Source organism: Azolla caroliniana, unplaced genomic scaffold (genome assembly GCF_043228905.1).
Source record: "Azolla caroliniana isolate FFs.n. ecotype wild unplaced genomic scaffold, voAzoCaro1.0.p SCAF_10, whole genome shotgun sequence".
Lineage (NCBI taxonomy): Eukaryota > Viridiplantae > Streptophyta > Polypodiopsida > Salviniales > Salviniaceae > Azolla > Azolla caroliniana.
In genome coordinates this window covers 777,674-844,450 of record NW_028230445.1, presented here as the reverse complement: position 1 = coordinate 844,450, position 66,777 = coordinate 777,674, and the positions used below count along the sequence as shown (strand labels likewise).

At 39.8% G+C, this 66,777-nt stretch overlaps 5 protein-coding genes and 2 pseudogenes across 5 annotated transcripts; 4 read left to right on the top strand and 3 right to left on the bottom strand.

The window, feature by feature from the left end:
* Window positions 1–6,039: 6,039 nt before the first annotated feature.
* LOC147858589 (glucosamine inositolphosphorylceramide transferase 1-like) lies at window positions 6,040–10,722 on the bottom strand. Its single transcript, XM_087325755.1, has 4 exons — window positions 10,360–10,722; window positions 9,418–9,540; window positions 9,045–9,212; window positions 6,040–7,982 (listed from the first exon to the last, which is right to left on the bottom strand). Exons 1-4 carry the CDS (start codon window positions 10,636–10,638, stop codon window positions 6,315–6,317), a joined length of 2,238 nt encoding a protein of 745 aa, XP_087181881.1. The 5' UTR covers window positions 10,639–10,722; the 3' UTR covers window positions 6,040–6,314.
* Window positions 10,723–23,539: 12,817 nt separating this feature from the next.
* On the top strand, window positions 23,540–24,591 carry LOC147858588 (rhicadhesin receptor-like). The gene has a single exon (XM_087326476.1). It carries the CDS (start codon window positions 23,649–23,651, stop codon window positions 24,297–24,299), a length of 651 nt encoding a protein of 216 aa, XP_087182602.1. The 5' UTR covers window positions 23,540–23,648; the 3' UTR covers window positions 24,300–24,591.
* A 4,260-nt stretch (window positions 24,592–28,851) lies between these two features.
* Window positions 28,852–30,227, top strand: LOC147858587 (glucan endo-1,3-beta-glucosidase 11 pseudogene; annotated as a pseudogene).
* Window positions 30,228–30,713: 486 nt separating this feature from the next.
* Window positions 30,714–31,827, top strand: LOC147858586 (pentatricopeptide repeat-containing protein At3g03580-like). Its single transcript, XM_087325641.1, has 2 exons — window positions 30,714–31,080; window positions 31,718–31,827. The coding sequence occupies exons 1-2, from the start codon at window positions 30,714–30,716 to the stop codon at window positions 31,825–31,827; spliced, it is 477 nt and encodes a 158-aa protein (XP_087181767.1).
* A 2,280-nt stretch (window positions 31,828–34,107) lies between these two features.
* Window positions 34,108–37,077, bottom strand: LOC147858585 (65-kDa microtubule-associated protein 1-like). Its single transcript, XM_087326383.1, has 11 exons — window positions 36,785–37,077; window positions 36,496–36,699; window positions 36,084–36,341; window positions 35,791–36,000; window positions 35,551–35,706; window positions 35,290–35,446; window positions 35,057–35,208; window positions 34,856–34,943; window positions 34,692–34,765; window positions 34,509–34,583; window positions 34,108–34,410 (listed from the first exon to the last, which is right to left on the bottom strand). The coding sequence occupies exons 1-11, from the start codon at window positions 36,821–36,823 to the stop codon at window positions 34,120–34,122; spliced, it is 1,704 nt and encodes a 567-aa protein (XP_087182509.1). The 5' UTR covers window positions 36,824–37,077; the 3' UTR covers window positions 34,108–34,119.
* Window positions 37,078–40,812: 3,735 nt separating this feature from the next.
* On the bottom strand, window positions 40,813–42,714 carry LOC147858584 (pentatricopeptide repeat-containing protein DOT4, chloroplastic-like). The gene has a single exon (XM_087325640.1). The coding sequence runs from the start codon at window positions 42,712–42,714 to the stop codon at window positions 40,813–40,815; it is 1,902 nt and encodes a 633-aa protein (XP_087181766.1).
* Window positions 42,715–44,758: 2,044 nt separating this feature from the next.
* On the top strand, window positions 44,759–45,682 carry LOC147858583 (uncharacterized; annotated as a pseudogene).
* The last annotated feature ends 21,095 nt before the right edge of the window (window positions 45,683–66,777 follow it).

Below are 66,777 nucleotides of genomic sequence, written 5' to 3'. Positions count from 1 at the left end.
AAACCATAGTTGTTAAATAATGCGTCTTCTACATTTAGAATATGTTTTAGAATACTCTATAAAGTATTCTACATGTATTCGATGTATTTAAGAAGTATTTAACATTTCAAAAAAGTTTAAAGTTTTTTAGAAATTATTTAAAATAAAACTTTAAATTTTAAGAAATATTTAATATATTCTACGTATTTAAAGTATTCTACACATACTCTAAGTATTTAATGAATTTTATCTATAAAATATGTATTCTAAGTATTTTTAAGAAAAGGAAGAATACTTGTAGAATACATACATAACATACGTATTCTCCGTGTATTGTATGCTAGGTATTCTAAAATTATACAATACGTGTTGTTGCAAGTATATGTCTATAAATTGTAAGTTACAAATGATTGAATTCCATGATACAATTATAAAGATTATGCTATACAAGCTAAGGGATGTATGTCGTAATAAAAACTATATGGGCCTCTTGCCAATCGATTGAATTTATGCATTGACCACTTTGAGCAAAATGGAAGATTTGAGAGATAGTGTTTGATGCATGCGTGATGCAAACGTTGGTATATGGAATTAAGGTTTGGGAAGGCAATATTTCAACAAACTCGCGCATGAAAAAAAGAAAATACAAAAGATGCAAAGGAATGGAGAAAATACAAAGGAAGTTTCTACATTGATATTTAGTGGCCAAGAGGACAATTTTATACTCCATAAAACTTCAAGGAACACGAAACACGAGTCATTCAAAGAGTTTACACATACATATCAATAGTAAAGACAATGCTCAAGGATGCTTCCAAATTGCATGCTCAAGGACGCCTAGGAAATTGGACAACTACCAAAAAACAATAAAAAGTTTCTAGACCACTTTAGAAGCTCTCCACACAAAGGAGAACAACTCAAGTTGAATATAGTTGCAAGTAGTTTAATACATAATATCAAGAAAATTATTGAAGCAAACAACATGCTCAGTAGCGGCCGGGTCGTGCTCAACCTCACATCCAAACTCCCATATCAAGAGCAAGATGTGCCTTCACTTTGATGCCATACATATCCAATGACACCAAACATGGTCTTTGTTTTGCTAATAAAGTATATTGTATGCGTATGGCTATATTTAGAATCTTGTTACATGAAACTAACTCCTATAGCATGAGATCCAACACTAAGAGAGAGAGAGAGAGAGAAAGAAAGAAAGAAAGATATATTAACGTCTTCTAAGGCCAAAATTGGCCCATGAGACAAATGGTGTACAACAAAAATGGGATATTTACCCATTCATCGAAAGTAAATATGGCATTTGATAGAATCTCTTTTAACTTTACAAAGTCTACTTGACGACATAGCTAAAAAGTAAATATGACAACCTTTGTTTTTTACTTCTTGTTTTACAATTTAAAAATCTCCCAACATACAATTGCAAAGAGTGCTTTTGTAATGATTTTTGGTTCCATGGGTCCTTTCGCTAGAGGAAATTAATATATAACCATCTCTTTGTCTCTCATATGTTTTTGGCATGGATGACATGAATTCACCCATATTTGCAATCACAATTAGATCAATATGTGGAATTTGGCTTCTAGTATACATTTCTGTATCTTTCTTTCTTTCTTGAGTTTAGGGGTTTTAAGGTTTGTTACATTTTTAGGTTTTGTTGCACTTTTGGGTTTCTTTTCGCTTCTTTTCTTAATGCACAAGTAACCATATTTTCCTCCATTCCAGCAATCACTCACTTGACAACCGACAACAACATTGAATCCACGATAAGCATCACGATGATGGATGTACAATTAATTAGACTTTGGAAAACACTTTGCAATTTGATAAACTCAAACAAGCAGAGGTAAAATGCAAGGAGCAATTCCTAACAATGTTGAATCTTTATCCTGAGGAAGGCAACAAACACCTTTGAACTGAATTATGCAATGACAGTGAAGATTATTGAGAAAAAAGAGATGAAGTTAACCCTGAACTCGAGAACATTGAAGTCAACTTAAAAACAAAGTGAGTAGAACTTGTCCAGCAAGAAGTAATGATGTACGTCACAAAAGCTGAAGAAGCTCAAATAAAAAGCCTAAAACACATTACAATAGGTTTGACAAAGTAAAATGGATATTGACGCAATTTTTTTTGGATGCGTGAAAGTAGATAAAAAGCAAGTACAACAAGAAAGAATTAAACTGGTGTAGACTACAATTGAAGAAGGACAGATAAGGCATGCGAGATGAGTTAATGCATGATTGATGGGCATCCCAAAGTAACCAACCGCCATCCTTAACCAAGAAGAAAGGACATTGTGTACCAAGCTTGAGTAAGAGAAATCACCATTAAAGATTGAGCACTCATACTACAATTTCTCAATGAAGTAAGGAGGAATTGCCTACCTCAAAGGCGAGTCATACTATTGAGGATTGGATGCACCCTCATCTTCCTTGATGACGACTTGACAAAGATGCAAATCAAGCATAAAAAACACGTATGGCATGGATTATACAAGCAGCCAAGGAAGGCAGGAAGGTTGTTTCTCTAGATACTCATGTTGTTAGGAACAAGGCCATCAAAGAAGAGTTTGTGGTCTACAAGACATCATAATTAGAGCTACAATTACATTTTGGAATGAAAATGAAACACTTTGAATTCATTGGGTAAGAATGGAAGGGGTCACAATAAGACAAGATGCTTCTCATTATTGGGACAGGCCAAAGCCTAGAAAAAGGTCTACATTAAGTGAAGGAGTTATAATGAAAGTTCAGATACAGGCAAACCACCAGACAAAGTACATCATCAGGGTTAGGCAGGATCACACTTCTCTTCCCATGCGCCTTACATACATACATACAGGTAGTGGAACGGGATGTGGAGGCTATATATATGTGAATCTGAATTGATCTCCCAGAGATACAAGTCTTATTCATTGCATTATGTTACTTGCCTCGTAAGGGATCAAAATATGCCTAAGCAAACATCGATAATTAAAGAACAGAGAAACAAATAACATTATTGTCTCCTATTTGAGAGCATTGTGTATTGCTCTACTTTAGGCGAAATATTATTCACAAGACTTCAACAATAGGATGAATTGGAAGACCCAACAATGTTGCACTCAATATGTTCAGAGGATTCCAGAACATGTTGGAGTTTAGGCAACTGAGGACAAGACAACAAAACACATATTAGAGCTTTGGCTCAACACCAACTATTTATCAACAATGGGATGAACTCATCATGGTTATATTCTAGTGCATTTACATGTTTCCCACAAGGAGGCGATGGGATCACAATTAATTATATCTTTGGAAAAAGAGACGCCACCAAAACCACCGCACTCATCTTTCCATAACCCTAGCTCACTACAACCTCTATAATCATCAAGCTTGTCCCCTCACACAATCATTTAATTTACTTATATACTAATTGTCAAATTGTCAAACAAGGATTCTACCATCTAGAACCAACCACAACCCCCCAACACCCTAAGTTCCTAACTCTCTACTATACTTCATACCTCTACTAACAAAAGTTTTCCTTGCAACACACCACTATTCACAGTCATCCACTTTATTCATGGGCTAGGAGAAACTTTAGCCGACATATTAAACAAGGACTCTACCATGACCCAACAGCACCCCTCAATGCCCTCACCTCCAAACTCTCAGACCAAACTAGACATTACATCGTAAGTGTTGTCTCGTCTTTGAGAACAAATCAAAATAAATAAATGTTACTAAGTACAAAAAGTAATAAGGTAAAATGAGACTAAAGGATCTTGTTATCGTTACATGTAAGATTCTCAAGTTAGATATATTATAATTTGTCTTTGAAAGATCCTAGCATAGGCCGATCCAGAATGGAGAGGTTTCTGAAGCAAGGGAAAGCATTTGTGATGGCAAGATAATGGCCTTCATCTATTGATGACAAGGTGGTAACATTGTGGTCCATGCCACTGAATGACAACCATTTCACTTTGCCCATATACTCAATTCTGAATCTAGGATCGAGCCATTAGTTTAGCCAAGTAATGGCCAATCATGATTGTCTTATAGATTCTCGGTATCATGGGGTCTCCACTCTTGAGGATTGGCACTTCTAGGAGCACCAAACCAAAGTATGGGGATTTGAAACCATGGTCACACTTCATGTACAGAGTAGCCATATTGGTTGCAGGACTACCCATGGACATGTGGATACAAATAGCTAGTCCACTAGTCAAGATGTTGTCATGGATGATTTATAAGAAAGCATCCACCCCGAATAACATACCTCCATGATGACAGAAACATTTTTCCTAATGAACCTCATTAATCATATTCAAACCATGCCTTAAAGAATTACACAAAAGGTGTTTGAAGCATTGAAGCAAATGGTGACAATAGAACACAGAGAAAGATCATGGTACTCATATATGATGAAGTGATTCAACTGCAATGGCCTTGACACCCTTTTGATATTGTACACTCTCCAAAATGATGAACAAAATAAGGTAATATACCTCAACGATGGTAGAAACGTTATTCCAAATAATGAACCTCATACTCATATTCAAATCATGTCACCTCAAAGAATTACACAAAAGGCATTTGAAGCATTGAAGCAAATGGTGCAAATAGAACTCACAGAAGGATCATGGTACTCACAAGCGATGAAGGGATTGAACTACAATGGCCTTGACACCCTTTCAATACTGTACACACGATGAACAAAACAAGGTATTCGTGGCAAGATCTATGACAAGTCTATACCCAAAAGATGTCGATGACACCAAATCAGCCTCTTCCCCTAAAGATGGCCTACAACAAAGATAGTTTCATGAACTTCACAGAAGATGGATTTATACAAAGACCTGTACATGCCATATACTGCTCACAAGGCATATACCAACTCAAAATTTCCTCCACTAGCTAGATCGAAGTAAGATGAGAACTTCACATACCCAAAAGACTTCACAAGCTATGTGAAGAAGATATTGAATGTGAGGAACATTTCTTGTGTAGGTGCCTAGATTACAAACATATGAGAGAGAAGTATACCGCCCTCTACATGGTCTCTTACAATTCGACAAATGATGGTGAAGTTTGACGCTTGAGCTTCAAAAGCAGAGGGAATCAAAATTTACACTAACATAAAGGTTGGACCAATAATCACAAGACTGATTTCTTCCATAGCTCCACACTCCACTAGCTGCTGAATCACCATAGAGAACAGCGGAATGTGAATGAAAACAAAGACCACGAATACCAAGATATAAGGCATGTGGTTCATACCATAACCAAATAATGGGGATCATTGCTTGCCATGCTCAATCCACAATGACACCCAAATGCAATCGTTGAACTTCATTATAGCCTCATTTCACCACATCAACCAACCTCAGATATGATGTCCAATACCATTATGCAACCCATACACATTAGTTCTACACTTTATAACCATAAACATCATGCACTAAGATCATGGTCATGAAGGTTTAAGAAACCTAGAGACACATGAATTCACCCATATCAGTAATCACGATTTGTCTTGAGGCTAAATTTGGCCTCTAGTAGACATGTTTCTTTCATTTTCCCTCCCCAACTAAGTTTGATCCTTGCCATGGGCCATATTGCAATTGGCTCCCTGTGGATGTTAAATCTAATGGTCTCTCTCTGTCTCTCTGACTGTTGGCTTGGTCGTTTACAGTGTCGCACTAACGTCATAAAATTGAGAGAACCCAAGTCTGATACTTGCAATTTGGTAAGCTCATCCCATAGATCACAATCTGTCTCCCATGAATGTTAAAAAGATCTATCTCCCACTCTCCACAAGAAGTCAACATAAACCGCTACTTTTTCTGTCTACCCGTAGATTTCAGTATCCTAAACCTTTATTTAAGCCCGATAGTATCAATGCACACTACGCTTTAGCTTTGCAATGATCTCTTAAACATGGTAAAATGTCATGGATAACATTTTTTGAGGCATAATATGGGGGAACTGACTATAATCTAATATTAAAACTATTCACTTAGTTATACAATTGAAACTGTTCACTTTGCTATCAATCGTATAACATGAAAGTTAAATTTTGAAATGGCTAAAATCACCTCAATAATTCCTCTGGTATACTGATGCACATGCTGTGTAACAAGAACCGTTGCAGTAATCGGCTTTCACACAAGTCATTGTAACTTGCTGATGAAGACTTGAGTGGTTAGTTGGCTCATGGCTTTCAGGATCATTTTTAAATCATATCTCTGATGCATACAAGCAGTCTTTGACATTGCATCATATTAAATATATTTCCTTCTACTATACCTTTTGACACATTTACGTGACCATGTATCAAGAGTCCCAGCCATCATGCCTCATACCAAACTCCCATCTTTTCAATGGTAATCCACCAAAAAGCTGAGAAAACTGTAGCAGGCAGTTTGACCTCTTTTGATAATGCATACTTGTGTCTCTGCTTATAGCTGAGCTTGAGAACTTGGAGGTGTCTATGACCCATGCGGGGTGAATATATTCAACTGACCTTGATTTTGTGCTATTGGCCAGGATAAAATTTATTAGTATATCTTCACAGTTGAAGAACTCGTCCACAAGAGCTCTCCCTTGCTCAGCTTGTGAACTCCAGTATTTTGAAAATGCAGTCTCGCTATCCATAAAAGCAGCACCAGTAAGGATCATGTTATACTCTTTTCTAGTTCTTGCATATTTCTCATTCCTGTATTTCAAAGGGCTCCCATCAATGAGCCGAGGATAGAAACCCACTATCCAGTCAGGATGTTCCCGCCAAGCTTTAAACCCCCTCTCCACATCATCACAAGTCATCATGATATCATCATCCAGTTCAAGAACTGCCCTAGTCTTGATATTGGGATCTGGCTTAAAACGATTATTAAGGCTGTTTTGCTCCTCGACTCTAATTCGAACAGGCACAGCAGAATCAAAGTCAGTTAACGGATTTGGAGGAACACCTTTATTCCACACCACTACAATCTCCCGGACAGAAGCACACCGGGAATAATGCTTAACATACATTTTCAAATTCCATAGGCGGGCATCATATGTCATTGCCAAAAGAGTGAACTGTGAATATTGGCCATTGACTGGGTATGGTTCTTCAGCTCCATTACCCCCCCAAAAGCATTTTATCTCTAAAGATATGCACAAGATGCAGATTGCAAGGCACATGAAGAGCCTCAATGAAGCTGCACATGAGCTGAGGCGTACATTGCTTGATACTGCACTATTGGTGCGAAGAAACCTCGAGAAGGTCTTATGCAATCTTGAAATAACATAATGGCGTGGCCATACTAATGTCATAACGATCCTTTTACTTTGATTATAGCATCTGTTCAATGGAGCTATACCAAGAGACTTCCCCAAGAAAAGAACAATTATGAGCAGCACAATGAATGCTACAGAACCAGTAAGATACCTTCTGAAAAGGTCACCTGAAGGGACCCTGTCCCCATCCATCATCGCTATCCATTCACCTGACTGTAGTTTCTGTACATCTAGGTGATGAAAGCGAACACCGTTCCATGAATTTTTACCTTTTTTCCATTCTAATGTGGAAAAGGCTACTTCAGATTCCTGAAACTTGTCCACAGAAAGATGTTCAACATGGAAAATCCGGATTTTCTTCCCATATGTCTCACTGCAATCTTGGCCAACACGATAAAGTTTACCATTATAAAAGAAAGGTCGCCCTCCATTACGAGCACCACGTTTAGTGCCATCATTATACACGGGGTTTCTCTTGTGTGCTTGCCAAGGCCCAAGGGGACTCTCTGAGAAATAGATATCAAGTTCACCATTTTTATGTGCACCAAAATACTGAAAATTAGATGCAAAAAGCCAGAACTGCCCATCATATTCCACCAATGAAGCGTCAACAAGGGGCTTGTTTATGATCACTTTTTCCAGCGTCCATTGTAAGGGGAACCTCAATGCTCGATATAACCGCAAATCTCCTTTTTTGCTTCCTTCTGGCATCATGTAGATCTGTTTTAACAAGACAAGAATGATAAGAATATAATAACTATTCAATATACACATTACCATAAAAGGGCTATTTGTTTGGCATTAAACCTATTAGATTGAGATTATCAAGACTGAAAACCCACACTAAAATTCTCCTTTAACTTTGAGAAATCAAGCGTTTCTGCAAAAATCTTTGGTGCATGCATTCTTCAAAACAATTAAAGGATAGCGTCAAATAGCCTGACACAACAGGTTTCTTAAGACAAACTCATCTGAATCAGGCTAGGATAGATTATGGCTACTACTTATTCAATCTTCACTTTCCATTAAACAAGATCTATGTATTACAGTGAAAAGAGGGAGGGTCAAAGGGAGATGAGACATCAAGATGACTTATTATTTGAAAAGAAACTATTGACTTCATATGTGACCTAGCAAAGAAGCGGAAAATGAAGCGGACGTCATAACTCTATTTAAAACATTATTGATGGAAACTGCTCTTTGCTTCAAGACCTGCTAATACTTTAATAAACAAATTAAGCATAGCTTATTTTGCTTCAAATAATGATGAAAACATGTCTTATATACAGATCCAAAGCTCAAAACTCAAGTTCCGAGGTAAAACATAACAACCACAGCCGTCTTTAACTAGGCCACCAGACTGTCATATTTAAAACGGTTCTCATGAAGCCATAAATCCATACACTCTGTCTGATGAGGTTATTTCAAGATTGGCAAACAGTCCACTCCTCTGACCGGCCTATAGTTATACACCCTCGAAGATGTCCATATGGAAGCTATAGATTAAGTATTTGCACATCAACCTTGTAGTTCAGGGTTTATTGGATCGAAGTTCATCACTACGTACTAATTTGAAACATTTAATGACATCAAACTAATCAGTTCCCAAATTTCTCCAACCAGCTTCTCTAGCATTATAGAGTTGTTCTAAACTTCAAACATTTGGCTGCCATACATGATAGAATCATTATGAATAAAAAGATAACAATTTGACATACAAAAGAACACTATAAAAAATAGTAAATATTGCACTCCTCTGCTAACAAATGATCAAAGACTTACCTCCCCATTGTAAGAAAAGACAAATGGATAGGAAAGATGCCATTCTTCATCCAAGGCAATCCCAAGATGCCTCCAGGAAATGCCTCCATCTGTGCTCTCTGCCACTCCAATATCTCCTTGCATTGTAATGGCGTTTTTAGTTTCAAAGAAAACATAAAGTTTCTGATCCTGCAATCAATCAGAAGGCACTGGATAAGCATGCTGTTAGAACATACATATAATGTCATTAGAAAAATATGCATAACAAAATCTCCAGCATCATGACATGCCTACAAAAAAGAGACATTGGAGTTATATATACATCCTCACAACTAACCAAGCATGGCACACGTGCATTTAAAAATATAATCTCATTAGATTCAACATGGTTTACCAGCACATAGAGAAATGGATCCGAAACAAAGTTGCTCGGATGACTGGGTCGTGATGCTGATGCACAAGTCAGTATTGGATTTGCTACAGGCCAGGCAGATGTTTCATTGTTACGAAAATTTCCCTGAAATTTTGAATATGTTAAGAGTAAGGACAGCAAGAAAGTGTTAACACTTTTATGGAAAACAGAAAATCAGCATTGCAAGCAAAAATCATACATACTGATACAACACCATCTCTCTGTGTCCTTAAGAAAGGATGAAGGAAAACATTAGTGGCAAATATCACAAAAGACTGCAGGAATCGAAGGATGCAAATTATGTCCATGCTGTGTACATCTTGAGGCAAAGTGAATAAAATGTGGTTATAAAACCTTAAACCCCTGGTTTCTTGTTTCAATCCTCAACGGCATCCATTCAAAAAGGGTGGGGTGGTTCCCTCCAGCAGTGAATAAAATAATACCTGGCCTAGGTGCGATTAGATTTAGAAAAATCAACTACATCAAAAAGCTTCATATATAAATACTTGCCTACGCCAACGCCAACAAAACAGACCTAAATTGTTTTAATTGCAGTGAAACAAAGGATCTACATCAAAAGCGGACATGGACAATTGATATAGTATCAGTTTTTTTTTTTTTTGCTTTCAACCAAAAAGACTAAGATTTACGCATATGGACATACAATATAGTATATTTTAGGTTGTTTTCAATCAGAAAAACTGAGGTTTGAATGTCTAATATCAAAGGTATATACAGACTGCGTGGTTTTCACCCACAAAAAAGTAAAATTCAAATGTTATGGCATACGATAGTTCAACATATACATTAGGTTGTTATAGATCACAAAGACCAACACATCTACAAGTTTACAAAACAGCATCAACATATATTATTTGAGTAACAAGGGCTAAGATTCACATGACTATGGCATACACAATGTACCAGTTCAATGGGCTTAAGAGAGAAAGGATCACTGCCAAAGAACAATCCGATTGACCACGACCCTTCGTTATCATCGAAGCAACATCGAGGTGGGTGAGATTTAGCAAAGGGGGATACGGTGAACCAAGACAACGCCAAACCGATCGATCCAAGCATTGCACAGAACAGCAGAAAGAATATGAAAGAAGAAGAGGAAGACGAAATGTTGATTGCTCTGTCGTTCCATCGCCATCTGCATTTCACCTTCAGGCTCATGTCAACAACATCCTTCTCACCCATCTCTACTTCTGTTGTGTATGGACCTAGCTCAGAGGTTCGGTTCGGTTCGGTCCGGTCCTGCCCTGCCCCGACCCAACCCCACCGGACCCCTGGAGAGGTCTCCTGTGTCTGTTCTAGTTGCTATTCTGGCTTATGAAGGAATACATAAATAATACTTGCAATTTCTTAAAACACTTGTTTGTGATGTGAATGCAGGAATCAATGAGCAGAGAGAGAGAGATCCTAGAGGGGAAATGTGATTTTCCGGCAATCAGCCCTGTCGGGCCTCGCTCGCCTCGCCGGCGGATTACGCGTGTTTGCCACCATCCTACGGAAAAAGAACACCTTTGTAGGTCTCACATCCCGCCATCGCCCTCGTTCTGGCTTCGTCCACCTCCTGTTACTACTAGACCGAGGTTTTATTCAAGCCCTCGATGATAGGGCTATATATGTAATTGGCTCGCGTGGTTTCGATCGCTATGCATGTGCAAGCCATATAATCCTTTCCAATTCCTAGCTTTCCCCACTAGAATACATCGGGTTTTGATAAACTTGTATATATCGACTGACGAGGACTTTTGTTTCACTGGTTGCCTGTGGAATTCCAAACATTTGATAACCTCACAATGACGTTGGGAAAGTTGGACCTTCACTTTAGTTTGTAATCTTCCTTTGAGAAATTTGTGTGCCAATACGAGTTTCTTGCACACGTGGTGGAGCATAGAATTGGACTCTAGTTTTTGTACTGCCAACTATTTGAGAAGTGGTTAAACCAATGTTTTGTCCTTTCCTCTTATGGAGGCCATAGGTTTGAAGCTTGCTTTTTGAAAGGTTTGGGAAAGTGATGTTTTTGAAGTCAAGACTCTTATGCTTATGTTCTTTTGCAACCAACCAATTTCTTTTTCACGTGAATGATGTCTCCGAAGAATAGCTTCATCATATATACCTTCTTATTGAGTAAGTAGATTTATTATGCTATGTTTCAAATTTGTAAACATGTGGCCTTCATGATTATAACTCGTGTCTCTTGTCCATCCTATTCTTGCATGATCAATTGGACAATGAGTCGGACTTCCATCTCATTGTCAAGAATGCTTATTAATATTTTCCCTCCTTGATGGTTAATTGTTATCCTCTAGTCTCTACCCTTCAAGTTAGTTCATGTCATTACATTTCTCGAAGCTCATTGTGCATGCTAACTATTTGTCAACTCTATTCACAAAACATTACATAGTAAACCCACACATGGTCTAATGCATGAGCTTTACATGTATCTTTGCAAGAATCTGCATACCCACAAACCCTATCCTTCCAATAGTTTGAATGAATGTATATGTAATGATAATTAATGACTTCGCTTTTGAAATCAAGGTAGGTTTGTGCTTTCGAGCTTGGTTTTGTCTCAATGTCATAAGAGTTATGGTCAAAGCAAAGTATATTCATGCTTTTAGCCAAGGTTAGACATTCGACAATATTTTTGATGCATAACTAAACATATCATTGTTCTCATATATACAAAGTTGCCAAAGAGTGTCAATTGCCTAAAACTCCAAATGGCAATGTGCATTTGTATAGATTATTCGTACCATGGCATATTTGAGATCTATATTAAATACTCGATTATATTCTTGAGAGTATGATTAGTCCAAAAGTGCGGGACCTTCGAATATACGTGCAAATCCACTAGGAGGGCACCAAGTAATGCAAGGCTCAAGACGGCTTCTGCATATTCAGAAAGTTGGAGCCTAGGGTCATTATACCACAAGGGAAGAGTTCTTCAAGGAGAGCGTGGTCTTTTGATCATTTGTGGAAACTGTAGCAAGGGGTAGTGTTGTTGTAGTTCGTGTATGGTTAAATTTTGTCCACCTAATCCATTGATCAAGAGAAATAGTTTGAGAGGCCTTGTCTCAAATCTTAACCTCCATCCAAAGAAAATCCTAAATCCTACAAAAAATTTCAATAATTTCATGAGTTCTAAAAACTAATTTCACAAATTTCTAAATAATCTAATAGTTCCATTTATTCAAAAGTGATTTTTTGTTGACTCTCTTAACTTAGTGAACTAAGAAGCACAACATTGTACTCCACATCACCATGTTAGCTTTCCATGTTTGGGCTATTTCACCATTTTCATAGATTAGAAAACTTTGTGGAAATTCCCATATCAATTACCACCAAAGTTCATTGTCCAAAATGAACATGATAGAAGATCTTGCAAAGCTTATTAGTTAATGTCGTTGGTCATCAGTAGGCGTGGAATAGTTGGAAGGTCATAATGTCCAATAAGAAAAGTAAATATACTTGATCAGTGTTGAGAATCAAACATAATTATATTATCTCTATATGCACTCAAACTTTGTAATTATACAATACAAAATAAGGATGTATACAAGTAAGTTAATAAGAATAACTATTTAAATGTCAACATGTGCCCGTATAAGAACCTTGCTCCTAGTTTCCTTTATGTGACATCCCCTCTACATAGATATATAAAGGGGCTTAACCTATTCTTTCTATACAAGTTCTTGTAAAATAGGTTGTAGGACAAGTTTCATATGATAATGGCTCTTGGTAAGACAACCTAACAAATAACTCATTAAAGTTGAATGGTTGGATTGTGGTCATCATATCACATATGTAAGTTGCTCAAATTATGCAATTTATAAGAGATATATGGGTAAATAAAAGGAGAAAAAGTGTGATTAATTGTTGTATAACTCCTCTCTTTGAGTATTTTTACTTTAATGCTTATTGTTTAATTCGTGTTTAAGTATGTAATTTGTAGTACTACGTTAAATTTTTGTTGATTTTTCTTCTCATGGTCATCCCCTTGGTCATGTGGTGTGTGCACATAGAGGTCCTAAGTTAATAGTCAAAGTGGTGACATTGGGGGTAGAACATCACTTAGAGTATCGTTGTCATCCTCTTTTGTGAGGTCGATTGTAGTAAAGTATTTGGCCATTATTAACTTAGGTAGCTCTCAAGTAACTTAATTATTTGTGTTAGCAGTTCTTTCTAAGGGTATGGCATTGGAAGAGCCGTTGGGTTTAGGGCATGAGAGTGGATAATTTAGTGGAGCACACAAGGTAATCTTTGGCCACACATCATGCAATTGGTGTTAGTTTTTGCCTTCACCAAAATTTGTATTCCCCGTGCTCAATGATATGTTTTAACAAGTGGCGAAGGGCACACTAGATATGAATTGTACATTGAGTTGCTGAATGGTCGGATAGATCCATTCGATGAGAGAGACAATACACGTGGTGGTGGTGTTAGAGGTTATGTGTCGCTAGAAAGTGGGAAAATGGGATTTGGATGATCAAGTTGAGAGTTAACATATACATACATGATACATATATACATACATACATGTGTGTGTGTGTTGTATCATACATGATTGTGAAAGCACATATTTTCTATCATTAGGTGGGATTATGTAACCTAATATAGTTAAAGGCATGACTCATCTAGATCCAATTCAATTCCCAAAATGTGGTAACTATTTCATTGAAGGCAAAGTCTAAGAAGTTGACGGTGTTGATGTTTGATGTAGCAATTCGTGAAAGAACTAAGATGAAGATGTCTTTTAAGTCATTGTCATGAGGGAGTTGCAACTTTTGGAGCAATTGCTAGAAGCATATAACAAATTGCATTAAGCTTTCTTCACATTCAATGTGTTTTCTTTGGTGAGATGAGGCATTGGAACATACATAAGAAATCCATCTATTGTTAATGGGTGGGGGGTAAAGCCAAGAATGGCTCCACCCCCCTCCCAAGGGGGGTTACGTGTGAAGGAGAGAGAGAAGTAAAGAAAAATAGAGAATTGACACAGAAATGAGAGAGAAAAATCTATTTTACATATAGTACAAGAGGTAACCGTTGCAAAAGAATGAGACAAGCAAGGAGTTACACTACTGACCCATTCTCTCACTTTTGTACACATGCACACAAATGTGCATGTGTTCATACACATACTCATCCTCACACACTCATACACTTTACACATATATATCAACCACATTATCGTGTTCCACCCTTACACCGCCCCGTACAAGTCCTACGGGTAACATCTATATGCTGGGTTAGTAAGTGACATGTTTTGCATATAGAGGTGCAAGGTGGGCCCGCATTCATGGCCCATCTTTCACATACTTGGTTGTATATAAAAGGGGTTCTCACCCTAGTTGTCCTCAAGAAGGTCAATGTTAGTTATTGGGTGTATTCACTTCTATTTATATCTAGACTCAACTTCCTCTTCATTGCCCTCCCTTCCCTTTTTCTATCCTCAGTGTGTTCTATTATCTTCCACTTGCTTTGACATCCCTAACTGTTTGGCCCTCCTAAATATGATGAACCATAGTAAAAATCTTACCCAAATCATTGGGTATTACACCAATTATAACGTGAGATTTTGCACAAGCTTAGCTCTTCCACAACGTAGAACCCAAGCCATATTTCAATCTAGCCTCTCATTTTGGGGCCAAGAGTTAGCTTGCCTGAGAAATTTGATGGCACTTAGGATCATCTATAGGGGTTTGTTAACCAAATCTAACTTATAATTTGTCTAATTCCATGATATTCTGACAATTTCAAACGGCATGAGAAAATCATTGACTCTCGATTGGTGTGTTAAAACATTGTTATCTTGTGTCATGGAAAGGCTACCCTTTGTCTGAAATCACTTGGGAAATGGCCAACCACTTGCACAACTTACCAAACGTAGTCTAGGATGATTTTCTTCTTTGTTATCTATCCCCATAGTCATGTTCAACCTCGAAGACGGTGATAAAGGATAAAGTGTCACAACTAACAGAAAGCTAGACATAAAAAATCCAATAGTTTTTATAACTACTCAAAGGAGTTTTTTTGGGAAAATAAAAAAATAAAAAAATCCGATAGTTTATAGTGGTTAGCATATTGTATAATAAGTCCAATGTTAAAGGAGTGGTTATTAGTGACGTGTATGTATAAACAAACTTAGTGAAGTGACATATTTTGCATAGAGAGGTGCAAGGTGGCACACATTCATGGCCTACGTTTTGCATACTTGGTGATTTGGTTGTATATAAATGGGGTTCCCACCCTAGTTGCCTCAAGAAGGTCAATAACATTTATTAGGTGTATTGGGATCTATCTAAATCTAGTTTCATCTTCCTCTTCGTTGATGTTGCTTTTTCTTTTGTTGTATTCATTGTGTTCTATAATTCACCACTCATCTCACATCGCACATGTTGAATATCATATGACATTTGTTTTACCAAAGTTGTTATGTCAAACTATCCTATTCTCATGCTTGAGAAATTTAAAAAATGTGACTTTGGACAAGTTTTCCAACCCATTCAAATTGACGATTATTGAAGCCAATAACAAGTATATTATTGTCACCATTCATTGAATGACACCAAGCAATTTGAAGTAAAGATGCTTGCATGCAACAAGGTTGTTGTGGCCACACACCATTTATTGTATAAGAACATATGGTGTTATTATGGGTGCTCCATCAAGTTGGTTAATGACTGAGAGGGTCACTTCATCATTCAACTAGATCCTTGACAATCTTACTAGCAACTTGGGTTGCTTATATCTCACCTCTTCCTTGAGTATCCCATGCTTTATTGGTCACTTACCCAACCGATTAAGTCTCACCTTCGTAGATGGTGTTATTATGGGTGCTCCATCAAGCTGGTTAATGATTCAAAGGGTCGCTTCATCATTCAACTTGATCATTGACAACTTGAATAGCAACTCGGATTGCTCATATCTCACCTCTTCCTTGAGTATCCCATGCTTTATTAGTCGCTTCCCAACTGATTAAGTCTTACCTTCATAGGGTCTTAACTTGAGTTCCAATTGACATTCTCTCTTTAACTAGAGTCATATACCACAATACACTACAATAATCACTTCTTTGCTCTCACACATTCATATCCAAACACTATTCACAATTCACTATTTTGATTGTTCTCTCTTTCACTTGAGACTTATACCACAATAAACCATGACAACCACTTCCTTAACCTCACACGTATCTGTTGTTGAGAATCAAACTCAACTTCCCATGTGTGGGAACACACTCTAGAATACTCAAGTGTGTGAACACCCCACCTCCTTGTATAGTAACTAGTGTGTCATAGAAGTTAATGTTCTATGACACATATTCCTTAAGTAGTTAAGACACGACCTCTTTCCCAAGAGGCGGTACTAGTGAGAGAACTTAGAGAGAAGGCGACTACATAAGCACCTTCTCTTTATCTTTGTAATGGTTGGTCATTCTTGTTTCCTTGTAATACAATTTTTTGTTTTTCTGTAATCTTGAGCTCTCTCTCTCTCTCCACAAACACACACACACAATTCTTCCGATGCACAGAATCATCACCGATTCTTTACATGGTATTAGAGCGCATGTTAGCTTGATCGCAACCCATCGCCTCTGCATGTGTTGTGCCTAATCCTAAGTTCGGAAAGAACTGACTGATTGTTATAACAACAATCTGCACAATTCGTATCAAGAAAAGAAGAAGAAGAAGCTCGACATGAACACTTAGAGGGAAGTGCTCTTCCTACCGAGAAGCTCGACAAAAATAACGTTGCATCTTGGGAGTACAAGATGCACCAATGTAACCTTGTTGGCCAAGGCTATTGGAGTTATGTCGAAGGAGCAAATGAAAATCAACCCAACCCAACACATGCCGACTACCCAACTTGGGTGCAAGCGGCGAGTCATATGTTGTACTGCCTTGCATCATGCGTCCATGATCACATGCTCAACTACATCCAAGAGCCCATAACGCTGAAGGAGGCGTGGGGGAACCTCAAGAAGATTTTCTCAGCCAACACGACCGCAAGAAAGCTTCAACTTCATCAAGAGTTGAACGGTATACAACAGAGGGACATGTCAATCGACAGCTACACCTTGAAGATCAAGGAGTTGTGCGATGCCCTCGGGTCGATCAATGTTAGCATTGAGGACAATGAAATGGTGCACATTTGCATCGGAGGCTTAGCACCTCGGTTCGGAGCCATTCGGTCGGTTGTCCTCACGAGGGAAAATCCTCCCTCCTTTGATCTCTAGTTGATGTTGCTGGTCGAGGAGAATCATGTTTGAACAAGAAGCAATGTGTAAGAAGGACAAATTCTCTATTTGAACTTTGATAGAGGAAGAGGACAAGGTTGTGGAAGAAGAGGCCGATTTAGCCAAGGCCGACACAACCAATAACAACCCTAAGAACATAACTTCTATTACCGACAAGACGTTTTGAACGCGCAAGGCGAAGCATCTGAAAGAAGGGGGAGCATTCATGTAGGAACTAGCCGACAAACAATTCTGCCCAGTGCGGATATTGTGGTAAATTCGGCCACTACGAGGCAAAGTGTTGGAAAAAGAAGAGTGAGTCGGCCTCCACAAGCCGACAACTCACCAACTACGCCTCAAACTCTGACTACAACGATTGTGGCGGAATGTTCATGATGCAACACAGAACGAATTCGATGACAACATCATGTCCGACAAGCACCTCCAACTCGGAAAATGTATGGTTTGTCGATTCGGGTGCATCCAATCACATGGTGTCTCATGAAGATTGGTTTCGAGAGCTACGAAAGCCTGAACGACCCGACTATATGGAAATTGGGGATGACCCAATTTACCCCATTCAACATGTCAGCAATGTCCCATTTGGGGAAGAAGGCAACCAAACCTACATCAAGAACGTTCTGCATGTTCTGACAATAACAAAAAACCTCGTCTCAGTTGGCCAAATAGTCGAACAAGGCATGCAAGTCCGCTTCAACAATGGAGGACGCTTATGTCAGCATTGAAGAGAGGTGTTTTAAAGTTATGGAAAAATATTTTCTCTCTCCCAAAGGGTGGCACCTCCACCAAATGGACGAAGAACACCTTCCTCCAAGGCAAGTTAGAAGAGGAGGTGTACATGATACAACCACCCGAATTGAGGTCGACCACGCATCCGACTGTTGTCTACCGACTCAAAAAGCCTCTCTGTGGTCTCAAGTAGGCACTGAGAGCATGTCATTCAAAGATAACGCAATATCTTCACCAAATCGGCTTTTGAATGTTCAAGTCTTACAATTCTCTGTTCATCCGGAATGACTCTAGAGGACAACTATTTATGATAATCTATGTGGACGACTTGGTCATTGGAGGAGAGCACCTCGGGGACATCGAACATACCAAAAGGCTACTCTCCAACCGATTCAAAATGTCTGATATGAAGGAGCTCCATTACTTTCTAGGAATAGAAGTAATTTGGACCCCTGATGGCATCATGATCTCCCAACGACATTATATCCTCGATCTTCTCTTCAAGTTTGGGATGACAAAGTGTAAGCCCAACACTACCCCTCTCGATCGCAACCTGAAGCTAGATGTCGACTCCAGCACAAGAGAGTGTGAGCAGATGCTCTATCGACAACTAGTCAGATGCCTCATCTACCTCACAATTACCCGACCCGACCTGACTTACCTGGTCGGCCTCCTTAGCCAGTTCATGCAAACTCCGTGAGACACCCATCGCGACTGTGCTAAGCGAGTGCTTAGGTATGTGAGTGGAACCATGGATTTCAGCATCCTCTACAAATTGGCCACACCGATTCAACTCGAAGGGTACACCGATGCCAATTGGGTTGGCCATAAAGCCGACAAACGATCAACATCCGTATTCTTCTTCTCTCTTGGCGGTGGTGCCATATCATGGAGCAACAAAAAGAAGCTAACAGCCACACTGTTAGGGGCCCGACAGTTGCCGCATGTGAAGCCATTTGGCTGAAACAAATATTGAAGGTTTTGGGCATTCCCATATCAGATCCAATTCTCCTCTATTGCGACAATATGAGCAGTGTTCACCTAGCTCGAAACCCAGTTTTCCACGCTCGGACCAAGCACATCGAAGTGCAGTATCACTTCATCTGAGAATGTGTTCTGGCCGGGGATGTCGACCTTTAACACATCAACACGAACCTACAAACGACCGACATCTTCACCAAGGCCCTGGGAGTCGACAAGCTGTGGCAGTTCACGACGAACCTGGGTCTTTCAACTGTCAACCAACCGTGCTTGACAACTGGAAATTGTGTTTGACGGGGCGTGTTGAGAATCAAACTCAACTTCCCTTGTGTGGGAACACACCCTAGAATACTCAATTGTGTGAACACCCCACCTCCATGTAAAGTAACTAGTGTGTCATAGAATGTAATATTCTATGACACATTCCTTAAGTAGTTAAGACACAACCTCTTTCCCAAGAGGCGGTACTAGTGAGAGAATTTAGAGAGAAGGTGACTACATAAGCACCTTCTCCTTCTCTTTGTAACGGTTGGTCATTCTTGTTTCCTTATAATACAGTTTTCTATTTTTTATGTAATCTCTCTCTCTCTCTCTCTCTCTCCACACACACACACACACACACACACACACACACACACATAGTTCTTCTGCTGCACAGAATCATCACCGATTCTTTACATCTGTATCCAGACACCATTCACAATTCACAATTCACAATTCCTAACACATTCACATTATTTATACCATAAAGAATACACATAGCTTAGGTAGAAGGTTAAATATAAGAACATAAAGAAAATCAATAGTGAGGGTATATGAGACAATATTTAACTACAACCTCTTTGGTTAAACATTTTCAACAAAGAGATAAGTCATTAGTTGTCGACCACCACAAATCTTTGCAAGGACAAGTTTCATGAGCGAATACCCATTTTGGTGTTCTAGACAATGCCAATACTCATGTTGGGAAGCTACGCCTTACAATGCATGGCTTGTACTAAAGCAAATTTAGCTTTGGGGAAGACATGTACCAATTGAGCATGATCGAGACAGGTAGATGGAAACTCATATCATCGGTAGCTTTTGTCTAAAGCCATGTAATGATCCATATTGTCGAATCCATTCCCACAGTAAGGAAAGAATGCAACCAATGAGAATTAACGATGTGGTCAGGTCATCCTCTCGACGACCACCAAGGAAGACATGTATCGACCGAGTGTCTTTCCCAGACAGATTGACCCTCACCTCGTTAGCAGCTTTAGTCTAGAGGCATGTAATGCTCTACATCATTGAGTTCATTCTCACAACAGAGAAGTGAATGCGACCAATGGCACTGGAAATGTGTTCATGAAGCCAGCCTCCCGGGTGGCAAGGGTCACGAAAGTAAATTCAGGTATGTATTTGGCAGCGAGGAGGTTGTAGATATGTATAGGGTAAGTACAGGGGCAGGTTATTATTTCCGTCCGTCCATCCATCGATGGTTAGTGGCCACATGTAGAGACGGACCATTGCCTTTTCAGGCCTAGCACGATCTTTATTAGTAAATAAGACACAGGCTGGATTTAGGGTTTTGAAAAGTTTAGGGTTACGGCTGAGAAGGACAGTCGCACGCACAGAGCTCTCGCTTCATGGCACTTGACGCGGAAGACGGGGGGGAGGGGTACAGGTCGTCGGCTAGCTTGTGGCATGGTAGCTCTCAGATCAACCACCATCACCATCACCATCACCATCACCATCACCATCACCATCACCATCACCATCACCATCACCATCACCATCACCATCACCATCACCATCACCATCACCGCTGCCACTAAAGCTTTCAGTTGTTCTTCCCTGTCTGAGGTTAGATGACGATGATCAAAGTAGTCCATCAACTAACTATACATGGATGTATCTCATCATCATGACAGGAGAGGCGTGTGAGCAAAATTCCCTTGGCCTAAAGTGAAGATTTGTCTTTTCATTCCATACTGTAGTGAGTGTGTGCCATGCCATGTATCGTAAAGCTCAGGAATTCCACATGGATCTCGGCAGACTCGTCTCATTTTTATTCATACATTTTGCTTACCAGTCACCCTCCGATTCTATGTCATGGCTCATGTACAGTATAAATCTCAAATTTATAAATTAATATGTTCGAATTTCTGACAATTGAATGCAAATAAAGTTTATTTGATGATAAATTGGACCTACACAATTTTTCAATTTCCATATTGGATGGAATGTTGATTGATTACTCTTGCAAGCATCATGTCAAGTATGGTATGCACCGTTTGAAGCATTACAATGATATTAGAGCAGCATTGTTGGCCCATATGAATAGGTAATGGGGTATAACTAACCTCATTTACTCCCATGATGAATATCAATTTACATAATTCATGGGGAATATAAGTTTATTTGACCAATATAATTAACATCACTACGCCACAACCTTGATTTAGATTATCCTCATTTGTCTCTAGTGCACATTTTTTTCATGATTTTCCTTCCATGTACCCAATTGGGAATTAATGCATCAAGGTATGCATGTTAGATCAATTAGACAAATCCGTTGCCAAGTGCGTCCTGTTCTCTTTGCAATATATCTATTACATTTGGCCATAAGTCAAAATGAATACATTTTTTATGTTACTACCATACACTAGAAGCATGTGCAGCAATGATTTCACTTGCTCAACCCAAGATATTTGTATTAGTAATGGATTTCAAAAAAGGGAGGAGTGTTCCTTAAGAAGCTCATCAAGTATCTTCACAATGAAGTAAATTTGTAAGTTCAATCTTGATAAGGGCCTAATACAATAGTATAGAGGAAGCAAAACCATTATTTAAGTCACTTTCATACTCAAAACACATCTAATTTCATATCATAAAATGTCATATTGTGTGAAGTGAGTTGTAAAAGTTGGAAGTAAAAGATGCAATTCGAGAATCAAATGCAAAAACGTAGGGCAGAATTTATAGTAATACAAAATAGCATAGATCATTCCAAGGGGCAAACCTTGTAGTAATACGAAAATAAAAAACTTAAAAGCATTTCCTTCTTTTCATTTACTTATTTGGAAAGGATAATAATTACTTGTCTAAACAATTGGGGAGAGTCTGAAAATGTCGAGGAATGGAGTAAAGTGCATGTTAAGCACCACATGGTTTTTGTCAGAGTAAAGCATGCTTGAGTGAGGATACATGCTATGCATTTGGAAAAGGTGGAACTGTGAGGAACAATGTTAATTCTACTTTTAAAAGATAACACAAAGAGTAAAGAGAATGTAGAAGAAATGTGTAAGAATATCGACCCTTCTTTGGGTATTGAGAGATATCGAGACAAAGGATTCATCTGCCTAAAAAGAAGCTAGGAGGTATGCATATCACTCAATGTAAAGTAGAGAAAAAAGAATCATAAGAGCAAAGGATGTAAATATCCCACTTGTGGCCAAAGTTTTCTTAAAACCAAGGTTGATATATGATAGATAAAGCACAAATGTAGATTATTGCTATACACAATTATTGGGCTCTAGTCAAAATATGGAGCATCGTTTTACAAAGGCCTACTTTAACGAATTAATCCATTAAGAGTGTTTTGACAAATGAGCTTGGATTAAGAAGTGTAGGCACGCATTAGGCCATATAAACTTAGAGCGGCACTCAATATCGTTGTATTCATAAATATATACATCAAGGCTAGACGGTGGCAAATATAAAGTTAAGTTCACATAAACTTTTACTAACTATAAATTTGACACAAATGAAGACACATAACCAAGTGGTTGTGTATTGTATACAAGTGATTATCCATTAGATGTTAGCAATACATTTCTCGCGGGATATACTTTAGGAATTGCACAGTGCAAGTGTGGATAGGAGCATAGCCAAATGATTATCCATCATGATGCTCCGAATGAGAATTTCGCATCGGTGACAAAGTTTACAAATGACTTGAAAAGAATATTGCAAAAGAGGGGGAAAGGGTGGGGTGATGATGTGCTAGAAGGGTTAGTTGTGTTGCTTGAGTAGGAAGTAGCGTTGAGTGTCTTTTTCCCTTTGGAAAAGCATGCGTACTTAGAATATTCAATATGGAAGAGGGCATTATATAGAGGGAAGGGTTGGTCACAAAACACAAAAGGCATAAATAAAAGCATCACAAAGATTTGGGGCATTTTGATCTCTCTCTCTCTCTCTCTCTCTCTCACACACACACACACACACACACACACACACACTAGCCATGCTAAAACTAATAGCTGTATCAATGACATTTCTGGTAATGGTGCAAATAGTAAGTGGGAGCGATGAGGATCCATTGCAAGATTTTTGCGTGGCAGATCCTAGCTTGAGGTTCGGCAATGGCTACGCGTGCAAGCCGGCATCGCACGTGACTCCACGTGACTTCAAATCCAACATACTGGCTGCACCGGCCAACAATGCGACTTCGAATCCTCTAGGTATCGCGGTCACGTTGGCATCTCCTGCAAATGTGGCGGGGCTCAACACGCAAGGCCTCTCATTGGTGCGCATCGACTACGCACCCAATGGCATTGTACCACCACACTTGCACCCACGAGCGAGCGAGGTTTTGTATGTGATTCATGGTACCCTCCATGTTGGCTTCATCGACACATCAGGGAAATTGTTTAGCGAGGTTTTGGGCGTCGGCGAGCTTTTTGTATTTCCGCGTGGATTGGTTCATTATATTTATAATGGTGGTAGTTCCTCCGCGGCTTCTATCTCTGCCCTAAACAGCCAAAATCCTGGCTCATCCCTCATCCCTAATGCACTCTTTGGCTCTCAACCCTCCATTCCTGACCCTTTGCTAGAAAAAGCATTCCATCTCTCTCTAACCCAAGTCCACCACCTCAAGAAGAGCTTTGGTGCCTAAACTTTCTCGCTTTACTCATAGTTGGTGCCTAATACTGTAATGTGCACTCATCCACCATGGTTCAATTCCTTCTAGGTATCTTCCCTTTAATACTTAACTAATCAGAGGCCCCTTCATCTTTGGTGCCAGCTAGGTTTAAGTACTAAGTGTGTTAGGATTTTTTGCTATAATTACCTAAGCAAGTACTTTAGTCCAAATTATCTTCCCATGGCAATGAAGTTTAAATCATTATCATTATTTCATGATTCTAGTTGGCATTTGTTTTCTTATGCAATAGGTTACAAATTGAGTAGTGTAAGTTTCTTCTATGTATTTAGTATGAGGGACCTTTATAATGTAAAACGCATTGAGTACTCAATAAAAAGCTGATTGGCCCCATTAAACAAACTATGCATCCAAATGTGTACCAATGCTTTGTTTGAACATTTGGCTAACATTTCAGGAGTAACTACGACTAGTTTTGATTGTAGAATCCTTCATACATTATATTAGCATATCATATTAGAAGTTGTAAGGTACAAAATGTTATCACATCACCTAGAAGCAATTAATTTAAACATTATTAAATATATAAATCCTAAGATAGACAACTTAAACATTGACTTGTATGAATGGAACCATCAATCAACGAACCAAGGTGACCAAGCTAGCCCATTGGCTTTTGCAATACAACCACTACTAGTAGAGAGTCAAGACATATCCTGAGTGTGAACACGTATTTCCCTAGCTCAAGGCTAGGTATGTATACGAAAGCATACATCAAAGTAAACCATGCCCGCTAAGAGAAAGCATACATCAAATTAAACCATGCCCACTAAGAGAAAGCATACATCAAAGTTAACCATACCCACGAAGAGAATATAAGGAAAACGAATGTTATCCATGGCTCGCATGCAACTTAGCATAAATATATTGGAAGCATATGTTTGGATATTTGTTGAATTGCTATATATGCTTACAAAAGTTTGTGTATGAGGATCTTATTGGTAGTTAAATTTGCTGGATGAAACAATATATGAAGGGGGTTATATGAGGAGGTCATGTTCTTATAACGATTGCAAGACATATGTTATCTTTTTATTGTTAAGAATGCATTCAACTTGATGTTTTATAATTTATATGAATCATTTTTATCTTGTTACTCATGGAACAAGGGTGAAGTATATCACAATATTGACTAATGAGCATTGCACTAAGTGGGCCTAAGGTGGAGCATTTGGACTTCTTTATACCGTTAAATCAACTAGGAGATGCTTGTATGAGAACATTGTTTCTCGCTTTGTATCTCATCCATTAGAATGTATGAACAATTGCCATTCTCATTTTTAGTGAGGCAATTGATGAATCATTATTTCAAATCACATTTTCACAACAACAAATGCATCTCCCTTCTAAGTTCTAATATCAAATAAATTATTTGGTTAAATATGGTAGAAAAAAATCATGATCAATCATAATAATTTTAACACATCAAAAGGCTTTGTAAGAACTTGAGTTTCTAGGTACTTTTTGAGGTTATGGACCAAAATTTAACTCATATAGCATGGTAAGAAAAGTTTTTCCCAAATTAGGTTTGAGGGTTGTTACCATTATATCGTTAAAACATAATAGTTACATTCACATTCACCACAAAACACGGTTTAGATATTGGTTAACCCATGAGTACCATCATTGAATACACACACTATTGCAATGCATAGTTGTTCAAAGCTATTAATTCCACATTTTTCTTACCATGTTTCATAACATGTTCGGGTTCACAAGTGGAAGGATCGTGCATTCCACTTGAAAATGTTTCATGTATAAGGGATAACCCTCTAATCCTTAGTGTCACCAACATCTATAAATTCACAACTCCAAAAATGTAGACAATATTCATAAACTATCAAACGTAGACGTGAACATTAATATATCATTGGAACATATCACATTTTGTTGGTATATCCATCCTATCTATCGACTCGTACAAGTCTTTAACTATTAGAAGATCCTCCATCTTGATCTTCCAGTCAGCATAGTTGTGGGAGTTTAGGACTATCATCCCTGGAAGTCCACTCATACTTCCTTCCATCTAGGACCTAGTGCTCTAATACCAGATTGATATTATTACATTCTGAGATAAACCAGACACGATAGATTTTGACAGATTTACATGGAAAACCCTAAATCTAGGGAAAAACCACGGAGCAAAACAATTTCCACTATAAGACAGGGAATACAAAGCATATACCAATAGAACCCATATATGTATGGATGTACTCCACGGTTGTTGTCTGAAACCACAGTTTTAGCCGAGTCCACCAAACCCTAACTTGTTTGCATCTACTCTTTCGAGGCTCTCAAAACTTCTCTACTCTAACTCTCTTTCTTTGCGTAAGTAGCTACACAAAATCAAGAGTATCCGAATTTTTTAAAGATCGATGAGAATGAGAAGAAGCAATTGTGTTGCAAAACATGTTAAAAAGAAACACTTAGAGATTTAACAAATGTTACCACAGAGAAGTACAAAGAAAGGATCCACACAATGGGTCAAATTTGGGGCAAACAAGTTTCTCAAAATATACTACCTCAAAGATCTTATGGTAGAGACCTAAGGATTTGGCAAGTGTTTTAAATTTTAACGTCCAAAATCTCAAGGGTTAATACCTATAAATGAGGTAGTCCCTTTGATTCGGTTGAACCCACACACTACTCTTTTGAAGGGGGGTCCATCTTCAAGGAGTCTTGAAAACGTGATGATTTGTGTCACACATTACAATAACTTGTGTGACTGAATAGTCCAATAAAGGAAGTCATTTTTAACGACATTACAAACAAGATAGTCAAAATAGACAACCTCACTTAATGAACAATTCATATACTTTATGTCATCAAACCAATTATTGTGATACGTTAGGGACCAAGTCCGAGGTTGATTACAAGTCTCATAATGTAATAAGCAATCATTACATATTGAATGAGAGCAATAAAGCCCTTTTCTCTCATATCATATTCATCAAGATAAGAAATAATGGGCAAGCACTGAAACACGTTGATCGCCAAGAAAAGCTAAGATGTATGAAAATTTAATTGCATTTGATGAATCCTTTGGGAAACTACACACAAGGCTTTGCAATGTAGACATCTTATGCACAAATCATGTAATAAATTATGGTTAATGTGGGATCCTACATTCCAAAGGTTCAAATTGGATAAGGATATTTCTATTTTCAAGTAAAATTAATGGAGAAGGCGGTGAAATTAAAATTCACCAAAGGAGTAAAGAAGCATCGAACTGTAAAGTACAATTAAAAATTTCACAAATGGGGTTAAAGAAGCTTTGGACATTTGGTTATTGATTTCTATTTGTCAATATAAATATTCACACCACAAACCATCATGACACCTTTCAAAAGGAACGAGGAAATGATTTGATGGTCATGTGAAAACGTTGTCTGCCATTAGTTTCAGAAATGATTTAATTAAAAATGTGAAAGATGTAATTTACACATTTAATGTGCTTTGATTCTCTTAAGTCTTTTTATTCGCGCTGTATAATTCCCCTCAAGAGCATGTTATATTTAGTAAATACTTTAAAAACTAAATGAACGTGATATATAAATTACAATAATGGAAAGGTATACATCCTTTAAAAACTCTTTGGTTAGATTTTCTTCTACTCTTAAAATATTATGACAATTAAGAGCGAAATTCATAGATAACAACACATATGTCAAAACCACGCATGAAACCAAGTGGCTGCCTTAGAGACATTGGCTCAAGTAGTATATACTACATCTTTTCTTGCAATAATACACTCGACGAAAAGGTGGGAAGATAATGTGATTTATATTATATAATGAATAGAGTGATTTTAACTTATAGAAACAGTTTATGATGATTGTTACTAGTATCTTGTGTGCATTTACCAATACATGGTTCGATTCACAATGCTCCCTATACATATTCCTCTTGATCTAACCTACCTATTGTTCCTACCTATGTGGCTATACACTAGCTACCAGAAAAGCATGCATGTTATGTAGCATTGAATTATTGCCTTGACGAAACACAAGAAAAGATGGCACGTCCGAAACAACTAGAGATTCAAAGTGCTATGGTTTTTCGAATAGGAAGAGGTAATTCTAAAGGTGGCAGGGCACAAGTACTAGTGCAAAGAACGTGATAAGATGTAAGTAGAGGATCATGAGTAGATTGGCATGGAAGAGTGATGCATGGCATGGGCAAAGTATATGTCAAGCTCGTGGTTACCCCCCCCTTTCCTCCTCCATTGTAGGACGAGAGGATGGAAAGTGTCGAGTGCAATAAGCAAGGGATAGCCACACAAAGGAAATTGTACGTGATGATTGGCATAAAGAAGCGAATGAGTGACCGACCCACTCACACACACTCCAGTTCACTTTCACTGAATGACTTGAGGGAGGGGGCACTTTTTAAATAAAAGTAAAAGCAGAAGGCATTAGTAAGAAAAAAGTAAAAAAGGGAGATGGGGGGTATCTTCACTTTTAAATATAGAACAAAGTGGAAGCCAAAGATTTCGCGGGGTATTTTATGGAATTATCCATAAAACATCATTAGGCGCTCAGGAGTTCAAGAATCAATCAATCAATCAATCAATCATCATGTGGTACCCCCTCATCATTATCATCCTTGCTCCTCACATAATCCCCTTCTTCTCCGCCTCCTCCTCCTCCTCCGCACTCGGAGTAAATTACGGGAAAGTGGCGAATGACTTGCCACCCCCCGCCGATGTTGTCACCCTCATCCAATCCATCTCCCTCACGAAATCGAAGTTGTATGACGCGGACCCTAAAGTTCTCCGCGCGTTCGGGAACACCGGCATATCGTTTGTTGTCGGAATTGCGAATGAGGAGGTCGAGAGCCTCATGAACCCCGCATTGGCCATGGCGTGGGTCCAAGACAATATAGTGACTTACTTGCCAGCCACTCGCATTTCGGGTATCGTGGTGGGGAACGAGATCTTCATGGGCACCGATGTGTCCCTCATGGCGCACCTTCTCCCGGCCATGCGCAATGTGTACACCGCACTCCGCACGTTCGACCTCCACCGTCACATTACCGTGTCGACCGCCCACAGCTTCGTGACGATCGCGACATCATACCCACCGTCGGCCGGGGCGTTCGACCCTACCATTGCCAACCTCTATATGAAGCCGGTGCTCGAGTTCCTCGCGGCCACGGGGGCACCCTTCCTCATCAATGTCTATCCATTCTTCGCGTACAAGAGCAACCCCGGCACAGTCTCGCTAGAATACGTGCTCTTCCAACCCAACCCCGGGAGCCGAGATGACAACACGGGCCTCATATACTACAACATGTTCGACGCACAAATGGACTCCGTCTACTCAGCCATCGCGGCACTTGGCTACAACAACATCACATTGGTGGTATCCGAGACGGGATGGCCTTCGGCTGGTGATGCGGACGAGCCCGGTGCGAATGTGGCAAATGCACAAATCTATCACACCAACCTTGTCCAGCATGTGATGTCGAAGAGAGGGACTCCGCTCCGCCCCGATGCCCCATTGGAGGTATACCTCTTCGCGCTGTTTAACGAGAACATGAAACCCGGGCCAACATCGGAGCGTAACTATGGCTTGTTTCACCCCGACGGTACACGTGTCTATACCTTTCAGTCCTTTCATTCGTCCACGGCAGCAGCCACGGCCACCATGACTAGTAGAACTTCTTCTTCTCCTTCTTCTTCTTCCTCCTCCTCCTCTTCCGCTTCCCCTTGGTGTTCCTTATTAGTGTGTCTATTTTGTATGCTATATTGTGTTCTAATTCACTCATTAGGTTAGTCCATACTCGATTGTGAATGCCTTAGAATTTACACATGTTCATGTACATACATACATTGTCCCCATTGAACTCATTTACTTTAGTGTTGTGCTATTTTTGGCTCAATATTTAGAGACATGATTTGTTTTCATGGTCCTACATATAATGTAAATAAATCCTTATAGTACATGTTAAAACGACAATCCCAATGCAAGCTGGATTTGTGACCAAAGTGCTTCATGTCCACTTCAAGTGTTCGAGCATCTTGTTTGAAAAATTAGCTACTAACTTTTCTAGAGTTGTGCCATTTTATCTTGATGTCTAAAGGGTTCCCTATCAATTTGATTTGGTTGTCATGATGGGTTAATGATGCTCTTTTAGTTCGTTTTGGAAGCGTTATGGTTTGTCTACTTTGAAAGAGTGGCGGCCTAATTATTAGCGACTAATTAAATGACATATCATAACTTAAACATAGTTTTTTTTTCTAATAAAAAAGATACTACATTAGTATTAGAAAACGTCATAAGGTTAAACATACAAGATATCCACAGCTTCCCTATATTTTTCTAAATTCTAGACATCGGCTTAAATAAATACTTTGGTATCAAGCAAATGCATGCTGAGATAATTAAGAAAGGATTCAACAAATATCTTCTTATTGGCAGTACATTGGTTGATATGTATGTTCAAATTGGATTGATTGAAGTAACACGTCAAGTTCTTGACAACTTGCCAGTCAAAGATGTGATCCTATGGATTGCATTAATAATTGGTTATGTAGAACATGAGCATGGTGAGGAAGCACTAAACCTCATGAAGGAGATGCAAACACAAAATATCTTGCCAAATACATGTGTGTTTGATTCTGGCTTGAAAGTTTGTGGTGTTACTCGAGACATCAATCAATGTAGTGTAATACATGCCGAGATTGTGAAGAAAGGCTTACATACTGAGACCCTCATTGTCAATACCTTATTGGGTATGTAGGCCAAATGTGGTTTCTTCCAAACAGCACACGAATTTTTGATGTTTCTGTGAAAGATGCAATTCCATGCAATATAGTGACTATAGAAAATGGGGAACATGGATATCGTGAGAGAGACAACGCTTTCCTTTTTTTGAACAATGCATGCCAAATAGAGAGTTTGTAAAATCTCAAAAAGTGCTTCAACAGGTTCCTATTTGAGATATAGTCTCTTGGACTGCACTTATTGGTGAGTATGCTAAATAAGGTTAAGGCCACAAAGTTGGACCGTTTTAAACAGATTCAAAATGATGGCATTGCCCTAGATACTATCACATATCTTTTGTTTCCTTGCAAAAGCACAAGAGGATATGTAGAGAATAACCAAGATAAAGAATCATTGAATTATATTTAGTTTATGCAAGATCAAGGTAATGTGGAATTGGGTTTTGTGAAGCAATGACCTATATAAGTGTCCTAAACTTGTGGGACTCTTTGATTGATATGTACATCAAATGTGGTCTGATAATGGAAGGTGATTGCATTTGGATATACTGACTATGGGCTCGAAAACCAAGTGTTTTATGGCCTGGAACAAATACAAGTAGAAGAATTTCTCCTTACTTTGCTTGCTTTGTCTGTTTCTTGAAAGCTTGTTTTGGCTTAGAGTCTCTAACAAGAGGAGGGGAATTGCATGGTGATAATGCAAAAGAAGGATTTGAAAAAGATCCTTTTGTTGGTACAGTAAATGTGAACCAATAATTGAAGCTCGAGAGTTTTTTGATGGATTATTGTTGGTTGGAGATGTGGTACAATGGATTGCCATGTTATTGGGCTATACTAAGCATGATAAGAATGAGGATGTTATACAACTTGTGCAAGGCCTCTTGCCTAATATGATGACATTTTCTGGTATGTTGAAAGCATGTGGCAACATGGGAGATATACAGAAAGGGAACAACTTCCATGTTCAAATGTCCTCGTAAAACATGGAGGTCACACAAACAAGTGCTTTATTGAGAAGTATGCTTCAAGATTAACAAGTCTTTGCCATAAGACAAGCATGAAGTTTTTTTGAATGGTTTAGTTTAATTTCCAGATATGCTCGAACGTAGAAATTGTGCAGAAAACATTTAGCACAATTATGGTTTCAAATATCATCTCATGGAATGCACTAAAAAGAGGCTATAGAGACTATGGATATGCCGAGGAGGGGTTGTATTAGTTTTGAAAAGATGCAACACAATACATGTATATAGTTTTCCTTTAATTTTAATACCAATGGAGGATATTTTTTACGGAATAAATAAATAAATACTTTCGTGTTGAGTAAAACCACTCCACCTTATCAAAAAACTGAATATAAAATATACCTATGTCCCAGATGGCATGAAACTCCAAACGCTTAAGCTCCAATTGGTGCGTATTACCTTTTATACCATCCAACAACCCTTTGAGATTATGCACAACCTCTATGCATAGTTATGGATTAGTAGACAACCTCTATACCATCTCAAAGGGTTGTTGGATGGTATAAAAGGTAATACACAAATGAATGCAAACGAATTCGTATGTTATCAAAACATTCTTATGTTTTTTTTTACACTTTTTACCGTCACTTTCTTGCCTTCAAAAAACATTACCTTATAATAAATAATGAATACAAAAGTATGGTATTTACCATACTCGAATGATTAAAACATTCCCCCGTGCGAATGCACATATGGTACGTATGGTTCATACTATGCATAAAACTAACACGAGAAGCTTATACAAACCCTCTTCAACCTATCATAACTTGATGACCCGTCAAAAATGGGGAATAGACATTATAGGACCGATAGATCCAGCCTTCTATGGAAAGCATTATATATGTCACGACCTCAGATTACTACACCGAATGGGTGGAAGCAAAGGCATGTGAAAAAACATATAAATACCATCATACGTTTTGGGTGCCTCGTAGAACTTCATAGTGATCGAGGGTCTTTCTTCATAAATGTAGTGGACTTTCTTAAAGAATTCATGGTGACATACAAGAAGAGTAGACCATAGTGGCCATGATGTAATGGTCACGCTGATATTTGGAACAAAATCTAGTGCATATAATGTACTTAACGAAGATCATTGTTGCGCTGAGGTAGGCTTGCGAACAGAAGCTACCTACGTTTATAAAAGGAAGTAAACTTAGACGATATTATGGGCCAAGGACAACGGAGACACTACTCAGACTATTCTATACAGCTCTACAAAAGAAATTCAAAAAAATGAGATTAAGAGAACTAACTGATTAGTGGTCCACCTAAATGAAATCATCAACCCTTTTGGCGGAGACTATCATTAGTGGGAAATTTCTGAAGAACTGCCCATTTGAGAGCTTCTTCATCATTCATCACTGTAACCAACATAGAAACTGGAAGATCTGGAAAAGGCCCGACCATCAGAGGAAGAAACCAATTGCTGGTGGTCTTTCCTTGTATGTGATCCCCAACCCCCAATATCCACATGAGAGATGACGCCATTCAAAAGGGGAATAGATCTTCTATATAGGCTTATCTATAGAAAGACAAGGATGTATATTATGTTGCTGTCTACAAAGAGGCCATGACAAGGATGTACATTGTGGTGTTGTCTATGTAGAAACCATGGCCAGAAATTTGAGTATAGCTAGATCACAGATGCCAGGATGTCATCAAGGGAAGCTTTTCAATACGTTAATTCTCATCTTATAGCACCAAGCAAGGAAATCTTTTCCAATCAATATACAACCCACAATTGTTAAATCAACTTCCGAGCTGTTCACATTGCACAAATAACCTGCTAAAATAATGCAATGTTTCTTAAGGTCTCTTAGTGTTGGACTGATAATATAAGTATGACCCTATAGGCATCATCGCCGTCATTGGAAATTCTGCTGGTAGGTCATTTAGGTCATTTACCTGAAATAATTATGCTCCCAGATTATAATATTCAGTAGTAGACACGTGTTTAAACTTGGGAACTTGGAAAAAACACAGGGATAGTTCTAAGTTGTTCTATATATAGCAAAGATGCCTAGAGATCCTCTTTCCCAATGGCCACGTAATTTACAGGGGCACTTGGTCTCATCTTCTCCTTCTTCACTGAGCGAACGGGAGTGATACCAGCTTTCTTTGTCGACGTATCAGTGTTCATGTACGATCCTGCCATGGACAGGCGCCGATTTGGTGTGACATTTACAGGAGTGTTGTTGTTTGAACGAACACTCAGTCCTTTCTTCACACTGGGCGGCCTGTGAGGACTCGGCCTTGTACCAAACACAGCATCTTGCTCAGACACAATATGTTCTTGGAGCTTTTTCTGATCCTAAATGAACAAGAGATAAGCCATGAAGATAAGAAGAATTAGTTCCGAATAACACTTGTGGCCCACAAAGCCTGCAAAAATCATGACAGAGCTCATACCTTTAACCTCCTCTTCTCTTGTTCTTTCTCTTTTTTCTGTTGGTTGTGCTCTTCAAGGACATCCAATAATCGAATCTGTAAGATTTAAGATTTAAGCCGTTAACGTCTGTTAATAATCTGGCTATGTATGCATGCATTATATGCGATACATCTGCGAAGGTATTAATAAAACTGATATCACACCCCATCATATGTAAAATGAGTAACATGCTCCTCTTCCCAACTCTTAGTTTTCTGAATCAAATTCTCGATCATAGCTGCACATAAGCTCCAAAACATAAATCGTATTATTCATGTCTGCAGAATCACAACACAAAGCCTCATACATGGCTGGTATTTGAACTTACATGGTAATTTAGCCATTAAAACTCGAGCCTTTTCGGCACGCTTCAGGTTGATATGGGCACCTCTACTATTATTGTACCTATTATCGTCCTGTATACTTAGACAAGTCACTGAGCGTCTAAACGAAGTCACAAAAGTTTTCAATTGCAACATAACCTTATCGTAATATGTACTCGTGAGTCCTAATATAGAAGGGAGTGTACCCTGTTATAATCTTCCAGCCATGTCTCTTCTTCACAAGCTGACATCCACTTCTCCATTTTCTCCATTATTTCTTTTCTACTCTGTGCATCGTTTCTTGCATCTGCAATTTGCTGATCCATTGTTGCCAATAACTGAGATGCATCAAAAATGCCTGTGGAAAAACCAACATGAACTAAATTGTACAATTCCCTGAATTTAACCTTGCAAAATCACTAGAGAGACAAAACCTTACCAGATTCTATTATAGCCATCATCTTCTCCTGTGAGGCAGAAGTTGTCTCCATGTGAGCATCCAAGCAAATCTTTTCAAATTCTCTTTGTTTCTTCAGAATTAGTTCTTTCATCTTGCTCACTTTGAGCTTATCCAGGCGATGCACTTCAGATTGCACCTGAAAAGGAATAAGGACACTTCAAAATACTACGTAATGACAACTAAACATATGGCTGAATTCAATATCAAAGGCTAAATCTCATTCGTCATGGCAAACAACACCTGCTCAATGTTATCAAGGGAGAGAATTCCTTGAGCGGAAACCTCCTCTTCATCTCCACCAAGAACAGAAGTAAACTGCATGTAATGATCCCGTTCTTCATTTGTCGCATCCATCAGATTCCACAATTCAACGAGTGAAGCGCAGCAGTCTTGCATCTGTCACAGTATTACATTGTATTATCAACTGCTTCCTCTGTCTCAATGTGAATTCCAAACTTCAATAAGTATGAAAGAGTTTACCTTTTTCAATCTTCTTCTCTTTTCAAGATTTAGCGACTCCATAGTGAGCTTTAAGCTTTCAAGAGTATTATCGCTTATGCTCTTTGATTTTGTGGTTTTTGTTAGGGTTGGATGTACTTCTGAGAGGATCTTTCCACAATCCAGAGCCATAACAGAAGTCAAACTATGCACCTCACCGACATACTCATCTACTCTTTCCGATCGATCTCTCTAAAACCAAAATAAACTACGGTTGGCTATACAAAACAGAAAGAACTTTAGATTGACACCTTTTTGGCAGAATCAATGTATACCTTTTCCCTCTCAAGGGCGTGCAAGTGAGAAATGTAATCGTCAAGTTTTCTGAGTGACAAATCTTCTTCCGCAGCAGAAGAAAACATAATACCATCATCAATGTCAACAGATCCTGCAATCTCAACCAGTATTCCATGTATCTCCTCTTTCACTTTTTCGAATTGCTTAAGTCGCTCATCTTTCTTCTTTCGAAGTTCCTCCAGTTGAGGATGAAGTTGCAGAAGATGTTCTTTCAAGGTGGTATTTGCCTTGTCGGTCTTGACAATGAATACAGTCAACGAATAATTTAGAAAACGGAGGAGAGACACCGAGTTTCGATCATTATCGGAGAATGATTATGCCATGATTTCAAAATCGAATATGTTTTCAAATCATACAAAATTTAACGCTCATACGGTAGGCATGTCTTACCCTGGTTACAGAATCACGATCTCCTAATGCTTCGATCAGAGAAGCTAGTTCTGACTCAGTTTCAGCAATGGCTTGATGGAGTCTAGACCTTCCATGGTTTGCTTGATCAACCTTTCTGCGATATACTTCCAGGCATTCTTGCTCAAGCTGGAGAAGCATTTTGTCTCTTTCGGCATCACTCTCTCCCACTTCATCCCATATGTGCTGAAACGTAAGCAAATAAGGCATACATAACAAAAATAAGATAGTCAAAACAATATCAAGGAAAACGAACGAGAGATATGCACACCTGTAATTCACGCAGCAACGAGCTACAAGTGGTGTCCATGAACGCTTAGTTCGTTGTTAAAGTGTGAAGAAAGAAATGCCTAATCGAGGTCTTTTGGTTCTCCCGGAGATGTTGATCCCCTAAGTTCTGAATGTATATTTACTGAATTGTTATGTTCGGGGACGTAGGCGGCATCAAGCACAAGATAGAAAAGATACTTAGATGTAACGGGAAGGCGGAACTGTAGATTACGTGACGGTGAATCGCCTTACTGATATGGCAGATTTCCGCACCGAGATTATGATCTCCGAGACCTATATAAGAATGATTTCCACATGGTTACATCTGAAGACAACAGACGGATTCTGATAACGGGAGATGCTCTACAACACAGACAACAAACGAAGAAAACGGAGAGCGACCTTACAGAGATGGAAGAAGGGATCCGTGACGTCCAAAGGAAAACTGGGAAACGGAGCTGAAGCTGCAGAAGGAGAAGGTAGGGATGGAAGGAGGGAGGTACCAAATGTATGGGGACTGACAGTGGGAGAAGAAGAAGAAGAAGAAGAAGACGATGGGTGTGTGTGTGAGAGAGAGAGAGAGAGAGAGAGAGAGAGAGAGAGAGAGGTGGGGGGTATTTGAAATTCAAAAGGTGAGACGCGGGACCGTAAACCGAGGAGGAGGGGAGATTTGACTTGGGCTGCCTGCCTGCCTGAGGAATAGTATTTTTGTAGTTACTAGTAGTGGCAAAAAAAAAAAGAAACGGTCAAGTGAGAGAGAGCTTTTTTACATATTTAATTTTTCTGTGTTTCTTTCTTTTGTTTTGGGGGTGTTCGAACACCCCTTTTCTTTTCCCGCCAGCCGGAGTGAGAGTGTCGTGTCACCAACCCACCGGCGACGGTGTAGAGAGAAGATGTATGTATATATGTATGTATGTAAAGTGAGTAAGTTACGTACATCCGTCCAAAGTATGTATGTACATACAAACAAATAATTACATACACTCATAAACCATGCCATGCCTGATGAATGGCCCGCCACATTTTTATGTATGTATGTATGTATGTATGTATGCATGCATGTATGACGTATGTATGTATGTGTGTGTGTGTATATTTTCTTTCTTCTAGCGGGTGGTGGTTTTAGAGCAGTCGCTTCGCACGCCGCCGGATGGATCGGTTTGAGATACATACATACATGTTTGGTTGGTTGGACCGACGCTTCTGTTTTATTTATGTTTATGTATGTATGTACTTCTTCTTGTTCACGATTTCCTGAGCAAAGACTGTCCAAACTACTTTCTTTCTTGTTCTCTTCCCTCTACACAATGCACATATGGTGAAGTGAGAAGAGTATATGTATTGTAATCAACCTTCTCTCTCTTCAGCTAGTTGTTGTTCCCTTCCCTCCTTCACAAGCAAGCTTTTTTAAACCTCTGCCCCCCTCACCTTCTTCACCTGTCACTTGCCCTGTTCACGCCATGCTCTTGTGCCTCGTATACATATAAATTATAATACATTTATGACCATATCTATGTGACTTGTACATTCATGACCCTCTACAGCATCCAAGCCAATCTTCACACTGTATATATAGTAGTCATCCACATTGACCTATCCAAATCAGTAACAAACTCACCACAGTCCACGAACCCGTCCCGTCCTCGTAATAAAGAATTCATCTAAACTACATCATCATGGAACTCTTCATTAGACAATTTTGAATTTTTTGAAATTCTTGTTCTCTCCAATTGAATCTTTTATAGAAATCAAAACTCGTCTGAATTACTATAACACTTGCCACATTAACGTTGATCACAACATAAATTAATCTCACATTACTCTATTGCAAAACAATATACGTTATAAGTTATAACATAGACATGCACATTCTTCTTATGTAATTAAGTAATTTATATTAAATGGATGTTTGTGTAATCATTTCATTTGTACTGATTGAATAGCTCATATAAGTTCGAAACAAGGGGAGAATTGCTCAAATACAATATGTAGATGACTGGAAAATATTTCTCTTTTCATAATAATAATAAAAAACTGGCCTATCTTTATCTTTTATGGTGATAATTAAACCAAAGGACAAAACATGACATGAGTTAGGAGTCAGGACATTGCATCCCGCCTCCTCAAAAGCATGGGTTTGTTATTTCACCAAAGAAAAAGCAAAAGAAAGAGTTCCTTGATTATTATAAATACGAGAGTTCCATACCCACATTTTTAATGATGAATTGATTTTGTATATCTAAGATTTATAATGAATATAAACATGGTTTAAGGTCATTTAATACTTTTGACTCCAAAACAAAAACTTGAATGCATTGTGCTCCCTTATTTGCCAAATATATATACACTTAACTTATATGGATATGGTTGAACCCAGAATGAGAGGATGTACTTGTTCATGGGTGAGTGAAGGATTCCACAATGTATGATTAATACAAAGCACATTTAGACATCGAGTGTAATGGTACTAATGCTCATTTGATGTAAGCACAATCTCCCACTGAAATTGTATGATTAGGAAAATCATGATTCCACTTGGAATCAAAGAGTATATATATTCATGGGCATGTCATGGATAGTTTCATAGATTGGAAACTCACCCCATTTTGGAGTGCGCATAATTGGTTAACATGTTTTCTTTGCCCATCATCACCACATGTTGATGACAATGTAAATAGAACAAAATTCATGATTTATAATCTCTACATAAAAGTTACAGATTCTAACCGGTGTGCATTTAGTTTCCATGTGTGGATAGTCTTGATACCAAAAAAGCGAGACCAAAACAAGCAAGATGAAAAGATGGAAAAGACAGAACCAGATGATGACAAAAAGAAAAAATGATAGCAACTATGAGTGAGTGAGAGTGATAGGAGAGGGGTGATTGGGAGGTTTTAAGTCGTCGATAGAAGAGTGTTTGTAGTCAAGCTGCATAATCATATCAAGTAATAAAGTGTATTTATTCTACATCTTTGTCTCTTGGAATTAGTCTTACTTCTTAAGTAAGAGTTTGGGCACGCACTCGCACGTAGGAGAAGAGTGGCGTGTGTCTATAAAACACTTATAATTTGAGATACTTATCAAAAGGCTAAATACAAGCACAAGATATATATCATAAACACCTCATGGAGAGGGAAGATGTTTTGATTTCAAGCCAATGATATTCAGGTTTTCTGATACTTTTCGTTAGGGTTGTGGTCAGGTTGTTTTATAGCTGAATTTCTGAGAAACATGACATCAACATCAAACATCAAATACTGTATAGGACCAAAATGTTGAAATCATAGCTAGTACAAAGCCTTAGGCTTGAAAAATGAGACCCTCAGGGAACATGTACAAAAGCATGATACAATTCCTTACCTGATATATGTTTAAAAGCTGTACAACATCATTGACAAACAGTTTCACTTCAGAATATTACGATTATACCTCAATTGGGGTATTATTTGACATCATTAAAAATGTATTTATACGAAGGATTGACGAAGCACTAGAGGTTACAAAATATTTTTGGTCATTGACTAAATTGCCCAAGTTATCATCCTTTATTCCTGGATGCATAGCTTGTTAAAAGCAAGATATCATCCACTTTGAAAAAGAGTAAATCCCATCAGAATCATTGCAAACGATATCCCCGACCCCTAAACTCGAAAATATGCACAGTTGTGCAAGAAAATTTACAGTTTCTTCAGCTATTATCTAAAGATGTTTTGTCAAGAGTCCACCGTTTAATGACAAACTTATTGGTATGAATATGTCTTTACATAGTTCCACTCTATAACTCATTACATGCACTCATGTTCTAGTGATGATACAAAACAGTAAACCAAACATGGAGTCTGTCACATTATTGTCAAAACTGCAATGCATGAAATGGCTAACTCTTGTGTATACTTCATATGTGGATCATGATAACACATTTCTCCTGTATGTTACAAACATCATACAACATATTAAATATATGTATGGATTTATTTCTGTATAGTTTTGCAAAAATGTTTGGCATGTCAACTTCTTTCTGTTCCCCCCCTACATAGAACCAGCTACATAAATATTACTCATACATATATACATAGCATCATCCATCTCATTCAATCTCACTGCATGTTCAAATGCTTGCCTTCCGAGTGTCAAGTTTCTCCATGTTTGACAAGCACCCAATAGGGTAGTCCAAATGGGTAGACAATCAGAGTTTGGGATCCTCTTGATCAATGCAACTGCCTTATCAAATTGACCCGCACGACCAAACAAATCGACCATGCAAGTGTTATGCTCCATTGTAGGAATAAATCCATATTGTGTGTACATAGCATCAAAGTACATGTCACCGTTATGCAATAAACCAGAATGCCTACATGCATTAAGCATAACGGTGAATGTGACTACATTGGGTCGAATCTCCTCTTGTATCATTTTATTAAATAGTTTGACAACAGTCACATCTTTCCCAACCTGAGCATATCCTGAAATGAGCCCAGTCCATGAAACTACATTCGGAACTGGAAGCTTATTGAATACCTCCTGAGCTTTTGTAAGTGCACCACATTTAGCATACATATCCACCAATGCATTGCCAACTGAAATATCTTTCTCCAATAGGCCCCCACGAACAATCATATTGTGTGCTTCTTTTCCTCTTTCAATTGCTCCGATGCTTCCACAGGCATGTAAGATTGCAAAAAAGGTGCAATGATCTGGATGTAGGCCTTCATGTTGCATTTGCTCGAAATAATTCATCACTTCTTCCCAATATCCAAGCCGAGTGAATCCTGTGATTATTGCATTCCAAGAGATAACATCTCGAACGTGTAGCTCATTAAATACTTCGTGTGCTTTCTTGAGTGAGCCACATTTGGCATACATATCCACCAATGCATTGCCAACCAATACATTCTTTCCTAGCAGTCCTCCTCTGATTATGTCTGAATGTACTACTTTGCCCTTCTCAAGAGCTCTGATGCTACCACAAGCTTTTAAGATACATACATAAGTAACTGCACTTGGAGGAATACCTTCCCTTTGCATTTGTTCGAAACAATTGAGTGCCTCCTCACCCTGCCCATGTTGGGTGTATCCAGCAAGAAGTGCAGTCCAGCAAACCACATTCCGAACTTTAATCTCTCTAAACACTTCCTCTGCTTTTTCAAGGGTGCCACATTTCACATACATATCCACTAATGCAGAACCGACACGTGGTGGCAACTCATGCCCGACAATCCTAGAATGTATGATTTTGCCTCTATCAAGTGCTCCAACAGCAATACAAGCTCTCAACATACACAAAATAGTTACCGAATTCGGAAACTGGGCCTCACATTGCATCCGTTCAAAACAAGCAGAAGCTTCTTTGCCATGTCCATACAAAGAATATCCATTAATTACCGCATTCCATGAAACTGAATCGTGATATTGAAGGAGATCAAACTCTTTTTGAGCCATTGCAAGCTCACCGCATTTGGCATACATATCAAGCATACTAGTTCCTACAAATACATTACAACCCAGATGATTGTCTTTAATGATCCGAGCATGTACTGATTTTCCGTTCTTAATTGATCCTATGCTACCACAAGCTTTCAAGATACAAACAAAAGAGATCGCATTGGGAGAAATGCTTTTGCATTGCATCCGATCAAAGTGAATGAGTGTGTCGAGACATTGGCCATGCTGAGAATATGCAGAAAGCAGAGCATTCCAAGAGAGTACATTAGGATCTTGAATATTTTCAAATACTTCTTGTGCTTTTTCAAGAGAACCACATTTGGCATAGAGGTTGATCAAGGCACAATCTAAATGGGGATTCTTTCCAAATAGGCCTCTTTTGAGAATATCAGCATGTAGAATGCTGCCTGCCTTCACATCTTTCCCTCTTGCACACGCCTTCAGTAAACCCAAGAGAATGCCAACGTCAGAAACCCTAGGGTCTAACATCAACAGTTTGCCAGTTCTTCTGCAAATCAGGGGCAGAGGAGACTGAGGGGTTTCAGGAAATTACATTGCTGACCCTCCTCAACTTTCAGAAAATGACACGGTTACCTTTTCCAAACTTTCAAATACATATGTGAACAAGATGGGCCACACGGATGGCCACAAGCATGTTTTTCCTCGTGAATTAGACATTGATATGGTTCAAACTTCACACTACACTATGTATATGTATCACGTTGATGTGAGAGTGCCTCTTCCTCTCTCTTTGTATATGTAGTTCCTCTATGCCCTTGAAAGTTGACACTGATTTTGACTTGTACAAAATAGGGGTGGTTTAGTACTAGAGAATTCCACTATGATGCTTCCTAATGTTGGATGTGGACATGGAACTCTTTGTTTGTTATTTACATACAACATTCAGGGTGTGCCATGAGTTGCACACTGCATTTACTTGCAAACTAACAATTTGCTCTTTTTTCTTATAAATGGCTTGATACGAAGGAGTAATTTTGCTATAAAAATTCTTTATAATTTAGCATATCAATAGTTTACTTCTAGTAATAATGGATTTCAACTTGTTGTCAATGACGAGTTTTATTCACTATAGAAACTCTTCACGATATAGTTTGCAATCATGCATGTTATGGTCTATTACCACAAAAAATCTTCATAATTTAGCTTCGAGGTCATGCACACTAATACTTTGCTCCTAAATAAATTAGTTAACAACGTTGACATCAAGAACTCTTCATATTGTAGCTTAAGAATGTGCACGCGAAGATTTTGCTCTTTCTTTTTCCAAAACAAAATATCCTTCCTTTAGTTATATACAAAGGTCATAACGGCTACAACATACAAAGTATTTTTCCCCCAAGCCCATTTTGTGTAAGACAATGGCTGAGGAAACAAATATATGTGCTCCAAAGTAGAGAAAATAGGCCAGTAATTGCAAGCTATTCCATAGACACATTGCAAGGTATCCATATCCATAGACAACAACAAAAGTAGCTCTATTTGAAAGCAAGCCCTCGCAGGTCATAGTTATGAATCATTTCAATACTTCTTCAACTTGCACTTGTTCAACATAATCTTTATCCAAAAAGACGAATGCTAACACAAGCTTTCAAGGTACATCTCGGATTTGAAGTTGATCAACTACGTTATGTGCTTTTTTAAGAGAACCACATTTCATATTCGTGACTGTAAACTCAACAACTATGCTTCCTCTTTCCACATCAACCATCTCGCCGGATTACCACCAAATTCTTGTACATACAACAACAATTTAAGTCACGTTTCCTCCTCTCCTCATGAGCCCATTCTTTGCCCCCCACACCATCATCATTCATCCTTATCAAAAACATAAAACCCGCTTCGTTAAGTCCTCATCAACCATCTCGTCGATTACCACCAAATTCCTATACATATAAACAACTAAATGTGTCTAAATTCCTCATTTCCTCATGAGAATATGCTTTGGCATCCACAACATCATCACTCATCCTTATCCAAAACATAAATTCTACTTCATTCAATCCATATCAACCATCTCGCTGAATACCACAATAATCCTATACATACAACAATACAATGAGTCTTGTTTCCTCATCTCCTCATGAGAATATGCTTCGCCCCCCACACCCTCATCACTTATCCTTATCCAAAAACATACATTCTGCTTCATCAAGTCCACATCAAACATCTCACTGATTACCGCCAAAGTCCTGTACATATTGTGGTGTCCCTTTCATGCAAGAGCATGCATTTGAACACACCACTCTTTTAGCCACTCCCGTTTAGCACATCACCCATTTTAGCCCACCCTTTTAGCACACCATTTTGGGACACGTCTAGCTAGGCCGTCCCAAAATGGGTTCTTTGTATCTTCTATATATTGAATGATAAGTATGAAGCTAGCGAGGCTGGTTTGGTTTCCTTTTATGTGCATTTCACATAATTGGTGGAGAAGCGGGCTCAAATTTTAGCCACTACTACATTGTTCATGGCATCCCAATTCCCTCCCGCCGCCTCCAACGTCGATACCCCGATGGAGCCTGAGTTCTCGCAACCTCACGCACAACCTCCCCCTTTCCAAATGGAGCAGCTCCTGGAACTCGTCTCCAATCCCATGCTTCAAATCAGCCATACGAATCAAGCTATGCTCTCCTTCCTCTCCGCTCACAACGACCGCGCGCAAGATCGTCCAGATTCCAAGGTGCGCCCGAAGCCCTTCTCCGGATTGCCTTCCGAGGATGTCTTAGCTTGGTTGGATCATTTTGAGATGATTTCTAGTTACCATCAATGGTCCGACGAGCGCAAAGCTTTGGAAGTTCGTACCCTGCTCGAAAACGTCGCCGCCACCTGGTACGTCCAACAATCAAGCGACGTGACCGAGAATTGGGTGATCCTTCGGGATCTCCTCGTACAAAACTTCGCCCATCAAAATCCAGCCTAAACGGCGTTACAACAACTCGAAACATTGCAACAACAAGCACACGAACCCGTGGGCCAATTTGGTGTTCGCCTCAATCAACTCCTCATTCGCGCTGACCCTACCATGCCCGAGCATGTGAAGCTTTTCTTCTTATGGCCTCGTCTACGCCACGACATCACTCGCCACGCTCGGGACCAAGGTCCGCAGACATTCAACGACGCCATCCTCATCGCCCAACGAATCGAAGCTTGTACATTATCTGACACCCAACCTTGTTGGCCCCATCCATCAACCACCGACTCACACGCCCAATACCAAGGCGCGGCCCCCATGGACATTGATGTCCAAAACATGCAATTGCAAGCTCGCCGCAACCGTCCCGATCGCGATAGCCAAGGGCGCCCGAGGTGTTTCTACTGCCACAATTATGGACACGTCCGACGTCAGTGCTGGAAATTGCAACAACAATCTCACAAACAACAAGTCCAGATAACCATGGCTGACGCGACATCGTTGGCTGAGCTTCCGGGAAACTGACGTCTGGGGTGCTGATGGAAGAGCTAGCCCTCCACATCCAAGCGTCCGCCTCTTCTAGTTCGAGGGTATGCACCGCCCTCGCCACCATTAATCACTGCACCCACACCATCTTATTAGACACTGGTAGTAGTATATCTTCTATGAGCATCGCTTTAGTACACCGGTTAGGTCTCCCCACATCCACTGCTCCTTCCATCCAAGTCCTTTTTGGCGATCACCAACATCTTTACCACTCTCACACACAAGCCCATTGCACCTTCACCTTAGGCACTATCACCTTCTCACATCACTTTTATGTCTTGCCCCACCAACTCTTCCCCCTCACCCTAGGTTGTGATTGGTTCCTCAAGCGCCGCGCTGTGATTGATTTTGAGGCCCAGAAACGTCTTGTCCCACATGCTTCCCCTATCCCTCTTCTACAAGATAGCTCCCTTAGCCCCCACCTTAGCCAAGTTCAGGTAGCACTTAGTCCACAAGAGCGATTGGTCTCCATCCGCCAATTATTAGCCCGTTTTCCATCACTAACCCTCCAACCCACACATGCTCCTACTGTCTCTTTCCTGGTACAACATGCCATTCGTACTGGGGAGGCCACTCCGATCCGCATGGCTACCCGCCGACGTTCCCCTCTCGACCACGATTGCATTGATGCGGCCGTCACCGACATGCTCACCAAAGGTATTATCGTTCCTTCCACCAGCGATTGGGTTTCGGAACCCCACCTCGTCAAGAAGGATGATGGCACCTTCCGCTTTTGCATCGACTTCAGGCCTCTTAACAAAGTGACTATCCATGACCTCTACCCGCTCCCTCGCGTGGACGACCTCTTGGATCAAATCGGTGGCTCGTGTTATTTCACCTCCCTGGACTTAGCCTCGGGATATTGACAAATCCCCCTAAAACCTTCTAACGCCCACAAGACCGCATTCCGCACACGCCGCAGGCTATTCCAATTCACCTGCATGCTGTTCGGCCTGTCTGATGCTGGCATCACATTCCAACGCATGGCCAACTCCATTTTTGTCGCCCTTATCAACAAAGGTGTCCTCCTCGTTTATCTCGATGACATCCTTATCCACACGGCCACTTGGGAGGACCATCTACAAGCTCTCGCCAAAGTCCTCGCTTGCATAACTAAGCATAACTTGCAGCTCCAATGGAAGAAGTGTCGATGGGGAAGCACCAACCTCCGTTTTCTCGGCTTCATCATCTTTGGTGACGGAATCCGTATGGACCCTGCAAAGGTAGCAACCATCAACGACTACCCTCGCCCCACTTCAGTCAAATCCGTGCAACGTTTTTTGAGCATGATCACCTTTTCCCTTCGCTTCATCCCAAACCTTGCCTCGGTCACTTTTCCCCTTCGCCAACTCTTGAAGAAAGGCGTGTCATTCAGTTGGGATCCTGCTTGTGAAGATAACTTTCGTCGCCTTAAAACCATGGTCAAGGAATCGGGGTTGCTCGCCCATCCTAACTTTGACCGACCGTTCACGTTGCAGACAGACGCATCAAACCAGGGGTTAGGAGCCGTCCTCTTGCAAGCCGATTGCCATGGGCAAGAGAAGGCGGTCGCCTTCATTAGTCGGACTCTCACGCCGGCTAAACGCAAGTACTCAACCACTGAGAAGGAGCTACTTGCAATTGTTTGGTCTTTCCAACGTTTTCATCCATACCTTCATGGTGGATAGGTTACGGTTGAGACCAACCACCAGCCCTTGCTTTCTCTTATCCATCGACCTCACCCCCCAGGCCACTTGTTGCGATGGACGCTGGCACTTCAAGAGTATCAGTTTACCCTCTCCTATCGAAAAGGTGCAACCAATTTGGTCGCTGATAGTCTCTCTCGCGCCGACTGCCAGGCTGTCCAATTTCTCCCTGAGACATCCGATCTTCCGATACCATTGCCAGAACTCGCTACGCTTCAACAACACGACCCCGCCATCCAACAAATAATCCATCAGTTGCGCTCCCTCCAACCGTTTCCCTCACAACGACGGTTCATGCTCCGCGATAACTTGGTATTCTTCATTCAAGCGTATCACGAGCCTCGTCTCTACATCCCTCATGCCCTACAACAAACGTATCTCCAATTTTATCACGACCACCCATTGTCGGGCCACTTGGGTTTCCACAAGGTTCTTGAAAAATTACGTCTCAAGTATTACTGGCCCAACATGAGACACTAAGTCTCTACCTATATCAAACAATGCGCTTTGTGTCAACACATCAAACCTGGGGGCAAGCCAGTTGGAACACTCCAACCCATCACCGTCACGTCACCTTTCAAGCTGGTCGGATGGGATTTCATGGGACCTTTTCCCGAAACCTCTAGGGGCAACAGGTATATCCTTGTCATAACAGAATACCTCACACGATGGCCCGAAACTGTTGCCATCCCCGACGTCACTGCGCCAACAATTGCCTCCCAACTCTTGCAAAAGGTAATATTTCAACATGGTTGCCCTATCCAAATCTTATCTGATCAAGGCCGCCAGTTCCATGGGGATGTCCTCAATGTTGTGGCAACTCAACTAGGTGTCCAACAAGTGTTTACATCCCCTTACCATCCTCAAACAAATGGTCTCACTGAACGCCTCAACAAGACCCTCAAGCAAGAAATTGCCGCTTACATCGATCCATGCCACAAAACCTGGGATCAAATCTTGCCTTTTGTCACCCATGCCTACAATACATCCGTACAAGCGTCGACACGGATCAACCCTTTTCGAGCACTCTATGAACGCGACCCGCGGCTCCCACCAAAAACGTCCATTGACATCTGTTCTAAACCTACCAACATGGATAGTGCTACTTGGGGGCTTTATCTCCAACAAATGCTCCCCCTCCTTCGACAAGCCAGCTCCTGAAATCTACAAGTCGCACAACAACGTCAAAAGCGGCACTACGACGTGGGTCGAATCACCCCGACGTATGCTGATGGAACCAAAGTCCTTGTTTACTTCCCGATCCGGCGGCGTGGTCTCATTGAATCCCTCATGCACCGGTGGATCGGCCCATTCACCGTAATTCGTGCCATCAAGTCCACGACTTACTTACTCCAACGCGATTCCAACGGTCGATTCACCTTAGCCAATGTTGCCCGTATCAAGCCATATGCTACCACAAGCCTATCTTCTAGCACCCCTCCTCTCATAGCGTAACACTCCTTGTTTTTCTGAGGGGGGAAATGTGGTGTCCCTTTCATGCAAGAGCATGCATTTGAACACACCACTCTTTTAGCCACTCCCGTTTAGCACATCACCCATTTTAGCCCACCCTTTTAGCACACCATTTTGGGACACGTCTAGCTAGGCCGTCCCAAAATGGGTTCTTTGTATCTTCTATATATTGAATGATAAGTATGAAGCTAGCGAGGCTGGTTTGGTTTCCTTTTATGTGCATTTCACAATATAAACAACTAAATGAGTCTAGTCGTCTCAAGAGACTATGCTTCAACACCCACACCACCATCATTCATCCTTATCAAAAACATGAATTGTGCTTCATTAATCCACATAAACCATCTCACTCTTGCTGGTTTACCACCAAAATCATGTACCTACAAAAACAAAATGACACTACTCTCCTCGTCTCCTCATTAAATTATGTCACAACCCTCAACACCATCATCACTCATCCTTTTCCAAAATCAGAAGATGTTTCATTTTCCGCATCCACCATCTCGCCCATGTCACTCCACAGGACTGCCCCTATCACATCCACCTCTTTTCAACCTGTAAGTTAAAAAGGAAACAAGAGACTATATACCTCACAATTATCTTTGAAATAAGAAAGGACTAGGAGGAGGGAATAGCCAATGTGGTGGAGCACAATTCCAACGATGTTCATGTGACTCATCCAACCATAGAGGTATTGGCCACCATATTTTACGATTTTTTCGCCTTTTCTTATGCATCTTTTCCGGTGTTCCTTTAATACTATCATACTATCGCTTAACTGTGTGCACCAAGTTGTACCAAAACATCCTAATCATATCCACCACATTGTACTCAATGCCTTCATATTTCTTTCTGCAACGACACTTCCACCACACCCATAAAGCATTAACTAAAACAATATTCCAAACAAAAAAAATTCTAAAATATTTACCACCAAGAATGCTAGGAAGAACTGTTTCATTCTTACTCTTTGACACACTTAATACTTTTGCGCATTGCTTCGCCTCATACAAAGATACTTGCACATTCAAAGACACCCAAAAAACAGTCCCCCATGTAAAAAATGCTCCCTTATATTTACAAGAAAACATCCTCAATATTCTTCCCCAATACTTTCAAGCTACACTACAAGTCCAAAACAAATGTTTCAAAGTTTCCTCCTATACTTGGCAACACACACAACGACGATCATTGCCTTGGTATGGTCTTTTCTCTCCTTTGGGTGTTTTAATAGGTGTCCGGGCATATGCTAACCAAGGTCAAATAAGATTTTATGAGGTTGGTGATGATGGTCTTTTATATTTAGTGGATGAAGAAGCTGAAGTTATGTCGTTAGCCTCCGAAAAACCCATTAGGGTTATTGCTTGGTTAATAAGAAGATTTTCTTAGATCTGAGCCCTTTTTTGGCGAACCATGCAATACAAATATGGGCATTCCAAAGTAAGCCGGTGGCACATCTTAATTGGAACTTAGCTGATGATGCATGGTTGTTGCTTGGCCGTTCCTTGACAAATGAACAAGAGGGTAGGATTCGTCCCTTTTTCCAATACTATGTGGCATATGGGAGACATTTTTTGATGCAACGTCATTGCGTAAATGCTGTTGCACAAAAGTATTGGGAGTCAGGTGTTATATCACATCAATATATGGCAACTTATTGGAAAAGTTTATGGGCTCTACCATGTATGCGGAGAGCAATTTCTTTTTCTTTTAAGTGGTTAATGCCTCATTATGCTTTACCTGTGAGTTTTCATTTAAAAGGACAATGCGAAGAATATGCTCTTGCGATGGCTTGACAACATTAACATCGAGATATATAGCTTAAGAATATAAAAATTGACTATTTGAGATGTATGATCTAGGAAAAATGTAGCTTAACATTTTGGACTATTAAAAAGAAATATTTTTTTCAATAATGGATATTTATTTCTTATTTCTTATTTTATTTTATATTATTCCAAAAATGGATATTTATTTTTGAAGTCGATAATAAAATTAGATCGGATAATTGACATCAAGAACTCTTCATATTATAGCTTAAGAACGTGCACATGAAGATTTTTATTTTTATTTTTCCCAAAAAAAAATTACATTAGTATTAAGAAAACCCCTAAGGTTGTACATACAAGATGTATCTTTCTATAATGAGCCCCTTTTCTAAATTCTAACCGTGGGCTTAAATAAATACTTCGGTGTAGAGTAGAACTAGTCCACTTTATCATAAATCCGTCTATAAAATATGCCTTTCTGCTAGGTGGCATGAAACTCCTATCGTTTGAGCTCCATGTGTTGCATTTACCTTTTATTATTATGTACATAACATCTAAGATTATGCACAATCTCTGCCCAAATCCCATAAATTATTTGGGCGTTTTGAAATACCTTTAAACATCGAGCCTTCCAAATATACCAAATTGTGATACTACTTAACAATTGACAACGGTTTGGTTTGGTTCGAGAGGGTCAAAACTGAACCGGTTTGGAACCAAACCGTTAAAATTTTTTGGAACCTGAATTGAACCGAACCACAAAATCGTTAAAACCGCGGTTTCATGGTTTGGTTTCGGTTTTCAATTTAGGTCAAATTTTAATTTTTTAATTTTTTAATTTTTAAAAAAAAATTAAAGATGTTCCTAAAATGTGAGAATAAGGTCTAAAAATGAAAATATTGTTTAAAAACAATTTTAATTTTTTTTTTACAAATTTTAAAAATAAAATAAAAATAAAAAAGTAAAAAACCGTTTAAACCGTTAAGCCGCGGTTTTGCAGTTCGGTTTGGTTCAAACCGAATAGTTGCCGATTGTTAATATTACTTACCAATTGTCAAATTTTAGGTTTATCAAGCTCTATTTGTGGATTAAGAAAAGAATTTGCTCTATAATGGCTTGACAACATTAATATTGAGATATGTAGCAACATTAATATTAATACTACTTACCAATTGTCATATTTCAGGTTTATCAATCTCTATTTGTGGATTAAGAAAAGAATTTGCTCTAGTAATGGCTTGACAACATTAATATTGAGATATGTAGCTTAAAAATATAAATTTAAGATTGATTATTTGAGACATATGATCTAAGCAAAATTTAGCTTAACATTTTGGACTATTTAAAAAAGAAAGATTTTTTTCAATAATCTCTAGATCTTTATTTTTTTAGTCAATAATAAAATTTTCTCTGATAATTACTAGAATTTGGGTAGAGATTGTGCATAATCTCAAAGGTCCTTTGGATACCATAAAAGGTAACATGCGACGACAAGGTGGAGTGGTTTTACTCTACACCAAAATATTTATTTAAGTTGATAACTAGGAATTAACCTTGATTAGAAAACAAGGGTAATTACCTATGTACAACTTAGGGTATTTTCTTAATACTAATGTAGTATTTCTTTTGGAAACAAATAAAAACATTTATGGCATTCTCAAGGATTGTCAAAAATAGGAAGTAGCTTCTTCTTCTTCTTCTTTCAAAACAAACTTCTTCCATTAGTTATAAAAATTTACAGATGAGAGTGTTATATACATATCCCTTGTAGGGACACAATAGTTCTATCATATGTGGATGCCCACTTAATCAAGAAAGGGAGAAAACGACCATTGTTGGATGAAGGCTAATCGTTGTCTTTCAACTCCATCAGATCCACCTGTGGGGCCATCATATTGGCTCTTTAGAGTGGCTACAACTTCACTCCATATCTCTTGCTAATCAACATACATTTCCCCACTTGATTGTGCCTTGCACTTGGCATAATTGCAATAAATGGTCAACCCCCCTGCCATATTATGGGCAGTTCCACAGAGTGTGTCGGATTGATTTTGTTGCACTTGGGCATGCTACACAATTAGGAGAGCTAAGGTTCCCACGTTGCCACACTCCAACCGGTAGCCATTGGAACGTGGTAATTCGCCTAGAATGTTGTTGCTTCCAAATGTTTTGCCAAAATTTAGTGATAATTGTATGAGGAACATGATATGTGTGCCATATCTTTGCATCAACAAGAAGAGAAGGGAAATAAAGCACCTAGACTAAATAAGTTTGTACAAAGGCACAATGAAAACTCTAGGAACTTCACATATTTTTAGGTTCTTTTTTTTTCCAAAAAAGACTCCTTCCATTAGTTATAAAATTTTACAAATGAGATGATTATGTATGAATCCCTGTAGGGACACAATAGTTCCATCGTATATGGATGCTCACTGACTCAAGAAAGGGACAGGGCGACCATTGTTGGATGAAGGTTATTTGTTGTCTTTCAACTCCATCGGAGCCGCCATTGAGGCCATCATATTGGCTCTTTAGAGTGGCTACAATTTCACTCCATATCTCTTGCAGTAACCTTGTTGGATGTGCGGTTTGGTTGGAAAAGACCCGTATACACCGTTGTTTCCATAGAATCCAAAGAGTTATTGGGTTGACCAATTCCAACACAACTTGAGATTTGTCATTAAGAGGAGTTGAGTGGACATTGTAGTTGGTGGAGAAAAAAACCTCTTGTGCTTTTATCACCGAAGTCATCCCCTCCAACTGATGCTCATATCTGCCAACTGGGGTTTGCCATGATAGTCAACATATATTTCCCCACTTGATTGAGCCTTGCACCTGACATAATTGCAACAAGCGGCCAACCCCCCGCCATATTCGACGGGATGCTGGGCAGTCCCACAGAGCGTGTCGTATTGATTCTACTGCATCTGGGCACTCTACACAATTAGGAGAGCTAAGGTTCCCACGTTGCCATGCTCCCACTAGTAGGGACTTATGTATTAATCGCCATTGGAACGCGGTAATTCGCCTCGTGTGTTGTTATTTCCAGATTTTCTGCCAAAACTCGATGATAATTGTGGGGAGGAACTTGAAATGTGTGCTAGACCTTCGCAACAACGGGCTCTCGGGTGGTTTGAGCAGCTAGAATGTGGCGACCCAATCTAGTTGTGAATTGGAAGAAAGGGATGGGTTTGCTTCCTTGCCTTGCGTAAGGATCACGCCATGTCCATTGCAAAGATTCCCAACTGACCTTACATAACCAGGTGTTTTCATGAGTACATATGTGCCAATCGGGTTGTACTTTGATCGGATCAGGATCTACAATCCATTTATGACCAGTATACGCGAGTACTCGAATTGTGTTATTCTGTGTTGGTGTCTCAATGTCTAGCAATTCAGAGCCCTCGATCTTGTCTGGTGTTCCCCTACCTCTCATGAACATCTTTTTAGGTTCTCTTTTCATCAACAAGAAGAGAAGGGAAATAAAGAACCTAGACTATATACGTTTGTACAAAGATACAATGAAAAAGCTAGGAACTCCACGTCTTTTTAGGTTACCATTCACCGCCAACACAAAACCTTGTGGTGCAAACACTCCCCGATGTGAGCCACCTAGGAGTGAACCATAGGTTTGGGAGATTAAAAATAAATGGTTTTGTGTTGTGTCATTCTTATACATTGTTTTCCTTTTGACATGTTCTATTTCTTAAGTTAATATAAGTATGGCGCGTCAAGATTCTCTTAAATGGATCGTATACTTGGGATTCCTTTATATAATCTTGGGGGAACATACACAATTAGCCCCCAAAAAATTGGAGATTGAATTACAAGACTCAATCAAAATCATTGAACTTAAATTTCATTTGTTGATATTTTTATATTCTTATAGTGATTTACCACTTATTGGGATATTAACGAAGATAACAACAATGACTAAGGATACTTGAGATAGTTATAGATCTATGTGTGCTATAACTTGTGTATGTTTTGAAATTTTAGTGTGATTCTACCACAAAATGAAGATGAAGAAAATAACATAACATTTATGAAGTTATGGACAATTTTAACAAACGTTTCGATGCCAATACATGGAGAATACCAAGTGGTTTAATTGAAGAACCATGGAAAACTAAACATAATCAAATTCATCACATGTATCACTATTGATTGTCTAACCATGTATCTTTCATATCATAGTGGCATGAAGACCTCTAACACTCTTGTACTCAACTTGTATCTCTATCTTCAAGGCCAACGTTGAAAGTTGGTGGAATCTTTGGGGCTAACGTTTAGACCGCCACATCCGTGGAACAAAAGCATTAGTTTGGAAAATGTCCCATCTATGACATGTCTTCATAACATTTTCAAATACAAAAGTTTTATAGGTTATCCACGAATGATGAATGGACATTGGAGGAGATTCCCATGCGAAAACCATCAAATGACGATTACCAAAAGATAAAGGTTATTTTGTACCTTTTTTTCCATAACAAATATCCTCCATTGGTATTAAAATAGTCCACTATTACAATGAATATTGCATGTGAATGTGGACAATGGTTGCATCAGGTTTTAGACTTGATTTCAACATACATTTGAAACATTGGACAACCATATATCCATCGTGGTTTATTCCAAACCCTTTTATCATTGCAGTCCAAGATGCAATGTCCCTTGTAGATAGAGCATTGAAAATATTTTGTGCTTCTTTGATGCTACCACATTTGCCATATGTATCCACAAGCATGTTTTTGACTAGGATTGCTCTCTCAAATCCCTTCTCAGTGATTTTCATGTGTATTTTGTACCTTTTTATTGGCAAGTCTTCTCAATACTCCATAAGTTAATCTATTCTCATAAACGATGGTTGGAGATAGGATAAATAGGTAAGATGTACAAAAGAAAAAGTTTATTGTATGATGTGTTTAGGCCACATGATAATATAGCTTTTGCGATTTTCAATTGTATGCCATTGATTAAAACTACGAATAACATAAAGTATGCCATGTCATGTAAATATGTGTATTTAAAACTTATGTAAAGAGTCATTTGCCTCTTTTGAAAGATATAAATTGCATTTCCGCCATTGGGCTCCTTGCAATGTGCCCTCCCAAATGATCAACCTTTGTATCGGTTATTGATGTTGTGGAACTAATGCTTTTCATGCCCACATTTCTACCATGGCACTGGAAATAAGAGCGCTTATAAATTTATAATGTGTCATAGGCATAGCCTTATAAACCAATTCCAAAAACTAATTCTAATAGTTTTAAAGGTAGGATAAGCAATAAACTAATTACCTAGGACTTGGAACAAACCCATTTGGACCTAGGAAATTTGTTGGTTTGGGAGCCCAAGGAGAGGAGTTTACACTGCGAAGAGGATTAGTTGCTCCTTCAATATGATATTTAACAATGTTGTTGATATCATGTCACTAAGGCAAAGCTCTTGTACTTTGGATTTGTCAAATTGCTAACTTCTAAGGTATATCATAAGTCCATATTTGATTGCGTGGGACACTATGGGCATTTGTGTTTGTAACTTGTCCTTTGATTGGAGATGATCAATGTGGTTACATGTCCTTGATACACTATTTCCGTTATTATTTCATTAGTTTTCTTAGTATGTATCAATACAAGATTGTGACATCATATGATAGGTGAAAGGAGGAGATCATGTTTGAGAAATATGATTGCAAACAAATATGTATGATTCGAGCAAGACGCGATGTTTTATGTATTTTTAGTTTCTCATTGCATCTCCCAATATTTTCTTGGCTTGTTATTGCATTTATAATTGATAATGCATGCCATTTCACTAGGGCATTCTTTTAGGGATATAATTTACATCTCATGTGAACAACCCAAACTTCGAAAAATTGATATATAATCAACAAGAGAAACCAAAATTAAATAAACTAATTGAATGAAGACAAATATCCACACCACAAAGAACCAAATAAGTGTTGCATGATAGACTAACACCTAACGAATACATAGGAAATTTAAATTGTTTTTCCACACTCCAAGAAACTCGCGGGATGGATAGACAATGATATATATTTTTATGTCTTGAACCCTTATTGACCTCTCTAAAGCTCTTCCCATCTTGCAAATCCATTTTCAAATTTTTTTTATTTTTTATCTTTGTAACACCTTTTCTTTCACAAAACCCCAAATTTCTCTTACCCTTTCCATTTAGCCAACCCCTCTTATAGTTCTTTACCCCATTTTCATCTCTCTAAAATTCTTTTTTATTATCTCTCTAGCTTTCTTTCATTTTTCTAAGCTATTACCTTACCACTCTAAAACTCATTTTTATCTCTCTAGTTGCCCCATTTCCAAAACTAATTATTTCACCAAATAACATTTTATTACATAGTTCAAAACTATGCTCCACAAAAAATCCCACATGCACTTTGAATATTCCTGTTCAAGTGCTTGACAAATTGTTTCGATAGATAACAATATTGCCTCCATCTAATTCAAGGGTTCATCATGCTTCCCCCCTTGTGTTGATGATCTTGGTTCCCTCACCCACCTTTTGGAGTTACGAGTCACAATGGCTCCTAGATTTCTAGCATGCTTCAGCTAAAGATGCATCCAAACGACTTACCCTAGTATATCCTTTAAGTTTGTTATGGCATTTCTAGGTTGCTTAGTGTTTTGACGTGTTTTCTGTCTCACCATTGTCTCTATGTATCTCATCACATTGCTTGCCATCCTATAAACTTTCGTCACACATTTCGTCATGTTTGAGATGACGAGTTAGATGGAACTAATTTGCCTTTTGTATTGGTTCATATGCCCTCCACACATATTTCTCAAGGCTAAAAGTTCTTGAGACAATACATTACGTGCTCATTATTGGAATAAATCACTTACTCATATACTTGATAATTTTAGTTTACAACAATGAACATTAGCAATTATCTCCAACAAAATGCCTTTATAATGTAATCATTCAATCCATATAGTGGAATACAAAACTTGTGCTTAGGTCGGTGGAGAAGCTTAGGGTCAATATCAAGACACATGTCAATGTATATCGGGATTTGATGATCTTCAATAAGATTGGCAATTAAAGTGGTTTATCATGATGATAAACTAGTGGTTGTAAAGTAGCTTAATTTTGTCGCATTTCATTCCACCTTCCACAAGTTAAAATAATATACCTTAAAGCAATTATTCCTACTATTATTGGTGTTGTTTCAAATGCATGAATTCGTCTATCCACATGGCCAATATCAAAGCCTTTTGACAATGCAACATTATGTTTGATTGTCTTAGCATCACGCGTTATACATTATTGTTATTTTTATTTCCTTGGTAAAATGTTCACTCAAATTATTGTTTCATGTTATTGTCTTATCAACTTTATGAGGAAAATAATGTAACCTCCCCTTCTACATGGTGTACCATTGATATTACAAACGGTATTTCTCATAGCTCAAAGACAAAGGGATACTTTCATTAAATCTAAACCATAATAAAAAAGAGAAAATAACAATGAAATGGCTTACGTTTTTTTTTTTCCATAAAAAATAACCTCCATTGGTATTAACATAAAGTGGCCAAAGGCAATATACAAAAAAGTCCAGTATTACAAAAAAAATTGCAACATAATTAACTAGAAAACTATTGAACACTCGTGCAGCTTTAACAGTCTCAACAACACTGGGCTCAAGATTTTTGGCCTTTATCACTGGAGTCTCTGCCACATATATTGCTCAACATTCCTTCACCCAGTTTTTGGTGGGCATATCCTGAAATAAGTGTGGTCCAACATGCGAGATCACGGATAGTGAGCTCACCAAATACTTCCTTGTCTTTCTCCACTTCACCACATTTTCCATACATGTCCATCAAAGCAATGCTAATCAAGGCCGCCCCATATAAAACAAATAGCTTCACCTATAGAAAACAACACCTCCTCCACCGTAGTCCTGTTCAATGCAAATATCGCATTCAACGTTGCTTCCAAAAGTATCATTTCAGGGCCACCATGGCAGATATGCCCATACGCAATATTGCTGTCTGAACTGATTTTGAATCTTTTGAAGATATGACATCATTGAACAACTGAATTTCAGATGTTAAAACTAGTTTTCCTTCTGCCACCTCATTATTGCTGATAGAATCTACACCTATATACTATTCATCACTATAAAAAAATAGAGGTAAACAGCCCCATAGACCAATATGACCAACTGCTTCCACTACAGTTCCTGATAGGAGAGGATTTCCTGACATTCTCAAGTGAACCAAGCTTGATAGTATGTTTTTCATCTTGTTAATTGGAAATGTTGGCATGCCAATCATACATTGCGGCAGAATATATCTAGTTGCACATACAACACCATGAGTTTCTTCAAACCTTGTAAAAAAGCCTTCCTATTATCTCTCGTGTACTTGTATCAACATGTCCAACGAATTGTCTCAACCAGCTTACTCTCCCAACATACATTTCTGCAAATTTCTTTGGTGACTGAGCAACAACAACCAGGAGTCCATTCGATGCCTTAACATGTAAATCAACAGTTCCATTTAAGGCCATGGCATGTTCCAATAGCAACAAAATACATTCATCTAGGGATGATTTGTCAGATTCTTTATAACATTTCAAAGGAAAGTGATCATTGCTTCATAGGTCTTTGATTCGAATAGAAGACCCTGTTCTCCCAGTCTTGGTTGAATAGCCAACCCAGATTGTTGTTTCCAAACGAAGTTCAGCAATGAAGTTCATGTACAACTAAAAACGAAATAAATCTAGACTATTTCCTCCTCCCTCATGATCTGCTTCAGCCCCCACACCATCGTTACTCATCCCCTCATCATACTATTATGCTTCAATCCCTATCACCACACCATGAACACACATCATAATGAGAAACCTAAAATTTTCTTCATTCAACATCTTGATGAGCTGACCATCTTGGCATCTTGCTAATGCCCACGAAAATCCTGTATTAACAACAAAAAATTAGTCTAAAAGTTTCCTCAGCTACTCATGATAGTCGGCTTCGACCCCCCCACCATCTTCATTCATCCTTATCACAAAAAAAATTTCTTCATTCAGTCCACATCAACCATCTCGCTAATTATCACCCAATTCTTGTACAAATAACAAACAAAATGAGTCTAGAATATTTCCTCCTCTCCTCATGAACTGCTTCGGCCTCCACACCATCATCACTCATCCTCTCATCATAACAATATGCTTCAATATCTACCGTCATTATTACTCATCCTAATGAACAACACAATATCTATATATAGCAATCTCCCAAACGATGTACCTATGACAACAAAATGATATTATAGTAACCTCATCCCATGCACCATCTCGAGTCCTCCTTAACTTGCTTCATTCAATCCACATGAACCATCTCGCCATTAAGTTTAAAAACAATTTCTAACGTACTCATAAAAATATGCATCAGCTCCCACACCATCATTACTCATCTCATGAAAATATACTTCAATTCCCACACCCCCATCACTCATCATAATGAAAAACAGACAATCAACTACCTCAAACAGCGGCTCCTCAAGAAAATATGCTTCTCACTCATCCTTATCTCAAAAGAAAAAACCCTACTTCATTCAGTCCTCATCAAACATCTCACCGATTACCACCAAGGACCTGTAAAAACAACAACAAATTAAGTGTAAACAATTTCCAAATCTCCTCATGATATGCTTCAGCCGTCGCACCATCAACACTTATCCTCTCTGCATGGAAACATGCTTTTATCCCCACCGCCATCATCAATCATTGTAATGAAAAATAAAACTTGCTTCATTCAATCGACATCAACCATCTCTCCATGTCGTTGATTATCAGCGAAATCCTCTTTCATGTTGTTTGCTCTATGGACGGTGCTGGTGGCGGGAACAACCAATGAGGTGGTATGTAATTCCGCTTGACATTAGCCTTTGCATCCAACATGATAGGAATAGATGACCAAACTCTTCGAATTCTCCTTCTTTTTCGATTAGTTGTGTTTCCTGATCCCTTATAATTGTCATAATCACCTTTAACCGTATGTACTAATAAGTCCCAAAAAGACTTAACTTGTTCTACAACATGAGTATTTTCATCATTGTATAGCTTGGAACACCTAGCTTTCCAAAGAACCCATAAACCCAAAGAGGAAACAATTTGTCAAACATAACTCTGCGAGAAGAACTTGATTCCCTGCAAGGAACTTGAAATAGCATATACTTGAAAACTTCTCACATGTAAAGACAAAGAAGAATGCTGACAATGATAAAAGGTTGTTTGTTGATCCAACATTCCCCAAAAGACTGCACCCCACATGAAGATAGCCAAGGTATACTTACGACCCAGAAGCCTAAGAATTCGAAACCAAAACCTTTTAGCGAAAACACATTCCCAAAATACATGATGCAATGTCTCAGATGTAGACCCACACATAACACATGACCGATCACGCACCGATCCCCTCAATAGTTTAACAATGGTTGACGTTATTAAGCATGATTATTAAGGAACATTAGATTGCTTCATGTTTAATTAGGGGAAACATAATTCATTACTTAAAATTGTTTGTTCTAATTTTAATGAGTGATGTTGCATCATAATCTACTTGGATTACATGATAATCTATTCCATAACCATGAATCCCATACATTGCGTTTTGCCTTTTTATTAAGGTTTATGTTTTAGAAGAGCAACATTGTTGCTTACATTAGGCAATTAATATCAGGAGTTGGGAGAGTCGAACAATTAAAGATGAAATTTGGATGCATCCTATGAGTGGGGAAAAATACCTACCATAGTCGACACCACTTTAATGGGAAAAATGTTGAACCCATGTGAACCTACACCTGGTGAGACACAAAACTTGACCCTCTTCGAGTCTCAATTGAACAATCAAACAATGGGCAATATCAAGATGTTTCTCATTGGGCGGTTTCTTTCATACTATGCATATAAAGCCTAAATCAATGACATAAGGTCAATGGGATTGTTGAGAATCAAGCTCAACTTGGTCTAGTGTGTGAACTCCCCTTGAGAGTGAATAGACACTCCAACAGTCAAGAGTCACCATTATGTCACCACCTTGTATTCTAGCATTTAGTATGAGTCATAGAATCATATTCTATGACACATAACTTATGAGCTTTCACATTCCCCATGCTCTATGAGTCTTGTAGTTAATGAAGAGAGAGGGTGACTATATAAAGCACCCTCCTCCCACCTTGTAAAAGGTTGAGTCTTTCTCCTTTGTTAATATACTTTACCTTGCGTATTCTCTGTGTCTTACTTTGTGTCTCTCTCACTCTCTCTCTTTCATACACACGCACAGTTCATATCTATTTCGTTGCACAGAATCCATCTCGTGATTCTTAATATGGTATCAGAGCGACTTGGTAGCTTGATCTAGCCCATCCGCGTGCGCTGTGTCCTACGCCGACGACCAAGAACCGGCTCATCACTATCGTAGCTTCGCTACATAGCTCGCATTCGAAGAGAGAAGAAGAAGAAGAAGAAGAAGAATCGACATAATGAATACTCAAATGGGGAGCGCTCTCCCTACCGAGAAGTTGGATCGAAACAACTTCGCATCTTGGGAGTACAAGATGCACCAATACCTTGTCGGACAAGGCTATTGGAGCTACATCAAAGGAGCGCACGAAGACCGACCCATCGAAACGGCTCCTGGATACGCAACGTGGGATCAAGCCGCAAGCCGCGTGATGTATTGCTTGGTGACATGTGTTCACGATCACATGCTCGGCTACATTCGCGAAGCCAACACGCCGAAGGAGGCATGGGAAAATCTACGAAAGATTTTCGCGATGAACACAACTGCAAGAAGGCTTCAACTCTGCCAAGAGTTGAACAACATTCAACAAAGGGACATGTCTATGACGAAATACACCTTGAAGATCAAGGAGCTTTGTGACTTGCTCGTCTCAATAAGTGTAAATATCGATGATGATGAGATGGTGCAAATATGCCTCGGCGGCCTCGCACCACGGTTCGGCGCGATGCGAACCACCGTTCTAGCATGGGAGAAATATCCCTCCTTCTTTGAGCTCCAATGAAAGCTATTGGTCGAAGAAAACCATGTGCGTACTGTTAGGAAACAGGTCCCTCCGGATGGGAAGTGAGAAGCACCGTGTTGATTAGCAACTCGGCCGAGGCCGAATCCGGAAATGGTGGAGATAGCCAACACGGAAGGCTAAACTTGTAAATAGTTGAAAGGTATATAAGTACTTAGGGAAATCATGTTAGATGTGTGCGTTATTGTAAAGTTACTGTAGACGAGGTTGTTGCCTCCGTAACTGTGAGAGTGATCTAGTGTGAGTGAGCTCCATAGCTACCTGTTGGCGAAGCAGGATCACGAGGTCGTTGCCTCTGAGATCTCTGATTGTATTCATTTCTCTCATAGTGTTCTGTTCGGAGTTTGTGGACTCCACGTGGTTTTTTTTTCCCCAGTTCGAGTTTCCACGTTAAAATCTGTGTCATTCTCAGTTTATGTATTCTGTTTTTCCTTTCCATTAGATTGACTATTATTCCGCACACGTACAATCGGTCATGGCCGACAACGATTTTAACTTCACGTACAAGGAGCAATGAGTCGGAAGGCCACATGTACACGTACTCGAACGGAGGAAGAGGACGCGGACGATTGAGAGGCCGATTCGGCCAAGGACAAGGCGGACGAGGTCCGACCTACGACAACAACTCCCAATTTCGGCCGCAAAACGGAAGGCAACGAGGAACCTTCACAAGAAGGGGGAGCTTCCACTCCGGCCCGAGCCGTCAAAACGCAACCAAATGCGGATACTGCGGAAAGCTCGGCCACCACGAAGAAGAGTGCCGAAAGAAGATGCGTGAATCGGCTTCCACAAGCCAACAACTCACGAATTACGCGCACAATTCCAACTATGAAGAGTATAGCGGAATGTACAGGCACAACTCCAACTACGAAGATCGTCGCAGAATGTATGCACACAACTCCGACCATGGCGGAATGTTCATGATGAAACATAGAGCAAACTATATGTCGGCCTCTACCTCAACTAGTGCCCTCAATCCGGAGGACGTATGGTTTGTTGACTCTGGTGCCTCAAACCATATGACATCTCATAAAGAATGGTTTCTCGAACTTCGAGAGCCGGAGCGACCCGGTTATGTCGAAACCGGAGATGACACTACGAACCCGATTCGGCACATCGGCAATTTTCCGTTCAGCGAAAGAGGTAAGCAAACATACATTAAAAAGGGCTTGCATGTTCCCACCATCACGAAGAACTTGGTCTCGGTCGGCCAAATGGTTGAGCAAGGGATGCAAGTACGATTTAACCAAGAAGGGTGCTTCATCGAAAAAGAGGGCCAAATCATCGCACGCAGCAAAAGAGAGGGCTAGATGTTCATTCTCGATTCACACGAGATAAATCTGCCATGTTCACAAAAAGCACAAAAGCCGACTCCGACATAGAGCTATGGCACAAACGAATCAGCCACATCAATCTCAACAAACTCAAAGCAATGAAATTGAGAGTTGTCATCCGACTCCCGACATTCAAAGAGAAGGAGATTGAAGGTGTATGCGAAGCGTGCCAATTTGGCAAGCAACACTGACACCCATTCCCGAAAGAGCGGAACGTGAGCAAAGGTCTATTCGACGTAGTCCATTCCGACGTATGCGGACCGATGCATACGGCTACATTCGACGGATGCCGATATTATGTTGTCGCGTTATTACGTGCGTGCGTATGGAACGAGGCGGGACCACGGGGGCCTTATACCGAGGAACAAGAGAGATGGAGGGGAGCAGGAAAGACAACGGTCGTGCTTCGCACGCACACAAATACACAAAAACTGCAACTAATTGAAACAAGATGAATGTGTGTATGTATATATATATATATATCAGATGAAAAGGGGTTACAACCGGTGGGCCAGTGAGTGACAAGCTCTGACGCCTACACGCACACACGCACACAGACACGAGATGGAGACTCTACCGGAAGCACTCGGGCGTTCTGCGGAGCAGAGTCAGCCTCCCGAAAACTTGCACAACGCAAATATAGAGAAAGACAGAGGAGAAGAGCTCGGTCCCAGTCCGACATCACTTTGTCTTCGACAAAAGCGATCCCCATTACGATTCCTCTCCCTCTCTTTTATAGCCCAAGGAGGGAGGCCGTCACAACCCGTTACATCATCTTTATCCTTTGTCCTTTCGGACAAAGATACGTCTCGATTTTCTACTTAACAAATGTGTGCTACCTAGGATATTCACATCAGCCGACTCGTACCTAAATATATAAATTACAACAAAACTTGTGCCTACGTATAAGGGCTAGTTCGCGCGCACTATTCTTCGATTCCGCCTAGGGACGGTTTTCTCCACGACATCCGCCCCCACCTGACCACGCATCCACCGGTATGCGCCTAAATAGACTCTTGCCGGAGAAGACCTGCCCGCGCTTACCCTTAGTCCTCCGGATTGCTATTCGCCCCGAACCGATCCTCTTCACAATCCAAGTCATTTGGGTCCGGTTCATCCTCATGCCGCTTTTTGAACACTTTGATCCTTTTCTCGGCCATCGGTACTGCCATCCTTGTCCCGCCAAGCTCCGCGAGATGGTAGGTCCCGTTATCGTTGGCGCTTGTCACCACGTTGTCGTGAAGAATTTCGGCCAGAGGCGGAAACCGGGAAACATTGGCTACATCGGCGGGGTGCAGCGTGTGTACGCACCCATGTACATTTAGTGTGAATATCGAGGGCGCCTTTATGGCGCCGAAGAGTGGTCAAGTCGGGGCAGACGATCCCATGTAAGTCGGGATTTGTCCCACATTGTAACCCATCCCTTTCCTTGTTCTATAAAAGGAAGGGAACGCCCTTTGTGAAAGGGTTGCCCATTTTGCATTAGAGGGTATACCATTAGGTTTAGAGTTAGTTTCTTTTTCTTTTTCTTCTTCTCCTTCGTGTTCGCTTAGGGTTTGCTTCAGCTCATCTCCTGCGCAAGACCCCGCTCGGCGAGACGAGCCCGTGAGCTCCCCGACGGCGGCTTGGCAGCTGACGACTACTGTAACCTGCCTTGGAACGGCTCGAAGCCGGGAATGTATTCTTTTTTTTATATACATATATACGTTTGCGTCTGTCTGTGTATATTCGCGTCTTCGTTGGTGTCGGGTGCTTCCCCTTTCCTACACTTCTTGTACTTAAGGGTGTGAGTCGGGTTGGCCTGTGTGTGTGTGTGTGTGTGAGTGAGTGTGCGTGAGTCGGTGTTAAGCACTCTCTCTCTCTCTCTCTCTCTCTCTCTCTCTCTCTCCCTTCGGTTGCTTCCGGTGTGCTTCTGGGATGCCCCGGAAACGGTGAAGCACGACTTCCTACGCTCCATCACTCCCTAGTCCAAGACCCCCGTGGTCCCGCCTTTCTCCACGCACGCGCGTAACAACGCGACATATTTGGTGAACCCGACGTGAAAGGCGGCAAGGGAGGATGGAGTTGGAAGACGACGACCTCGCGGAGATGGTGGCCGAAGTGGTGTTGGAATCGGCACGAGTGATGATGAGGCAAGAAGCAACGCAACAAGCGGTTGAGCGAGTGGTCGAAAGAGTCGGCCGTTTCAGCGGGGACAGAGTCCCATCTTACTTGGAAGCCTACAACGCGGAAATGGAGGAGCGTGGCGTAAACGAGGCGTTGAGGCTGGAGTTCTTCTGTCGGGTCGTGGCTGTCCGGATGCATGCGGAAATAAAGAAGCTCCATGAGGCTCATAGTTCGTGGGAGGCCTTCGAAGAGGCGCTCCTGAAGGCATACGGAGGACGGCGGAAGAGCCGGGGACGACACGACTTTGACCTGTGGGTAGCATCGGCAAAGACCCACCGGGGCGCGACCAAGGCGTTCCGAGAGTTCGAGCGACAGCTTGCTCGGCTCCCGGAGCGGGAACAAGGTTTGGTGGGGGCGGACAAAGTCCTTTTGTTCGTCAGGTCGATCGACCGAGCGGAACGAGAAGCCATCGGGATTGAGCTCGAAGATGATGACGGAGCGAATGGGCTTACGGAGGACTGGTCGAAGGTCGGAAGGGTGTGCCAACGGCTAGACAACGAGCGAGCCGAGAAGGCTAAGAGGAAGGTACGCGACGGCGTGCCATCACAACGG

Excerpts from the sequence above, each read along its gene's own strand:
- LOC147858586 (XM_087325641.1), top strand. The coding sequence starts at position 30,714 with ATGCATGCTGAGATAATTAAGAAAGGATTCAACAAATATCTTCTTATT. Across the intron at positions 31,081-31,717 it reads CATTGTCAATACCTTATTGG|CTTGTTTTGGCTTAGAGTCT; the intron begins GTATGTAGGCCA and ends GTTTCTTGAAAG.
- LOC147858585 (XM_087326383.1), bottom strand. The coding sequence starts at position 36,823 with ATGGACACCACTTGTAGCTCGTTGCTGCGTGAATTACAG. Across the intron at positions 36,001-36,083 it reads ACGCCCTTGAGAGGGAAAAG|AGAGATCGATCGGAAAGAGT; the intron begins GTATACATTGAT and ends TTTTGGTTTTAG. Across the intron at positions 34,944-35,056 it reads GGCTGGAAGATTATAACAGG|GACGATAATAGGTACAATAA; the intron begins GTACACTCCCTT and ends CTAAGTATACAG.
- LOC147858584 (XM_087325640.1), bottom strand. The coding sequence starts at position 42,714 with ATGTTAGACCCTAGGGTTTCTGACGTTGGCATTCTCTTGGGTTTACTG.
- LOC147858588 (XM_087326476.1), top strand. The coding sequence starts at position 23,649 with ATGCTAAAACTAATAGCTGTATCAATGACATTTCTGGTAATGGTGCAA.
- LOC147858589 (XM_087325755.1), bottom strand. The coding sequence starts at position 10,638 with ATGGGTGAGAAGGATGTTGTTGACATGAGCCTGAAGGTGAAATGCAGA. Across the intron at positions 9,541-10,359 it reads CTCTTAAGCCCATTGAACTG|GGAAATTTTCGTAACAATGA; the intron begins GTACATTGTGTA and ends TCAAAATTTCAG. Across the intron at positions 7,983-9,044 it reads TCTTTTCTTACAATGGGGAG|ATCTACATGATGCCAGAAGG; the intron begins GTAAGTCTTTGA and ends TTGTTAAAACAG.